The sequence below is a fragment of the Salvelinus namaycush genome, chromosome 35 (genome assembly GCF_016432855.1).
Source record: "Salvelinus namaycush isolate Seneca chromosome 35, SaNama_1.0, whole genome shotgun sequence".
Classification (NCBI taxonomy): Eukaryota; Metazoa; Chordata; class Actinopteri; order Salmoniformes; family Salmonidae; genus Salvelinus; species Salvelinus namaycush.
The window spans coordinates 32,030,075-32,095,767 of NC_052341.1; the positions used below are offsets into that span (position 1 = coordinate 32,030,075).

Sequence of the window (65,693 nt, forward strand, 5' to 3'; positions counted from 1 at the left end):
AACTTGACTGGCCTGCACAGAGCCCTGACCTCAACACTTTTGAATTGAAATGCCGAATGCGAGCCAGTGTATTTAATGAAATAAGTTTGGACATTCTTTTTTATTGTGTCTGCTTTGAGGCTAGCAAATACATAACCAAATGCATAACAAAAAGCAGGCCAGACTCTATCGATTAAAAACCCGGCAGTCAAATATTGATGGTTCAGCCAAGGCTGTCAGTTCTAAGTACTTGCAGGGAGTGAAGGTTGTGTGACGTGTGGACCTACGTCATCAGTGATTATCAGTGAGCATGAGGCCAAAGGCCAGGGCTCCATATAGGGTTGATGACCACTGGTTTGGCTCTGTTTATATGTACTGTACAAATAGTTTTATTTTATTTACAATGTGTACTTGTTTTGTAGACGCATGGCACTGATAGTGTGATGAATTTAGTTTTACCACTGCTGCAGTTTCAAAGTGTTGTGGACTTGCTGATAGTTTATCAGTAACGTGTAATTAATGATAGGAAACATTTAAACTGAATGTAGAATCATGTGTCTGAACCAATCCCTAAATATATATGCATAGTAGTGTTAGCACATAGTCAGTGATATATTTGAAAGATTTTTATTATAAATATCTGACAGAATTTCAAAAAATATATTAAACAGGAAAAATACAGTTACAAAACAAATATTAACAAAGTTATTCATGTATAACATATTCTTAGAACGCACTTTAAAGCAGGCCACTAAAGTCCCTGAGAGAGCTTTTGGGCTAATTTTCTCCTGGATTTGATTCGGCTTTATCTCGTTTCAAAACGGGAACATTAACTTGCTGGACTCCTGAGTTCGCACTGAACTACTTATAAATTATCCGTTTTGATTCAATCACACCACTGTGTCTAAAGTGCCACTGAGTAATTCACTGGATAATCCTTTCATTTTAGTGTTCACACTGTGTGTAGATAAGAATATAAGACCTTTACAGTGAGTGACTGGATAAAAGTAGGGTAGACAAAGACCCCAATGGCTTGTTGATCGCTTGGGCAGTTTGGGAAGAAAGTCAATGCATAGAATGATTAAGGATTACAGCACGGTTCAATTCTGGAGTCATATCTGAATACACAAGTCTATGTGCATGCCGGCCGCCGCCGACCTCACAAATGCTTCTTGCTCTGTACGCCGCTCAGAGCTCCAGACACGCAGTAGGGGATGATGCTGACGGTGGCCAGGGGGACAGTGGCGCTTTTACAGAAAGACAGCAGGTAGAAGATGGCGGCAGTGTGCGTGGGGGGCTTGAACGAGTCAAAGAGGTGCAGCAGGAGCAGCGAGGTGACGATACATCCTGTCCTAAAGAGGGTGGAGCTGCTGCTGTTCTTGCTCTCGGTGTAGAGGGGCGAGTGTAGGCCCAGGCCTAGGCCAAACAGGGTGCCCATGTTACGCAGGAGGCTGGCGAAGGGAGTGGAGTCCATGTGGACCCACTCGGCTCTCACACACCACTTCTGGGCTTTCTCCAGGGTCCACAGCAGGTCCACGCCTAGAGCCTTCAGCAGCACGTAGAAGCCCACAGCGAAGGAGAGCAGAAAGAGGGTGGTGTAGAAGTACTTCTTCAGACTGGCTCCGTAGATCCACTGGGTTCTGTTGAAGGCCTCGGCCACAACCATACCTGGAAATCAAATAGAAAACGTAATATTAGCATCAGGTAGTTGAACAATCTGCACATTTTTGTGCCATATTTGTGAGGGTTGTTATAAGGGCTGGTATAAGGGCTTCAAACTGACCTGTGATTACTCCACAGATGACTTGATGGGGGAAGTGGGCAGCAATGAAGACTCTGGAGAGACAGACACAGACCTGGACCGCCCAGAAGAACGCCCACAGAGTGCCCCGTAGATACCTACGGGCAGCCAGACAAGGGGAGAGGGAGAGGAACCATCAGCAAATGCATCTTTAGGCGTTTTGAAATCTGTCTGGCTGCTAAGAGACTATAAGAAACCTTGAATACCAGTAAATGTGCAAATAAATGATATACACAGCAGGGGAATTTGTTTTTCCTGTGTCACTACAGGTGAATAGGCTTCTACTGATACATGTAATCATTTTAATCGACTGTCGCTTCCTTTGATTTTACAACAAAACCACTCGAACGGAATCTTTTGCACATCCCCTTCCCTTCGACTAACTGAAGTTAGTTTTCGGGGTAAATCATCAACAACAGTGCTGCACAGACAAGTAGGATAAAACTGACAAGCACTGAACGAAAAATGGCAAACAAGAACAAGATCATTGAGGACAAGAGGAGGGGTCGAATGTTCTGGAACTTACAGGCCCTTAGAGGAAGATCTCGTCTTATTCTTGGTCAGCGTGATGGCTAGAATGGAGGTGACCAGTGTGTAGTAGACGCCTGCAGCTCCCATAGCGTGGCCAGAGGGACTGCCTACCAGGCAAGCAGACAGAAAGGCATACTTCAGTCAATGGCCATAGCACTTAATTCAAGTAAAATGAAAATCTAACACAATACTGTACAATATCGTAAACCATGAATATTATCAACATCCTTACTTATAAAACGTTGGCTATTTTCACTGAATCATAGCATATCACTCCCATAAACATTTATTTCGACAGTGAAGCGAAAACTTTTAATTTGGCTCTATACTCCAGCATTTTGGGTGTTAGATCAAATGCTTTGAGGCAAATGTTGCCTCTTATGAGCAATACATTATTTACCATTCATTTCTACTGGGCACAACATAATCTAAAACACAACCAAAAACTGCAAATGCATCCAAAGAAATTGCAGTCACAAGCTTGATGTAGTCATGGTGAGCTAGAAATACGGAACCAAATACAAAACCTTTGATTACATACTTGTTGGATGCATTTGCAGTTTGTTTTGGTTGCGTTTCGGATTGTGTTGTGCCCAGTAGAAATGAATGGTAAGTAATGTATTGTGTCATTTTGCATGACATTTTTTGTGAAGTGTTTTCAGTAAAGTGGTTTCATTTCTAAATGCTAAAACAGCTATGTATGAAAACAGTCTCACAGTGAATTTGTCCAAATACTTTTTCAAATGGGGGGGGGGGGACTAGATACATAAAGTGCTTTCATTTCTAAATGGTAAAACAGATATGTATGAAAATACCCTCAAATAAAAGGTGACATTCTGTACTGTGTACTGTCACCTCATATGAAAAATCTGATCTCAAATCCAAAATGCTGGAGTATAAAGCCAAATTAAAAGTTTTAGCTTCACTTTCCAAGTAAATACGTAGGGGAGTGTACATTTCATGTCATAAGGCACTACGGTAAAAGTATATGGAAGTAAAGTGATGCTTCTTACCTGGGCCAGTTTCACAGGTCATGGGGTACTGTTCAATGTGAGGTGCAGTGGTATTGCTGTAGTAAGGTGTTTCATGGACCCACCAATACGGCCTCTCGCCAAACAGAATCCTTAGTTTGGAAAGCACAAGCCACTTAGAATTAAGATGAATGTGGGGAATTTCAGTCTCAGTTGCATTTTATTTGAATTCAATTGACAGGGACTGTGCACATTTATCGACATGTCAATGTGCCAGATGTAGCCGAAGGGACACATTTGATCAAGTTCTGAATTGGTATCCCAGTAACCGTTTATTTGAAGGGTACCTATATAATGACTTCATAACACATGCATAAACCACACATGACACATTCATAAGCAGTACGACTCACCACTTGAAGACCAGGTTGAGCCAGTCTCCGATCACTGCCACCCAAATGAGCTTGATGCCCACTGACTCCCGCAGGTGGAACCAGAGAGGGAAGAAGATGAAGAAGGTGTTCCGGAGGTCAGCAGCCCAGGACACCCACAGGAACAAACCCTGGGCGTCCTTATAGTTGGTCTGAAGGTAATTAGTGGTGCTCACCCCATAGCCCTGCATGGCATCCATGACTGCCTCCATTTTCAAACTGTCCCTAGTGAATTGTCAGTCTAGGAAGCCAATGTGAGATGTGATGGGGTATGAGAGCACTGTATGCATGAGTCTGCCCGGTTGTTTTTATACCAGAGGGACCCACCACCCAAAGGCATGTACAGCCTGATCTTTGGACCTTGCACGTGTAATAAAACACAGCGGGGCAGGGGTGTTTGGGAGGGTTGTACTAAGGATAGAGACCATTCAAATAAGTACAAAGGACAGGTAAAAACAATAGTCAATCAGTGTCTCTGTGTCTCTCACCCTGAAATGGAGCCAAAAATACTTCATTTATGATTGACCGGTGGAATTCAAATTAAAACCCAACAAATAGCCTACACAATACAATTTGTGGCAAAACAAGCCAAGCAAGGGGATGCGTGGACAACGGCATTGCATTCGCTTTTCTCTATTGAAATGAAAACCCAATGTTTTACTACACTACAGTCTGCTTTATCTGTAATACAGTAAGATGTCCTTGTAAGACCATGAAATGGATAAGATAGGGACTAAAAGAGTCACACAAATGCACAGACTTCACTAAGCCCCCTTTTTGGCCAGTTTTAAACAACACATTTAAAAAAAATAAGAAATAAAAAACATTTGAATTATAAAAAGCCAAATATATATATATATTGACAATAAATACGCCCATCCTTCGACAACTTGCAGACCATAATCTGTCAGTTATATAATACATTTCTGACGACTTTGTGAAAATTGAGTCTGGACAGAGTCCTGCAGCTAGCCCACCTGGTCGGTTACATAAAGGAATCAATCATTCAATGGTTTTGGACTCACTCAGGAGATGCTGAGAAGATAACTTACCAATAACACTAGGTCCTAGATATGGTACTCACTGTACTGTAAATAAGTCTGATAAGGCAACCCCCAAGCCAGGGTTTTATCTCGGAAGGAAATAACCAATGAACTGTTATCATTATAGCAGGTCACAAAGTCAATAGTGAATTTTCAATGGATTTAGTTCCATTCGTTTCACATGTCAATGATGGATGTGGTTGAAGTAGTAAGACATAAATAGGTCAATCAATTTTCATTGGACTGCCTGAAGTGTCCTTGCTACAATCCTCACCAAGAGACGTATAGTCATGAAGTGGAAAAACGTTCACTCACCATTGCACAGTCATCCTGTTTCAGGGGCTAGCGTATCACTCCAGAGCTCCAGAGTTTACCGCTTTTGGGAGCAGGAGCTCCATGGAGGGGTGTAGGCTCAGTGGCGGACTTACCATTAGGCAACAATATATAGTATGAACATGGCATAAGTCAAGGCAAAATGTGTAGAATTTCCGGAAATAAGCTTTAAAACTGCAACATTTTCTCTACTCATAGCAAAATGTGTAGAATTGCTGCAAATGTACTTTAAAATTATATATATATATTTTATCTCCACCGCCATTCAAATGTTTTGCCCACAAGGTGGGGTGGGGTTAACCAAATATCACTTAGGCCGGGGGCCACAGACTGGCCTCCAAATCACCAAGTCTGCCCATGTGTAGGCTAAAGGTCAGGCAGTGTGTCTGCAACATCCTCCTGGAAGCAAACAAATGCCCTAACCTTGAATAAAGTCCAGTGGGAACAACAGACTGCATGACAGTCCTGGAGCTCAAGAGCTCCTGACCATTCTCCAATCCTCGCCCAGCTTTGGTGTACCTTCCCTGGGGACTGATCTGGATCCACACCACAGTCATGGATCTTTTCCACAGCTGGGGGGTGGAGGTGGCCGTCCATCTGCAGACCCAGTATGGGCATTATGAGGGCTGGTTTAGTCTAGCCTCTACAGTGGCTGACCTGCATACCACCTTCTTTTGTTTCTTCCCAGTCTGGTTCTATCTGCGCAGGGACGTGGGTGTAAAGCTCATCTGGGTGGCTGTCATCGGGGACTGGCTCAACCTGGTCATGAAGTGGTAAGGAACGGATTAAATTGGTTTTCTGACATTTGTTTTTCATTGATTTTGGTACACATTGCGATTTAGTACACATAAACAAAAACCTACGCTGACTTGAACATAATTTAAAACTGAAATTGTCAATTGTCAGGACTTTCAAAGAGTTGAATGATGTTCCCTCTCCATGGCAGGGTTCTATTTGGAGAGAGACCCTATTGGTGGGTCCATGATACCCGCTTCTATGGGACAGATCCAGCCCCTGCCTTAAAACAATTCCCCATCACCTGTGAAACTGGACCAGGTAGGCAATGCCATAGATAGATGTGTGCCAGACTCTAGCATGATTATCACTCAATACACCTCAAAATATTGGCAGTCTTGGCAAGTGGAAGCATTATTCAAATCAAATGTTATTTGTAACATGCGCCAAATACAACAGGTATTCACCTTACCGTGAAATGCTTACTTACAAGCTCTTAACCAACAATGCGGGGGGGGGGGGGGGGGGGGGGGGGCGTACGCACTAGAGGTCGAACGATTATGATTTTTCAATACCGATACCAATTATTGGAGGACCAAAAAAGCCGATACCGATTAATCGGCCGATTTTTAATGACAATTACAACAATACTGAATGAACACTTATTTTAACTTAATATAATACAAAATTCAAAAGGCACTCGCACATCTGAGCAATCTTATTTGCAGGTACATGGCAACAATTGAACAAGATGAAGGAAAAAGAAAACCGCACACTGCTCTTGATAGTATCACCGATATTTAATAAGCTTAAGTATCGGCCTCACGGCCTTCGTCAGAGCTTTTAATATTCGTCAGAACTTAATATAATAAATCAATAAAATCAATTTAGCCTCAAATAAATAATGAAACATGTTCAATTTGGTTTAAATAATGCAAAAACAAAGTGTTGGAGAAGAAAGTAAAAGTGCAATATGTGCCATGTAAGAAAGCTAACGTTTAAATTCCTTGCTCAGAACATGAGAACATATGAAAGCTGGTGGTTCCTTTTAACATGAGTCTTCAATATTCCCAGGTAAGAAGTTTTAGGTTTTAGTCATTATAGGAATTATAGGACTATTTCTCTCTATACCATTTGTACTTCATTAACCTTTGACTATTGGATGTTCTTATAGGCACTTTAGTATTGCCAGTGTAACAGTATAGGTTCCGTCCCTCTCCTCGCTCCTACCTGGGCTCGAACCAGGAACACAACAACAACAGCCACCCTCGAAGCAGCGTTACGCATCGCTCCACAAAAGCCGCTGCCCTTGCAGAGCAAGTCTCAGAGCGAGTGACGTTTGAAACGCTATTAGCGCGCACCCCGCTAACTAGCTAGCCATTTCACATCAGTTACACCAGCCTAATCTCAGGAGTTGATAGGCTTGAAGTCATAAACAGCAGAGCTGCTGGCAAAACGCACGAAAGTGCTGTTTGAATGAATGCTTACGAGCCTGCTGGTGCCTACCATCAGACTGCTCTATCAAATCATAGACTTAATTATAACATAATAACACACAGAAATACGAGCCTTAGGTCATTAATATGGTTGAATCCGGAAACTATCATCTCGAAAACAAGACGTTTATTCTTTCAGTGAAATACGGAACCGTTCCGTATTTTATTTAACGGGTGGCATCCCTAAGTCTAAATATTCCTGTTACATTGCACAACCTTCAATGTTATGTCATAATTACGTAAAATTCTGGCAAATTAGGAGGCCCAAACTGTTGCATATACACTGACTCTGCGTGCAATGAACGCAAGAGAAGTGACACAATTTCACCTGGTTAATATTGCCTGCTAACCTGGATTTCTTTTAGCTAAATATGCAGGTTTAAAAATATATACTTCTGTGTATTGACATTAAGAAAGGCATTGATGTTTATGGTTAGGTACACATTGGAGCAACGATACGCACCGCATCGATTATATGCAACGCAGGACACGCTAGATAAACTAGTAATATCATCAACCATGTGTAGTTAACTAGTGATTATGATTGATTGATTGATTGTTTTTTATAAGATAAGTTTAATGCTAGCTAGCAACTTACCTTGGCTTACTGCATTCGCGTAACAGGCAGGCTCCTCGTGGAGTGTAATGTAATCAGGTGGTTAGAGCGTTGGACTAGTTAACTGTAAGGTTGCAAGATTGAATCCCCCGAGCTGACAAGGTAAAAATCTGTCGTTCTGCCCCTTAACGAGGCAGTTAACCCACCGTTCCTAGGCCGTCATTGAAAATAAGAATGTGTTCTTAACTGACTTGCCTAGTTAAATAAAGATGAAATAAAGGTGTGAAATAAATAAAAATAAATAAATCGGCCAAATCGGTGTCCAAAAATACCGATTTCCGATTGTTATGAAAACTTGAAATCGGCCCTAATTAATCGGCCATTCCGATTAATCGGTTGACCTCTAGTACGCACTACCCTTATATGGTCAGACGCCGAGCAGTTGCCATACCAGGCGGTGATGCAACCGGTCAGGAGGCTCTTGATGGTGCAGCTGTAGAACTTTTTGAGGATCTGGGGACCAATGTCGAATCTTTTCAGTCTCCTGAGGGGGAAAAGGTGTTTTCGTGCCCTCTTCACAACTGTCTTGGTGTGTTTGGACCATGATAGTTTGTTGATGATGTGGACACCAAGGAACTTGAAACTCTCGACCCGCTCCACTTCAGCCTCGTCGATGTTAATGAGGGCCTGTTCGGCCCTGCTTTTCCTATAGTCCACGATCAGCTCCTTTGTCTTTCTCACATTGAGGGTTGTTGTGGCACCACACTTACAGGTCTCTGACCTCCTCCCTATAGGCTGTCTCATCATTGTTGGTGATCAGGCCTAACACTGTTGTGTCGTCAGCAAACTTAAATCAAATCAGATCAAATTGTATTTGTCACATACACATGGTTAGCAGATGTTAATGCGAGTGTAGTGAAATGCTTGTGCTTCTAGTTCCGACAATGCAGTAATAACCAACGAGTAATCTAACCTAACAATTCCACAACTACTACCTTATACACACAAGTGTAAAGGGATAAATAATATGTACATAAAGATATATGAATGAGTGATGGTACAGAACGGCATAGGCAAGATGCAGTAGATGGTATCAAGTACAGTATATACATATAAGATGAGTAATGTAGGGTATGTAAACATAAAAGTGCATAGTTTAAAGTGGCTAGTGATACATGTATTACATAAAGATGGCAAGATGCAGTAGATGATATAGAGTACAGTATATACATATACATTATATTAAGTGGCATTGTTTAAAGTGGCTAGTGATACATTTTTGATCAATTTCCATCAATTTCCATTATTAAAGTGAGCTGGAGTTGAGTCAGTATGTTGGCAGCAGCCACTCGATGTTAGTGGTGGCTGTTTAACAGTCTGATGGCCTTGAGATAGAAGCTGTTTTTCAGTCTCTCGGTCCCTGCTTTGATGCACCTGTACTGACCTCGCCTTCTGGATGATAGCGGGGTGAACAGGCAGTGGCTCGGGTGGTTGTTGTCCTTGATGATCTTTATGGCCTTCCTGTGATATCGGGTGGTGTAGGTGTCCTGGAGGGCAGGTAGTTTGCCCCCAGTGATGCGTTGTGCAGACCTCACTACCCTCTGGAGAGCCTTACGGTTGTGGGCGGAGCAGTTGCCGTACCAGGCGGTGATACAGCCCGACAGGATGCTCTCGATTGTGCATCTGTAGAAGTTTGTGAGTGCTTTTGGTGACAAGCCGAATTTCTTCAGCCTCCTGAGGTTGAAGAGGCGCTGCTGCGCCTTCTTCACAACGCTGTCTGTGTGGGTGGACCAATTCAGTTTGTCCGTGATGTGTACGCCGAGGAACTTAAAACCTACTACCCTCTCCAATACTGTCCCGTCGATGTGAATAGGGGGGTGCTCCCTCTGCTGTTTCCTGAAGTCCACAGTCATCTCCTTTGTTTTGTTGACGTTGAGTGTGAGGTTATTTTCCTGACACCACACTCCGAGGGCCCTCACCTCCTCCCTGTAGGCCGTCTCGTCGTTGTTGGTAATCAAGCCTACCACTATAGTGTCGTCCGCAAACTTGATGATTGAGTTGGAGGCGTGCATGGCCACACAGTCGTGGGTGAACAGGGAGTACAGGAGAGGGCTCAGAACGCACCCTTGTGGGGCCCCAGTGTTGAGGATCAGCGGGGTGGAGATGTTGTTACCTACCCTCACCACCTGGGGCCGGCCCGTCAGGAAGTCCAGTACCCAGTTGCACAGGGCGGGGTCGAGACCCAGGGTCTCGAGCTTGATGACGAGTTTGGAGGGTATTATGGTGTTAAATGCTGAGCTGTAGTCGATGAACAGCATTCTCACATAGGTATTCCTCTTGTCCAGATGGGTTAGGGCAGTGTGCAGTGTGGTTGCGATTGCGTCGTCTGTGGACCTATTGGGGCGGTAAGCAAATTGGAGTGGGTCTAGTGTATCAGGTAGGGTGGAGGTGATATGGTTCTTGACTAGTCTCTCAAAGCACTTCATGATGACGGAAGTGAGTGCTACGGGGCGGTAGTCGTTAAGCTCAGTTACCTTAGCTTTCTTGGGAACAGGAACAATGGTGGCCCTCTTGAAGCATGTGGGAACAGCAGACTGGGATAAGGATTGATTGAATATGTCCGTAAACACACCAGCCAGCTGGTCTGCGCATGCTCTGAGGACACGGCTGGGGATGCCGTCTGGGCCTGCAGCCTTGCGAGGGCTAACACATTTAAATGTTTTACTCACGTCGGCTGCAGTGAAGGAGAGTCCGCAGGTTTTGGTAGCGGGCCGTGTCAGTGGCACTGTATTGTCCTCAAAGCGAGCAAAGAGGTTATTTAGTCTGTCTGGGAGCAAGACATCCTGGTCCGCGATGGGGCTGGTTTTCTTTTTGTAATCCGTTATTGACTGTAGACCCTGCCACATACCTCGTGTCTGAGCCGTTGAATTGCACTCTACTTTGTCTCTATACTGATGCTTAGCTTATTTGATTGCCTTGCGGAGGGAATAGCTACACTGGTTTTGGAGTCGTGTTTGGCCACGCAGTTGTGGGTGAACAGGGAATACAGGAGGGGACTAAGCACGCACCCCTGAGGGGCCCCAGTGTTGAGGATCAGCGTGGCAGATGAATTGTTGCCTACTCTTACCACCGGGGGGGGGGCCCGTCAGGAAGTCCAGGATCCAGTTGCAGATGGAGGTGTTTAGTCCCACGGTCCTTCACTTAGTGATGAGCTTCGTGGGCACTATGGTGTTGAACGCTGAGCTGCAGTCAATGAACAGCATTCTAACATAGGTGTTCCTTTTGTCCAGGTGGGAAAGGGCAGTGTGGAGTGCGATTGCGATAGCATCATTTGTGGATCTGTTGGGGTGGTATGCAAATTTGAGTGTGTCTAGGGTTTCCGGCATGATGGTGTTAATGTGAGCCACTCGGGGCTGGGTTTCCCTTTGTAGTCCGCAATATTTTTCAAGCCCTGTCACATCCGACGAACATCAGAGCCGGTGTAGTAGGATTCAATCTTAGTCCTGTATTGGAGCTTTGCCGGTTTGATGGTTCGTCTGAGGGCATAGCGGGATGTCTTATAAGCGTCCGGATTAGTGTCCCGCTCCTTGAAAGAGGCAGGTCTAGCCTTTAGCTCGGTGCGGATGTTGCCTGTAATCCTTCTACACCTGCATTGCTTGCTGTTTGGGGTTTTAGGCTGGGTTTCTGTACAGCACTATGAGATATCAGCTGATGTAAGAAGGGCTATATAAATAAATTTGATTTGATTTGATCCATGGCTTCTGGTTGGGATATGTACGTACGGTTACTGTGGGGACGACGTCATCGATGCACTTATTGATGAAGCCGGTGACTAAGGTGGTATTTTCCTCAATGCCATTGGATGAATCCCAGAACATATTCCAGTCTGTGCTAGCAAATCAGTCCTGTAGCGTAGCATCTGCGTCATCTGACCACTTCCGTATTGAGCGAGTCACTGGTACTTCCTGCTTTAGTTTTTGCTTGTAAGCAGGAATCAGAAGGATAGAATTATGGTCAGATTTGCCAAATGGAGGGCGAGGGCAAGCTTTGTATGGGTCTCTGTGTGTGGAGTAGAGGTGGTCTAGAGTTATTTATCCTCTGGTTGCATATGCTGGTAGATATTAGGTCAAACGGATTTAAGTTTGCCTGCATTAAAGTCCCCGGCCACTAGGAGCGCCGCTTCTGGATGAGCATTTTCTTGTTTGCTTATGGCCTTATACAGCTCGTTGAGTGCGGTCTTAGTGCCAGCATCGGTTTGTGGTGGTAAATAGACGGCTATGAATAATATAGATGAGATCTCTCTTGGTAGATAGTGTGGTCTACAGCTTATCGTGAGGTTTCTACCTCCGGCGATCAATACCTCGAGACTTCTTCAATATTAGACATCGCGCACCAGCAGTTATTGACAAATAGAGTCACACCCCTGCCCCTCGTCTTACCAGACGTAGCTGCTCTGTCCTGCCGATGCACAGAGAAGCCAGCCAGCTCTATATTACCCGTGTCGTCGTTCAGCCACGTCTTGGTGAAACATTAGATATTACAGTTTTTAATGTCCCGTTGGTAGGATGGTCTCAATCGTAGATCGTCCAGTTTGTTTATCAATGATTGCACGTTGGCCAATAATTCGGAGGGAAGTGGTGGTTTACCTACTCATATGCGAATTCTTACAAGGCATTATTTGCTTGGCCTGTATGTCATAAATGACTGATACCAGTACTATAGGGCCATAACACCTTTGCACTTATCGATTCCCATTCCACAGGGTAAATACATAGAGAATAATCTTATCTGGAAAGGAATTCAGTTGGTAGTGTAGTGTGTAATTTTTGTTTAGCTAATTGCATCTTCAGGGTGTGTGTCCACTGTCTAAATAAGACAACAAAACAGGGATGGGAAAGAGGTGTAATGTGATGATGGGAAAATAATGCAGACGATAGCTGCTGAACAAAGGGACTTTGCCCAGATATTCATCATATCCCCGGTAGCCAGATATGTGTGTGCTTTAGCCAACTCTTATAACCGAAATGGTTCATGAAGCCAAAGTGTGCTGTTTTTCATAGGAAGTCCTTCGGGTCATGCCATGGGCTCGTCTGCGGTGTGGTACGTGATGATAACAGCTGTCTTCTCAGTGGCGGCAGAAAGACGGTTCCCCCCTCTCCTGTACAGGTGGGTCAAAAGAGAAGTGGAGTCAATGGTGTTGTTACTGCTTATACCAAATTCAGTGCTTTCAGATCCACACAAAGTGCCTAGGGGTTAGGGCAGGGGTGGGAAAACTATGGCCTGCCAGCCGATGTTATGCGTCCAGCGAGGGAAATTAGTATTTTGGTTTAAAAAACCACTCAGGCTATTCTTGAACATCTGAAACTACTGTAGATAGAAAGTATGTAGAAATGTCTGACTTATATATTTTCAATTAACTGCCCTTTTTCTGGACCTCAAATAGATTTTTTGGAGGACAAATCTGTAAACAAAAACTTGGTTAGGGGTTAGGATCTATTGTTGTTTTGGAGCAAGGCCTTAGTGTCTTGTTCTTCCCCAGGTTCTTGCAGGTGGGGCTCTGGATGCTGCTGTGTACAGTAGAGCTGCTGGTGTGCATGTCCAGAGTCTACATGGCTGCCCACTTCCCGCACCAGGTCATCAGTGGGGTCATCACAGGTCAGAGAACCAGGGCTTGACCGAGATTTCAAGATGCAGCTTGTACCCCTAGCAGGTTGTGCTGACCTGAACCGTACTGTGCAGGTTTGGTTATTTTCCTTTCACGTTGTCGTCCTTTCCAGAAACTGTGGTGAATGCGCAACCAGGCCAACACAGTACACCTCGGATTGGCTCGGTTTGGATCAGCAAGTACACTGTAAAATAATCCTGTTGTTTTTACAGTAACTTACTGACAGAGAGTAAACTTTACAGTAATGTACTGTTAAACCCAAGTTTCTTTGGAAATTACAGAAATGTACTGTTAAACCCAAGTTTCTTTGGAATTTACAGTAACATACGGTACCTTTTACAGTAAATATTTTACAAAAACTTTACAGCAATGTGCTATTAAACCAAAGTTTCTTTCGAATTTATGGTAAAATACTAAAACTTGTATTTTACAGTAACTGGCTGCCAGTAAGTTACCGTAAAACAACTAGATTGTTTTTTACAGTGTAAGAGGGGTATCAGGTTTTGATTTTGTTCTAAAATGTTCTTGTCTATATCCATGGCAGGTATCATGGTGGCTGAGACCTTCTCCAGAGTGCAGTGGATCTATGGAGCCAGTCTGAAGAAGTACTTCTACACCACCCTCTTTCTGCTCTCCTTTGCTGTGGGCTTCTATGAGCTGCTGAAAGCTATAGGCGTGGACCTGCTGTGGTCCCTGGAGAAAGCCCAGAAGTGGTGTGTGAGAGCCGAGTGGGTCTACATGGACTCCACCCCCTTCGCCAGCCTCCTGCGCAATATGGGCACCCTGTTTGGCCTGGGCCTGGGCCTACACTCACCCCTCTACACCGAGAACAAGAACAGCAGCATCCCCTTCAGGGTGGGATGTATCACTGTCTCTTTATTGTTGCTACAGATTCTGGATGGCTTGACGTTCTCCTCCAGAGACCAGGCAATGTTCTATGTGTTGTCATTTAGTAAGAGTGCTGCTGCTCTCTTCATTCCCACAGCTCTGGTTCCCGGAGGACTCTCCTGGATCTTCCCAGGTAGTGGGGCGGCTAAGCTGAAATTTTCATAACACCCGTTCACTTTATGATAAAAGCCCCACATTTTGCAGAGGTAGATTTATGTACCCTGAAATTATTTACATATCAGGCCATGGCAGCCATCTTACAAAATGGCCACTGAAAGTAACACAACATTTTACAATTCAGAAGTAGTGTTTTGATATAACTGCACCAAATGTGTTACAGAGGTAGATGTATGTACCCTGAAAATATTTACAGTATATATGGAGTCCCCACAGATTTGGCCCCTGGGGCCACAGCAGACATTTTACAAAATGCCAACATATGCCAACACAGCACCAAATATGCTACATAGGAACATTGATGTACCCCGAAAGGATTAAGAAATGGAAACCCCACAGATTTGGCCCCTGGAGGCCTCTACGGGGCCATGTCAGTCATTTTACAAAATGGCAACATATTGTAAAATTGTTTTACAATGCAAAAGGACTGTTTTGAGATAACAGCACCACATTTAGTACAGAGGTAGATGTACAGTGCTTTCAGACAGTATTCATACACCTTGATTTTTTCCACATATTGTTGTGTTGAAGCCTAAATTGAAAATGGATTACATGTATTTATTTTTATCTCACACAATACCCCATAATGACAAAGTATATTTAGGCTTGCCATAACAAAGGGGTTGACTCAAGACCATGTGGTATTGTGTGTAGGCCGGTGACCAAAAATCTCAATTTAATCCATTTAAATTCAGTCTCTGACAAAATGTTTTGGGGAAAAAGTCAAAGGGTGTGAATACTTTCTGAAGGCACTGCATGTCAGGGATGTGCAACTTTGATGGTGGTCTGGAGTCATTATGAGGGGCTGCAGTGGCTCGTAGGTCTGCGTACCCACACATCCACACTGTGGCGGAGAGAAGATTTTACAGTTGTAGAGCGCATTTTAAGCAATTCTAAACATTTTGGCATAGGGTGGAGGCAAACGTTTGCAGTTGTAGAGCTCATTTCAAGCAATTTGAAACATTTTGCCATAGGGTGGAGGCAAATGTTTGCAGTTTTTAATATGACGACTTATGATCAATGGGCCTCACCCCGGTCGGTAATTGCTTACTACAAGTTCAGATAGCTAGACTAATTTACCAATGACATGAGCTAATGAAGAGACTGCTGATGCACAACTAAATTCCAAAATTGAACCTTGTATATTGTATTATTCTAACTCTTAGTTGAGACCCTGACTGAGCACCCCCCCCCCACCCTGATTTTAAATTGGTCCATGGGATGTATGCATCCCGCGGGCCACCAGTTGCCTATCCCTGTAGATGCTGCAGTGTAGCTTCTGATGGAATCCTATACATTCAAGACTTATAGATGGATATGGTTATGCACAGGTGGTGAATATCATCATGCATCTGAAAAGTTTGTAATATTGCAGGTAACCTGGTTGATTTGAAGAAGTTAAAGTGTTTGACAATTTTTGTGTTTGTATTCACTAGATATCGTGAACAAGTTTGCCGAGATGAACTAATGAGTGAAATCAGACAGAGGTTTTTATACTTTTGAGTTTGATTGTTCTTCCGAGAAAGATTCGGTCCAGCTTTTCTTCTCTGTGTCCTGTTTTCCCAAAATGCCAATGCTGATTAATTTTCACCAGAGCCAGGCATTAAACATTAACTACTAGGCCATCATTCCTCAGCTCAATACATAGCAACACTCGTTTTCTGTACCTCATGGCCACTGATGCAGTACTTTATGTGTGCACCACGTGTGTCTGTGCATTAGTGATACATACCCAGTATACTGTATCAAACAAACATACCAGCAAAAACCAATAAAGACTGGACTTTACTGTGCATTGTCACATGTCAACACTACCGTACAAAATCACCTTAACTTGACCCCAATATCAAGTCGGTGGCAATCCAGCCTATCAGTGACTAGTATTGTGACGGACATGTATATTTCCTATGGTGACATAATACTGTACATCCATCCATCCTAGGGTTGCAAAGCTACCAAAGTTACTGGAATATTCGGTAATTAATAGGTCATCTATGGTAACTGGTAATTTATACATTAATATATATATTTTTAAATTCATACCTACTCATTGTTTATATCTGTGTCCATAGTATCCATGAGTTATAGTGGATAGACCATATGGTTCAAGAGAAAATTGCCTAATTAACCCTTTAGAACCGAAAAGAATTCTAGAATGCTGCTGTAGATTAATGAGAATTTTAAAGCTCATTTTCTTACACATTTCAAACAGACAGATATAGCTCAAAAACAAAGAACAAATGACAAATACAAGTTAAGTTAGTTTTAACCTCTTCTTTAACATGACACCAATTTATGTCAATAGGAATAACACAAATGTTGTCTTCAATTGTGTAAAGACACTCACTTTCAAAAAACTATTAACACACAACACAAAACTCTAAAGTATTTAAATCAAATCGAACTTTATTTGCCACATGCGCCGAATACAACAAGTATAGACTTTACCGTGAAATGCTTACTTACAAGCCCTTAACCAACAGTGCAGTTCAAGAAGAAAATATTTACCAAGTAGGCTAAAATAAAAAGTAATAATTCAAAGTAATACAATAAGAATAACGAGGCTATATACAGGCTAGTTGAGGTAATCTATAAACGTAGGTGTGGGCGAAGTCACTATACATAGGTAACAAACAAACAGCGAGAAGCAGCAGTGTACAAAGGGGAGGGGGTCAATGTAAATTGTCTGGTGGCGATTTTTATGAATTGTTCAGCAGTCTAATGGCTTGGGGGTAGAAGCTGTTGAGGAGCCTTTTGGTCCTAGACTTCGCGCTCCGGTACCACTTGCCATGCGGTAGCAGAAAAACTGTCCATAACTTGGGTGACTGGAGTCTCTGACAATTTTATGGGCTTTCCTCTGACACCGCCTGCTATATAGGTCCTGTATGGCAGGAAGCTTGGCCCCGGTGATGTACTGGGCCGTTCGCACTACCCTCTGTAGCGCCTTACGGTCAGACGCCGAGCAGTTGCCATACCAGGTGGTGATGCAACCGGTCAAGATGCTCTCAATGGTGCAGCTGTAGAACCTTTTATCTTCTTATGGCTGGGGGCAGTATTAAGTGCACCTCTGGGCACCCAGAGGTGCCCAGAGTAAACGTCCTGCTACTCAGTCCCAGTTGCTAATATATGCATATTATTAGTATATTTGGATAGAAAACACTCGGAAGTTTATAAAACTGTTTGAATGATGTCTGTGAGTATAACAAAACTCACATGGCAGGCAAAAACATGAGAAAAAATCCAACCAGGAAGTGGGAAATCTGAGATTGGTCGTTTTTCAACTCATTCCCTATTGAAGATACAGTGGGATATTGGTCATGTTGCACTTCCTAAGGCTTCCACTAGATGTCAACAGTCTTTAGAAACTTGTTTGAGGCTTCTACTGTAAAGGAGGGGCTCATAAGGGCTCTTTGAGTCAGTGGTCTGGCAGAGTGCCACAGGCTCCTGACGCTCGTTCACGTGAGAGGTAGCTCGCGTTCCATTGCTTTTTCTACAGACAAAGGAATTCTCCGGTTGGAACATTATTGAAGATTTATGTTAAAAACATCCTAAAGATTGATTCTACACATCGTTTGACATGTTTCTACGGACTGTAACGGAACTTTTTGACATTTCGTCTGCTCCTAGTGAACGTGCTTCATGACTTTGGATTTGTTTACAAAACGCGCTAACAAAAGTAGCTATTTGGACATAAATGATGGACATTATCGAACAAAACAAACATTTATTGTGGAACTGGGATTCCTGGGAGTGCATTCTGATGAAGATCAAAGGTAAGTGAATATTTATCATGTTATTTCTGACTTCTGTTGACTGCACAATATGGCGGATATCTTTTTGGCTGGTTTGGGCTCTGGGCGCCGTACTCAGATTATTGCATGGTTTGCTTTTTCCGTAAAGCTTTTTTGAAATCTGACACAGCGGTTGCATTAAGGAGAAGTGGATCTAAAATTCCATGTATAACACTTGTATCTTTGATCAACGTTTATTATGAGTATTTCTGGAAATTGATGTGGCTCTCTGCAAAATCACCGGATGTTTTTGGAACTACTGAACATAACGCGCCAATGTATACTGAGATTTTTTTATATAAATATGAACTTTACCGAACAAAACATACATGTATTGTGTAACATGAAGTCCTATGAGTGTCATCTGATGAAGATCATCAAAGGTTAGTGATTAATTGTATCTCTATTTCTGCTTTTTGTGACTCCTGTCTTTGGCTGGAAAAATGGCTGTGTTTTTCTGTGATTTGGCGGTGACCTAACATAATCGTTTGTGGTGCTTTCGCTGTAAAGCCTTTTTGAAATCGGACACTGTGGTGGAATTAACAACAAGATTACCTTTAAAATGGTATAAGATACTTGTATGTTTGAGGAATTTAAATTATGAGATTTCGGTTGTTTGAATTTGGCGCCCTGCACTTTCACTGGCTGTTGTCATATCGATCCCGTTAGCGGGATCTCAGCCATGAACTGGGGACCAATGCCAAATCTTTTCAGTCTCCTGAGGGGGAAAAGGTTTTGTTGTGCTCTCTTCATGACTGTTTTGGTATGTTTGGACCATGATAGTTCGTTGGTGATGTGGACACCAAGGAACTTGAAACTCTCGACCCGCTCCACTACAGCCCCGTCGATGTTAATGGGGGCCTGTTCGGCCAGCCTTTTTCTGTAGTCCACGATCAGCTCCTTTGTCTTGCTCACATTTAAGGAGAGGTTGTTGTCTTGGCACCATGCTGCCAGTACTCTGACCTCCTCCCTATAAGCCATATCATCGTTGTCGGTGATCAGGCCTAACACTGTTGTGTCGTCAGCAAACTTAATGAGGTGTTGGAGTCGTGTTTGGCCACGCAGTCGTGGGTGAACAGGGAATACAGGAAGGGACTAAGTACACACCCCTGAGGGGCCCCAGTGTTAAGGATCAGCATGGCAGACGTGTTGTTGCCTACTCTTACCACCTGAGGGTGGCCCGTCAGGAAGTTTCTAGGATCCAGTTGCAGAGTGTGGTGTTTAGTCCCAGAGTCCTTAGCTTAGTGATGAGTTTCGTGGGCACTATGGTGTTTAACAGCATTCTCACACAGGTGTTGCTTTTGTCCAGGTAAGAAAGGGCAGTGTGGAGTGCGATTGAGATTGCGTCATCTGTGGATCTGTTGGTGTGGTATGCGAATTGGAGTGGGTCTTGTTGATGTGAGCCAAGACCAGCCTTTCAAAGCACTTCATGGCTACCGACGTGAGTGCCACGGGGCAGTAATCATTTAGGCAGGTTACCTTCGCTTCCTTGGGCACAGGGACTATGGTGGTCTGCTTGAAACATGTAGGTATTACAGACTCAGTCAGGGAGAGGTTGAAAATGTCAGTGAAGACACTTGACAGTTGGTCTGCGCATGCTTTGAGTACACGTCCTGGTAATCGGCTTTGTGAATGTTGACCTGTTTAAAGGTTTTATTCACATCAGCTACCGTGAGCGTTATCACACAGTCATCCAGAACAGCTGGTGCTCTCGTGCATGGTTCAGTGTTGCTTGCCTCGAAGCGAGCATAAAAGGCATTTAGCTCATCTGGTAGGCTCGCGTCACTGGGCAGCTCACGTCTGGGCTTCCCTTTGTAGTCCGTAATAGTTTTCAAGCCCTACCACATATGACGAGCATCAGAGCCGGTGTTGTAGGATTCAATCTAAATCCTGTATTGACGCTTTGGTTGTTTGATGATTTGTCTGAGGGCATAGCAGGATGTCTTATAAGCGTCCGGATTAGTCTCCCGCTCCTTGAAAGTGGCAGCTCTAGCCTTTAGCTTGATGCGGATGTTGCCTGTAATCCATGGCTTCTGGTTGGGATATGTATGTACAGTCACTGTGGGGACGATGTCATCAACGTGTATTTTTCAATGCCATTGGATGAATCACCGGAACATATTCCAGTCTTTGCTAGAAAAACAGTCTTGTAGTGTAGCATTCGCGTCATCTGACCACTTCCGTTTTGAGCAAGTCACTGGTACTTCCTGCTTTAGTTTTAGCTTGTAAGCAGGAATCAGGAGGATCTAATTATGGTCAGATTTGCCAAATGGAGGGCGGGGGAGAGCTTTGTATGCATCTCTCTGTGTGGAGTAAAGGTGCTCTATGATTTCCCCCCCCCCCCTGGTTGCACATGTGACATGCTGGTAAAAATTTGGTCATAAGCGGTCTTCGTGCCAGCTTCATTTTGTGGTGGTAAATAGACGGCTACGAATAATACAGATGAGAACTCTCTTGGTAGATAATGTGGTCTGTATCTTATCATAAGGTACTCTACCTCAGGCAAGCAATACCTCGAGACTTCTTTAATATTAGACATTTGCGCACCAGCTGTTATTGACAAAAAGACACACACCCCCACCCCTCGTCTTACCAGAGGTAGCGTCTGTTCTGCTGGTGCATGGAAAATCCCTGTAGCTCTATGTTGTCCGTATCTTCGTTCAGCCACGTCTCGGTGAGACATAAGATGTTACAGTTTTTAATGTACCCTTGGTAGGATAATCTTAATAGTAGGTCATCAACTTTATTTTCCATTGAGTACACGTTAGCAAGAAGAATGGAAGGCATTAGGAGTTTACTCGCTCGCCTCCGGATTCTCAGAAGGATCCCCGATCTGCGGCTCCTTTTCTGGCGTCTTTTCTTCACGCAAAAGGTGTGGATCTGGGCCTGTTCCAGTGAAAGTAGGATATCCTTCTCGTCGGACTCGTTAAAGGAAAAAGTTTCTTCCAGTCCACAGTGAGTAATCACTTTTCTGATGTCCAGAAGTTCTTTTGGGTCATAAGAGACGGTAGCAGCAACAATATGTACACAATAAGTTAAAAAATAAGTTACACAAAACGCCAAAAAAATAACAAAATTGCACAATTGGTTGGGAGAATGTAAAACGTGTTCTTCTTGTTCATCTTTTAATTTTAGTACATTTGAATAAATTACTTAAAATGTACCAAGTATAATATATTACACTTATAAATATTATTTACATATAAATATTTTTAAAAGGATCCAAAATGTGACCAGAGGACAATACCCTAACCACAAAGTAGGCTATTTGATTGACAATGATTATTGTAATCGTAACAAATAAAAAACAAATAAAAAATGCAAACAGCTATTCAGAGACTATTTCAAAATGTTGATAGCCTCCCTCAATAAGATTTATTACAGCCTAAGCCTGACACAAAATGTAGAAATAGCAGCCTACTTTGACAACAACTCAGTGAATTGGATGTGGTGGCAGACAGGTTTTTAAAAACAACTCCTAGCAACAAATTTTGCTACTTTAAAAAATGTATTTTGAACTTTTAGCAAGATGTATTTTGAACTTTTAGCAACTTTTGAAAAGTGGCTCAAATGCTAAAATGCACGCATTTTCCCTCTAAATGACACAAAAACGTTTTTCTCTGTCACACACTGTCACAACACACGTGCCTGGCTGCAAAAGTGCATTGTGAGTGACGTCAGCAGCAGGCGCTCAGCTCGTGCACAGGCAGCAGCAGGCCAGCAGCAATATGTTAGTATATTATGTATGTTTGTAATAGTGTGTTATATGTGAAAATGTGTTCGTATTATAAATTGTATTTGAATGTTTAAGGACTCTTGGAAGATTAGTCCAAATGGGGACTAAAAGAGATCCAAATAAAATAAAAATTGTTGGCAACACTGGTCGCTACAGGCCCATTAGTTTTCTTTGTAGCCTCGTTTGAATGTTGCGGTTGCGCATATTTGTACGGAATGGGGTGAGTTTACGTTACAGTGTGCCAATGTTAGCTAATTAGTCACGAAGCGGGGACAGTTTCCATCGGTAGAAACAGGACAAAACAAGCAGCTTGTAGCTGGCTATGTAAACAAATATCACTACACAATATCATATGAGCTCCACTGCGCAGGCATCTACCCTAACACTACAGCTAAACTGTCAAATAATAGAAAACAAAGCAATGTATAGCCTATGAATATCTTTCCCTAGCAAACATAACAAACTATGACCTAAACACAACAGATAATCTCCATTCCGGTGGCTAGTTTAGACTCAGAAAATCAGTTTGTGAAAGTGAAATTTGAGGTCGACGCTTCGCAAACGCAGCCCAAATATACCAACACACACTTTTTCTGTTTGGCAGAGCTAGCTAGCTAGCTATAGCAAGCAGCCATTACCATATGAATTACATAAGTAGAAACAAGACAAAATATCCAACTAGCTGACGATATACAGCTAAACACTGCAACTATTTCCAAGAGACAGAGAGCAATCCTGCTCCACTGCTGATGAGCTCGCCTGTAGGCAACCAAATGATCATGACAGGATTTTCTAATCTGGGAGCTATTCCCAGAACTTCACATCATCAAACTTCAACAACACTGTTTAAAAAGTGCAAGGAGGACGTGTCCGAATCCGTATCATAAACCAAAATACACTACATTACCAAAAGTAATGTAGTGTAAAATCATGGGCATTAATACAGAGTTGGTCCCCCCCTATAACAGCCTCCACTCTTCTGCGAAAGCTTTCAGCTAGATGTTGGAACATTGCTGCGGGAACTTGCTTCCATTCAGCCACAAAAGCAGTAGAACACTGATGTTGGGTGATTAGGCGTGGCTTATGGGTCAGCGTTCCAATTCATCCCAAAGGTATTCGATGGGGTTTAGGTCAGGGCTCTGTGCAGGCCAGACAAGTTCTTCTACACCGATCTCGACAAACCGTTTCTCACTTTGTGCAAGTGGCATTGGCATGCTGAAACAGGAAAGGGCCTTCCCCAAACTGTTGTCACATCATCTAGAATGTCATTGTATGCTGTAGCATTAATATTTCCCTTCACTGGAACTAAGGGGCCTAGCCCGAACCATGAAAAACAGCCCCAGACCATTATTCCTCCTCCACCAAACTTTACAGTTGGCACAATGCATTGGGCATCCGCCAAACTCAGACTCATCTGTCAGACATCCAGAAGGTGAAGTGTGATTCATCACTCCAGAGAACGTGTTTCTACTGCTCCAGTCCAATGGCTGTGAGCTTTACACCACTCCAGACGATTATAGGCATTGCGCATGGTGATCTTAGTCTTGCGTGCGGCTGCTCAGCCATGGAAACCCATTTTATGAAGCTTTCGACAAACAGTTCTTGTACGTTGCTTCCAAAGGCAGTTTGGACCTTGGTAGTAAGTGTTACAGATGATTTTTACTTGCTATGCTCTTCAGCACTCGGAGGTCCTGTTCTGGAAGCTTGTGTGGCCTACCACTTTGCGGCTAAGCCGTTGTTGCTCCTAGACGTTTCCACTTAACAATACCAGTACTTACAGTTGACCGGGGCAGCTGTAGCCGGGCAGAAATTTGATGAACTGACTTGTTGCAAAGGTGGCACGTTGAAAGTCACTGAGCTCTTCAGTAAGGCCATTCTACTGCAAATGTTTACCTATGTGTTCGATGTGTGCTCGATTTTGTGTGCTCAATTTTATACACCTGTCCCCAACGGGTGTGGCTTGAAATAGCCAAATCCACTAATTTGAAAAGTGTCCACATACTTTTGTGGAATTGTCCATAGGGCTCCGAGACAGGATTGTGTCTGTGGAAGGGTACCAAAATACTTCTGGAGCATTGAAGTTCCAAGAACACAGTGGCCTCCATCATTATTAAATGGAAGAAGTTTGGAACCACCAAGACTTTTCCTAGAGCTGGCCGCCAGGCCAAACTGAGAAATCGGGGGAGAAGGGCCTTGATCAGAGAGGTGACCAAGAACCCGATGGTCACTCTGACAGGGCTCCAGAGTTCCTCTGTGGAGATGGGAGAACCTTCCAGAAGGACAACTATCTCTGCAGCACTCCACCAATCAGGCCTTTATGGTAGTGGCTAGACGGAAGCCACTCCTTAGTAAAGGCACATGACAGCCCGTTTGGAGTTTGCAAAAAGGCACCTAAAGGACTCTCAGACCATGAGAAACAAGATTCTTTGGTCTGATGAAACCAAGATTGAACTCTTTGGCCTGAATGCCAAGAGTCACGTCTGGAGGAAACCTGGCACCATCCCTACGGTGAAGCGTGGTGGCAGCATCATGCTGTGGGGGTGTTTTTCAGCAGCAGGGACTGGGAGATTAGTCAGGGTGGAGGGAAAGATGAACGGAGCAAAGTACAGAGAGGTCTTTGATGAAAACCTGCTCCAGAGCGCTCAGGGCCTCAGACTGGGGCGAAGGTTCACCTTCCAACAGGACAACGACCCTAAGCACACAGTCAAGACAACGTAGGAGTGTCTTTGAGACAAGTCTCTGAATGTCCTTGAGTGGCCCAGCCAGAGCCCGGACTTGAACCCGATCTAACATCTCTTGAGAGACCTAAAAATAGCTGCGCAGCGACACTCCCCATCCAACCTGACAGAGCTTGAGAGGATCTGTAGAGAATGGGAGAAACTCCCCAAATGCAGGTGTGCCAAGCTTATACTGTCTTACCCAAGACTCGAGGCTGTAATCACTGCCAAAGGTGCTTCAGTAAAGGGTCTGAATACGTATAACATTTACATAGTTTATTTATTTTTATACATTTGCAAAAATGTCTAAAAACCTGTCTTTGCTTTGTCATTATGGGGTATTGTGTGTACATTGAATAGGAAAAAAACTATTTAATCCATTTTATCCAATTACTCTTTAGCCCCTAAAATTGGGGAGCTATGTATAAAAATGGTTGTAATTCCTATACGGTTCATACAATAATTTTCACAAAACCCTTAAATTAAAGATGAAAGTCTACAAGTAAAGCACATCTGGATTGTTTCCTATCAAATCCTTTGTGGTGGTGTACAGAGCCAAGATGATGCAAACTGTGTCCCTGTCCACATACTTATGGCTCTGACTAAGTGATTTTTTTACATTTTAAAAAGTAAAATGACATTATACCTTTCCGGTTTCTGGTTAATAACAGCCACGCGAATACGACAAGTTTGTTAGAAAGTACATTTTGCGACACAGATATTGTTAGAAAAACAAGGCCGTTCGCGGCCGCAATAGTAATTTTAAAAAAGTCCGTTGATGGTCGCTATGGGTTCCAAAGCGTTTTTAATTAAATAATTATATAAATCAACAGTGGCATTAACTTCAATTAACTTTGCAACACTTCCAACGATTGACTTTTTTCACAACTGCCACCAGTGTGGCGCAAAAACATTTACAACAAAGGCATTTTGACATGCAAAAATAAATAAAAAGCATGTAAAACATATACACTGAGTATACAAAACATTAAGGACACCTGATCATGTGACATTATCCTTGAAATACAAGCCAGGTGTGTGTGCGAATTTACAATGATGATGGCCTGAGGCTGAAACTTTTTTCAACTTCGATTTTTGCACTTTCTTGGGTTATTTTTTTGTGCACCACAGTTTTATTTTGTATTTAAGCTTCAGTTTTGAATGTATTCCTTTTTTCGACAGTGTGCAGTCTCAATCTTTTTCAGTAGTCTTATTTTGACTTCTATGCACCTGGAACAGACACTATTCAATAGTAAGGACCGTAAGAGCGCAGATGGCCTCATCATTAATATACATTGTTTGAAAGGTGGATATAATTTCCTCTGAATACCTGAACAAAACATCGTCTGTAAAACCCATGTATTGCATGTTTGTCATGTGAACTAATGCCAGGCACATTTGTTCTTTGATCTGATGTACACAAAAGGGACCTTTTCCAATCACATAATCAAAACATAAAGGTCCGCTACGTAAGTGATCAAGATGCAATTCGGTCGAATCAGATGTGTGTGATTATAAAGGTAAATCATGATTACTGACTTTTGCATTGCTGGGGATGTTCATTTAACACCAGCCTTACATGTACTGTTTAGCGTCATCTACTGGGTGACAAGTGCATTGCTAAAACGGGTTACGGTATGGTTATGTCAATGGTATATGTGAGCAGAAATGAGTGTAACGATGTCTAATACTGCATGATCCATTTCACCCCTGAAGAACATCAAGCATGATGAAACTATTCCAAATGCCTTCTTGCAAAATCACTCAATTCAGTAAAATGAGTTGAAGAAACACCTTTCTGGAGTTAACAGCATTCTTGTAGTTCATCTAACAAGGACCCTTTAAAATGTCTCTGACTTTTACTTAGGAACGGGTTTGTTTTTTCAATGGGATTTCCCTGTTTAAAGAGATACTTCTGTATACTTAACCAGTAGTTCTGAACGTAGCACTCATGAACCAAAATTGGTCCCAGAAAATTGCATTCCACATAACATATATCCACGTCATTGCTCTCACTTACTCTGCTGTGTTTGCGCCTCTTGCTAGCCGTCACTCAAATGGCGAGGAGCTGAAGCTCATTGGCTTGAACTCATATTGCTAGGTGGCTGGCCCATGTGGGGAAAATGGTGCAGCACAGCTTAGTAGTTGCCAAAGTTCCGGAGCATGTCTTTAAATACATTTTAAGAAATACAAAAATAAAACAATCAAAACAATCTTATATTCTGAAATAATTGTTCTGCTTTGAGTCCATAATATCCAGCATAAAGTCAGTCAGCCATTACCACCAGCGTAATTGAACACACAGCTGCTAAAAGCACTTCTTCAGTGACCTACATGGGACTTGTCTCCTATCGCAGCCATAGAACACATTCCATAAAACAGTAGACAGATAACAAAATGGTCAACGCTATCTTGGACAAATCTAAAACAGAGCTGGGTCTAAATAAGTTCAACAAAAGACAGTGAGAGATGCATGGACAAAATGTTTTTTAATTACATTTTTAAAAATACATAGCACTTCTTTTTCTAGACCTCTCTCTCTGTTCGTCGAGCAATCTCATAACGTATTCTGGAAAGGGTTTTAAAACAATGACGATATTTTACAAATCAAAAACGAAAATACGCGTGTGGTTGTCTCTACTGGGCCTATGGTTTCTGGATTGTACTGATCTGGATGTGATGGTCTAGCTCTAGTCTGTCAGACGACCCAAACCCAGGCTCGGGGGTACCGTAAAACTTGACAACATGGCAGGGGAAGGGTGGTTGGGTCAGTCTTAGTACAACGCCTCAGCATTACTGCTCCTAGGCTTCTTTATCTTGTCAATGTTCTTCAAGATCATGTCGTGTAACGTTACCTGTAGCAGAGCAGAGTTCAGGATTAGAACGCAACGTGTTAACTTGCGGGTAGAAATGGATGGCGAGGAAAACTATTCCTGTGTATAACAGGACATTGGACTCACGTATTGATTTCTCAGCTCTGAAACTATGATCTTGAGGCTGATGTATTCTTTCTCATCAATCTCCGTCACTGTGCGCCGGTAGTCCTCCTGTTTAGCGACAGAGTAACATAAGGTAAATAGTAATGTAGGTGCAGGTAAAATATGCATACTAGGGTTGGAAGGATATCCAAATATCCATACCATCGTTTTGCCCTCAGTAAATGCACACACGGTGTAGATAGGTTTCTGCCTGGAAGAAGCTTGTCAACCAGACCTGCAGTTTGCAAATCACACTTACCACATGTGGGTATTTTGCTATTTTGGACACCAGCTTTGCTCTTGTGATGTAGTATCTATGGGCAGATAGGAAATAAGATGATCACACAGTCTACTACAGTGAGAGTGCTCAGTGTAAACAAAGTAAAGACTGGGTTGAGGTTAGTACCTGGATATCTGGTCGAGGTAAGATGCTGCCTCTCCCTCCACTGTTCGGAGTTCAGCAACTGTCTCCTCCTGCAGAGGCCAAATCAGCAATTGAGTAATGGTTCAATGTAGCTATACACTTCAATGAGACCTTAGGTACAGACAGCAATAACCTTTGACCTTTTAATACATTTTAAAAAGTAAACACGGCACCTGAATTGAAACTCCAAAGTTGTTGCCATCTTCTATTCTCGGGATAAGCAACTGAACCCACATTTTGACCTGAAGAACAAGAAAGACTGAATATTCGATCATGGGCGACAAGCAATGAGTGACACGAGCACCCGCCCGAATAGATTAAGGAAGAAACGGTGTGGGATAAAGCTACGTACCGTGTTACATTTCTCTATCAGTGTCCTGATCTCTGGCTTGACCTTCTCGATCAGGTCCACCAGCTTGGCATTGCTCTTCATCATCCCGCCGGGCATGACAAAAACCTTGGTGCCAGCCACTGTAGAAGGGGAAGAGAAGATGAACAAGAGAGGTTTTACCACTGGACTTGACCATAGGAGCAAACGGAGCAGCTGCATCCCCACTTTACTAGAAAAATATCATACATTGGGCATAATAAAACAGATTGCATTTTGCACCCACCCCCCATCGCCTCAAGATTAATTGTTTTGACCACTCTAAAGTTTTGCTTCGCTCCCACGCACACTGTGTTGGTTCAGTGCAGTTAGAAAGCACTAGTTTGTACCACTGATGCTTAAAATGAAAAGGCACCTGCAATAATAATATTCTTTATCCATTTTGTTGTGCTCTTACATTTGTATCGTTGTTTCATATCCGACAGCGTTGGTCCAATTGTATTGTTACATATCATTTGAGCTGCATTCACCACAAGCAAATTGATTGTAGGGTTTCACTTTGCCTGTTAGAACCATGACGAGCACAGGCATGTCTGATTTCGCTGGAGCGCAGTAGGACTGAGTAGCCTTCCACCAGCCCACAAAAGGTTGCACCTTAGTAGAGAACTAAAGACAGGGTCAAGTTTACAGTTTAAGCTGCTTCACGCCCCACCACTGGAGTTCAGTTAGCTTCTTTGCTAGCTGTAAAAAGTCATTAGTGCTATTAGCTTATGTAGCTCTAACCAGCCACAGTGGATATCAGAAGTCAAACCACCGAGGCCGCCGGCAAACCCTGCAGAAGATGCTGCTGCCGAGCTTCGACTAGTTTCGGGTGAAGAGCCGACGCACCCTTCAACAACCGCCACCGGGATAATGGCTCCACAGCCCCTTCCACTTCTGACTGTTCCTGACAAATCTTGGAACAGAGGAGGCGGACCAGGTTAGAATCTTAACCTAGCCGCAGGTTTTCTGTTGAAAAACGTCCATTTAATAGCAACTGGTTCATAGGAACAGAGAGGAAGGAATACGGGGTTTCTGCAGATGTCATTTTGGTTCCCATGTCAAAAGTTCTGTATTGGGTCCAAGGCGGGTATTCTAACTGGAAGCATGCTATTGATGGAACCAAAGGATTCACTAGCCACGCATCAAACAGGGAGCATTTGAAATGCACTGCACTGTGGAAAGAAAAACTAGTTTGGCGTGCACTGGGAACTGAGGTGTCAACACTTGTTAAATGATAGGCAGCTGGCAACAACTTATTTTCCACTGACAAATGTGTTCAGTCAGCACAGAAGAAGCATGCTACATCCAACGAAAGCTCAACTAATCCAACTGGCATTTGAGGGGGATCTTACAAGACGATTTCGGGAAGAATGAAATGATCAATTACTCAGGAAGTTCAACAGAGCATCAAGACTGCAACTCTTCTGAAAAGGTAAGAAACAAACCTATGCTGAACTAAAATATAAAACGCAACATGTAAAGTGTTGGTCCCATGTTTCATTAGCTGAAGTTTTAAAAAATCCCTGAAATGTTTCAAACGCACAAAAAGCTTATTTCTCAAATGTTGTGCACAAATGTGTTTACATCCCTGTTGGTGAGCATTTCTCATTGTATCAAGAAGCTGATCAAACAGCATGATCATTACACAAGTGCATATTGTGCTGGGGACAATAAAATACCACTCTAAAATGTACCGTTTTGTCACAACACAATGCCACAGATGTCTCAAGTTGAGGGAGCATGCAGTTGGCATGCTGACTACAGGAATCTCCACCAGAGCTGTTGCCAGAGAAGTGAATGTTCATTTCTCTACCATAAGCCGCCTCATGTTGTTTTAGTCAGTACGTCCAACCGGCCTCACAATCGCAGACCCTGTGTAACTACACCAGCCCAGGACCTCCACATCCGGCTTCTTCCCCTGCGGGATTGTCAGACCAGCCACCCGGACAGCTGATGAAACTGAGGAGTATTTCTGTCTGTAATACAGCCCTTGTGGGGGGGGGGGGGGCTATGTCTCCCGAGGCCCAACCATGGTTGTGCCCCTGTCCAGTCATGTGAAATCCATATATTAGGGATTAATGAATTTACTTCAATTGACCCGATTTCCTTAAATGAACTGTAACTCAGTAAAATCATTGAAATTGTTGCATGATGCGTTTATGTTGTTCAGTTTAATTGGTTGGTTTTACATCAAAATCTTGGTAGTATAGCCAGTGGCTTCATTTTCAGCAAACACCTAGGCTATGCAAAGGCAAAATGACTTCTTTAGCTAGCCTATATTTTCATTGCCAAAACAGCCTTGCTTAGTGTGTAGCGCGCTGTCCAAGGTGCTGATAGAGCAAAACAGATTTCGCACCATCCTGCCACTTCTTGGTCAAAAGCACTCAATGGTCTCTGCATTTTAAGTTTTATGTTTTGTTGTGATATAAGCAGAAATCAATATCATTCCAATGCAAGAAACCAAATTACTCTCCTGGGTATAGCTACATATTGGTATGTTTCATCATAGAAATAGATAACCATAGCAATATAATGTAGGCTTTCATGGTTTTAAATGGATCTGCACGTATTGAAACTGTTTTTAATGTATGCCGGCATTGTGTTCGTTCATATTCGCAGTTGTGTCGGTAATCTAAGACAAACTGCTATTTAGTATCTTAGTTTGCATGAATAACTAGGGTACTACTTTTCAGCATTTAGTTCGCATTGTTTTGTTAAGACACCTGTGTGTATGACTGCATTCACATAGGCTGTTTGTAACTGAACAAAATGACTATCGCCCCATAGCACTCACTTCTGTCATTATAAAGTGCGTTGAGAGACTAGTCAAGGATCATATCACCTCTACCTTAGCTGACACCCTAGACCCACTTCAAATTTGCTTACTGCCCCAATAGATCCACAGACGATGCAGACGCCATCACACTGCCCTAATCCCACCTGGACAAGAGGAATACCTATGTAAGAACGCTGTTCATTGACTACAGCTCAGCGTTCAACCACATAGTACCCTCCATTCTCATCATTAAGTTTGGGACCCTGGGTCTGAACCCAGTCCTGGACTTCCTGACCGTCCGCCCCCAGATGGTGAAGGTAGGAAACACCTCCACTTCGCTGATCCTCAACACAGGGGCCCCACAATGGTGCGTGCTCAGCCACCTCCTGTTCCCACGACTGCGTGGCCACGCACGCCTCCAACTCAATCATCAAGTTTGCAGATTACACAACAGTATGCCTGATTACCAACAATGACGAGCCTACAGGGAGGAGGTGAAGGCCCTGGGAGTGTGGTGCCTGGAAAACAACCTCTCACTCAATGAAAACAAAACAAAGAAGCTGATCGTGGACGTCAGGAAACAGCAGGTGGAAAGCTTCAAGTTCCTCGGCGTACACATCACTGGCAAACTGAAATGGTCCACCCACAGACCAGACAGTGTGGTGAAGAAGGCGCAAAAGCGCCTTGGCACCTAAAACCTTCAAAACTTCTACAGATGCAATATTGAGAGCATCCTGTTGGGCTATACCACCGCCTGGTTCAGCAACTGCACAGCACACAACCGCAGGGATCTTCAGGGGGTGGTGCAGTCTAACCAACGCATCATCGGGGGCAAACTACCTGCCCTCCAGGACACCTACAGCACCCGATGTCACAGGAAGGCCAAAAAGATCATCAAGGACAACAACCAGCCGAGCCACTGCCTGTTCACCCCGCTATCATCCAGCAGGCGAGGTCAGTACAGGTGCATCAAAGCTGGGACAGAGAGACTGAAAAACAGCTTCTATCTCAAGGCCATCATACTGTTAAATAGCCATCTCTAGCACATTAGAGGCTGCTGCCCTATATATATAGACTTGAAATCACTGGCCACTTTAATAATGGAACACTAGTCATGTTAATAATGTTGACATAATTTGCATTACTCATATGTATACTGTATTCTATTCTACTGTATTTGTCTATGCCGCTCCAATATTGCGTGTCCAAATATTTATATATTCTTAATTCCATTCCTTTACTTTAGATGTGTGTGTATTGTTGTGAAATTGTTCGATACACCTTGTTAGATATTACTGCACTGTGGGAACTAGAAACACAAGCATTTTGCTAAACCCGCAATAACATCTGCTAAACATGTATGTGACCAATAAAATGTGAGGGCTACATATTTCCCACCAACCAAAAGCACTCAATAGTCTGAGTCTCTGCATTTGAACTTTATGTTTGTGGTATAGCGTGATATAAGCAGAATTCAATATAAATTCCAAGAACCCCCCAAAAATGTGCCCCCTCACCGATTTCAATTGCCCCCTTAGGCACTTTATCCTTGCGCAGGGTCTGTTTGCATTACTTTATATGTATTTTATTTAACCTTTATTTAACGAGACAAGTCAGTTGAGAACAAATTCTTATTTTAAAATGATGGCCTACCCCGGCCAAACACTCCCCTAACCCGGACAACGCTGGGCCAATTGTGCGCCGCCCTATAGGATCCCCCGATCACAGCCGGTTGGGATACAGCCCGGGATTGAACCAGGGTCTGTAGTGCCACCTCTAGCACTGAGATACAGTGTTTTAGACCGCTGGGCCACTCGGGAGCAGCCATTATACCAAAGCTTTCCCACCCCACTTTCAGACAAAGCCAGGCACCCATACACTAGGCTTGTGGTAAAAAAACTAAACACCAGAAAACTCACACGTGGTAAAAATGTGTGTGAATTACTCACCCTTGTCCTCCCCAGAGCCATCTTCCATCTTCCTCTTTTTGGCATTTTGCTTTGAAGAGGATATCAAGTTGTTTACAATGAACACATGCAATCACAGATGGCATTTGGTAATTACAGGGTGTTAAATTCCATTCCAAGTCTCACCGCTTCAAGTCCATCGTGGAGGTTCGAGAGTATAATGGGGTCTGGCACAGTCAAGTTGATTTCTGAGTGTATTTCCTTCAGTTCACAGATGTTTAAGCCAGGATCCTGCAAAAGATGACCAACAACACATACACACACTATAAAGGGAAGTCAGAGGACATTTGACTAATCATTTCATGTTGATGACATAAATAAGTTTACCTTGAGGAAATGGTCGAGTTCCAATAACTTATTTGGGAAAAAACGTGCAACTAACTCCTCCGCCTGTGAAACAAAAGAGTTGAGTTGGAAAATGACATTCAGATCTAGATACAGGTAGCTAGCTACAATATTGGCTTTTGTCCCTCAATGAATAAACCACTAAAAGGAAACTCACCTCCCCAGTAATTCGTTCTCTGAAAGCATCGACCTGAACAAATAACAACCAAACAACTGTCATATCACAGGCAAACAATAAAATAAAAAAAATCAACAAGTCTGTTTAAATACAACAAGTGAGTAGACTAGACTACTGTCTGCCATATGATACCAGTCATCAGTTCATCAACGTCATTTCAACATGCTTACTCTACTGACTAGGCCTAAATTGAGTTACCGGTATCTCGACACCGTTAGCTCGCACCGAAATATGCGGCACAGCAACCCTTTTGTTCAGGGAGGTGCACCATGTTGTTAGACAGTTTGCCTTGTCCGTTATGACGGGCGCCATAAGATAAAGCAAATTACCTTAAACAATTGGCCTCATTCTGATTCATATAATTGCAAGCTAGGTCACGTTAGCGTTACATTAGCTAGCTAGCAACTTTCCCCCATGATGTCTCGTGACATGTGGCGTTGATAAATCACGTTTTACCTTAGTTTTGAGTTCATTGTCCACCTTGAGGAGAGAATTCATCTTCTTTAACCACAAATGGGGGAAAAGTACGATTGTCCTCAATTCATTAAATTCGGGGCTAAACGTGTGGTTTTCCCACTCCCGTCAGCCACACTTGTGAGCTTAAAAATGACGTATTCAACATGCGACAACACTACAAAAGAATACGCGTGCGCATTAGGTATGCACTGAACGCGTCATCGTATTTTCCTGAACGCAGCTGAAGATGTAAACAAGAGGATTGGCGAGTGCGAAAGCTCGTTTTGTCCGCTATTACCTTCCATGATTGTCCATATTTAAAAAAGAAAAGCAGCAATGGGGCTCCCTGTTACTATTAAAGTGAATTTCAGGGGAAATGTAAAGAGATTTGTCGCTCCAGATTTGGACAAGTCGGAATGGGAGTCGGTGGAAGCCTGGGTAAGTAGCGCTGGCGCAGTTTAGCTAGCCTGGATTCTTCGAGGCCCCTTGTCTAGCAGGCCTAGCTAGCACAACATTACACCACACGAATTACATTTGACTGCAAATTATCTTTCTAACAACACAAATGATGATTATATGTGATGTTGTCTTGTTATGCTGATCCTCAATCATCATGCTTTTTAAAATTGAATCTGCAGATAAAAGCATCATTTGGAATAAGCCATTTTCAAGTGAAATATTTTGATGAGGACAACGAGGAGGTGAGTTCAAATGTATTTTGTGCTACTGTGTGTTATTTCAACGAATGCAGTGCCAACATTGCTGATGTACAACAACAGTAGTAATAATAACACACAAGAGATACATTAGCAGGGGAGGTGTTCTTATATTCATCCTCTTACACACAAGTGTAACTCCCCCAGAGAGTAGGATCACGACGAGGGTCGCCATGCGTTGTACATCGCCGATGGAGCAATTAGGGTTAAGAGCCTTGCACAAGTGCACAGCGAACGGATTTTTTTTCACCTTGTCAAATCAAATCGCATTTTATTAGTCACATGCGCCGAATACAACAGGTAGACCTTACAGTGAAATGCTTACTTACAGGCCCCTAACCAACAATGCAGTTAAAAAAAGAGAAAAGAATAAGAAATAAAAGTAACAAATAATTAAAGAGCAGCAGTAAGTTAACAGTAGTGAGCCTATATAAAGGGGGTACCGGTACAGAGTCAATGTCCTGGGGCACCGGTTAGTCGAGGTAATTGAGGTTTTGTCCGCTATTACCTCGGCGCCGGGATTCGAACCAGACTACCTGCCGCCCCAATATTAATAATTGTTTTTATTATTCAGTATACTGAATACAGTAAACTGAAGATATTGTGTAACACTATCTGTTTCTGTATCTCCTTTTTCTTTGATCCAGGTTTCCGTCAATAGCCAAGGTATTAAATAAAGTGTTAACTTAATAGGCTTTTTTTTATTGTGAATGTTATTAAAGCTTCACAGTTCATAATCTTCACCAACACAAATGTATTCTCTGATCTCTTTTGATTGTGTTTCAGAGGAATATAAGGAGGGTGTGAAGGTATTCAAACTTACATGTTCTTTCATGGGTTTCAATAGCAAAAAAATATTTATTTTAACTTTTTCTTCCAGTGTGTAGAATGCTGTACGTAATTACTGAACGTGGCATGTGGTGTAATGTATTTCCTCCAGAGTGCAGAGAAGCAGGGGAACCAGTTGCACATGAACGTTTACAAGGCGAAGCAGGGTCAGACTGGCACTGGGCCGGTCAAGACCCAAGAAGTGAAGGAGCTGAAGGGGGAACTCCGGCCAGCCCCGCCGTACCCCTCCAGGGTCAAGACTGTGGACAAAGGCACACAGGTCACTCCTGAGAGAGATGCTGTAAGAGCACCACTCGTGGCTTTCAATGTTGATGTAATGTTGTCTGAATGTAAGAAAAGCGTTGTCAGGATGGTTTATTTTTGCATGAGCGATATACTCGTTGTCTTCATGAAATGTGCCAATGTAATAATAGAACTAGAGCTAAGATTTGATGAACACACACTTTGGTTTCATAGTATGATTTTGACTAATCGTAATGAGTTTAATGTCGATCATTTGATTTCATAGGTGGATAAGCTTCCCCCAGCTTGGTTTAGATCTTACATGGAAAAAGTAAGTCCATATTGAAATTATATTCTTGACTATTTCAGAAATATAAAGGAATACGTCCCTAAAAATCTACTTTAAAAAAATTTAATGTAGGAAACTTTTTTAACGGGATCCCTCTCCTGTCAGTTCAAGGATGAGGTGGTGAAGGAGGTAGTGGAGAGGATGTGCAGCGACTTCTCTGGCCAGTGCTGCACCCACAAGGCCCCCAACCCTGGTGGGCCTCTCGAGGCCCTTGGAGCAGTGGGCGGAGTCAATATCAAAGGCCCAAGGGTGAACTCCTCCTCTACCGGCCCCCCCGCCTACTCCTCATTGGGCTACACTCCAGAATGCAGCAAATGCAAGAGACCAGCCACCGATGGAGCTTATCAGTGCAGGTAAACCGCATCACAACAATAACAGATCAGTGCTATTATGTTGTTAATGAGTAACTCAGAAGTTGAAATAGTATAAAATGTTTATTTTACTTATTCCTCATGAAATATGTCACTTTCAATTAGTAATATAAGTAACCTTGCCCGTGCATTCTTTTTGGTGTCCTGTTTTTCTACAGAGTGTGTCCGTCCTGTATCTTATGTGAGCTGTGTCGACACAGCCACGACCCCAGCCACAACCTGGTGAGAACCAAGACTCCCCTCTCCATCCCTGAGCATGGGATGTCAGGAGAATTAAGGTTAGTCCGCTGGATGTAGAAGCCTGCCTTTACTGTGATGTTGTCTATGCATTACTTTACCTATCTTACTTTCTTGTATTGTCAGGAGATGCTCAGCCTTCACACCTCTCTCTATATTTTGTTTGTGCCCAGGTTTCCAAGGCGAGGAGACTGGACCGTGCGCAAGGCTGAGCGTCAGCGCCTCAAAGCCGAGAGGAGGCAGCTCAAGGCCGAGGTGAAGGAGATTAAGAAGAAGCTGAGGCTGGAGAAGAGGGGCCTGCAATGGAGCGGCCCTGCTTCTGCCTCCGCCAGATCCAACGTGGCCGCCACCCAGGCCCCTGCTGCTACCCAGGCCCCAGCACCAGGCCCTGCCCCAGACCCCCAGGCATCCAGTCCAGAGTAAGCGCCACCCCGGGAGGGCGTCAGAGTGCTGGGTGTCTCTAGGCCCAGCATGGAGCAAAAATCAAATATTTTCCCAAGAAATAGGCCATCTTTGTAATAGTTGTAATAGAGTTTATCGCTGGTGGATGATGGAACTACCTCACGTGTGAATCTGCTGCTGCTGCTTCATATATTTCTAAACCAAAAAATTGCTTTGAGCTGCAAAAAAGGATCCTGCTTTTTTGATGATTCATAAAAAAACAGGGATGGGTCTGAAGCCGGGGCTGTTTTCAACAATGCTCTGTACACTTGAAATACTAGGGGTCCCGAGGTCTCCTACACCACCTTGGTGCCCACTATGGCTGCCTTGTTTCTGGATGAAAATCTGCCCGACGGGACCCGCCGAGAGCCCGGCACCAAGTTCATCAAGTATTGGAAGATGAAGAACTCAGGCATCATCAACTGGACCTCAGAGACCAAGGTACCACCCGAGAGGAACGATCTCAGTCCCTAACCTGCATACTAAAACGATCTCAATCCCTAACCCGAATACTAGAACTAACCCCACCTACTTGTAACTATTGATTACTTGTAATTAGTACTTACCCTGTCTGATTATTAACCTGACTAGTGCTACAGCCTTTTGTGGATTCAGTAAGTTCTCCATTTTAAGTGTTTGTGTCTGGTTCCTTGGGTTTGTGTAAATGTATGTGTCTTCTTTGCATGCCTGTGTCTTTGTGTGTGTCTTTAGCTGCAGTGCATGTGGGGCAACCTGGCACTGGCATTGGGGGAGAAGCGTGAGGTGGCCGTGCCCCTCCTGCAGCCGGGCCAGGTGGGCGTGGTCAGTGTGGCCTTCATCGCCCCGGTGATGGAGGGCACCTACACCTCCCACTGGCGCCTTGCACACTGCGGAGAGCAGTTTGGCCCTCGCGTGTGGTGCAGCATTGTGGTGGCCCCCAGCACCAGCCCACACACCAACTGTCCTCAGAACAAATGCCTGGCAAGTCAACCACCTCTGTGTCCCATTCACATTTCTTTACCCAGTACATACACTAGTGCAGGGATGGATTTACGAAGCAAATTTGATACCAGGTACAAAGCAATAATATTTACGTAGCTAATGCAGACACTTCTATAGGGCTGGACTTAGGCTGGATTTTGAGGTTTTATTACTGAACCTATTTCCACCACTATTAGTATCATTATATCATTCCAAGCCTTGCTCATGTTCGGACATTCTCCCACACTGTGCTTCAGGAGGTGGAGCCCAGGTCTGTGGTTGTGGAGAAGGTGGAGGGGATGTCGAGTAACAGCTCCAGGGACAGTGGTCTGGCCATGTCTGTAGACTACTGCCACAGAGACTACCACTTCCCCTCTGTAGACCTGCTCACTGCACAGGTGAGGAAAGGCTTAGGTCAAGGCAGAGTGCGTTGGCTTTGCCATAAAGGTAGACGTTATCATACACCACGGGGCAACTTCATGCATTATTCAATGACTCAACGATATTTGTGCTTTGTATTTGTAAATTGTTTTTTTAGGATCTGTTGTCCTTTGAATTGCTGGATATTAACATTGTGCAAGAGTTGGAGAAAGTTCCGAACAACACTCCAGTCGGTAAGAAATAATACGATGCCACCACAATTTTTTTGGTGGGGCATTTTTTTCCCCGATATTCAGAGTTTCAAGACCTAATGCTTGTCAGACTTGTGATGACCGAGATGAGTTTGTTTTTGTTCCAATGGTAGATCTGACCCCCTGTGTGTCCCCTCTGCCCCACAATGGCCCTCTACTGGAGCACCCAGGCACCGACCAGATCGAAATCAACACTGAGATGAACTGGGTCAACAACCTGCTAGGTAAGGCAGAGGTGAATGTCGTGGACTTTCACCATACTGAGTTGTACAGTAAATAAGTGAAGACAATATCAAATTGTGAGATGTTGTGTTGCTTATGAATGTAGGCTAGACTTGAGGCGTTATGTTAACTAGGGGGACGTGTCGGCTTGAGTAAAAGAAGTTGAGAGAAAAGAAGCTTTGGTCCCAGTGATGACCCTGAATCGGGCACGGCCCTAATCTTTGTATTGGGTGTTGTGGTCAGGAGTGAACGAGGAGAACTCTGACCCACCTGGCCACGAGGAGGAAGACATCAGCGGGACTCAGTTTGTGTGTGAGACGGTGATCCGCTCCCTCGCCCTCGAGGAGGCTCCCGACCACAAGCTCCCTCGCAGACATCAGCCCAGCTACTGCAAGCCCAAAGGTGAGGCGGCCATCTTGTTTGGTTGAATTTCCCAACAAAATGTGAAAACATGTAATCATCACTAAGTGAAAATGATATGAGACTCAGTTGAACGATAAAGTATGGTTGTTCTGTCCACTCACTATCTGTGGTATTTGTTATGACTGTCATGCAATACTCTGTATAGCCAGGGTTGTGGGTTCGATTCGCACGGTGGACCAGTATGAAAATGTATGCACTCACTACTGTAAGTCGCTCTGTATAAGCGCGTCTGCTAAATAACTAAATAGTCTAAATTGAAGTTTAAAACTAAAGTTGTTTTTGAAGCTGTAGCCTCGGGCCCTGTCTTTGGATACGGGAGGAAAGTATTTGACACAGCATTAAGAGTGACAGGACCAGATTTGCTGATGATGGGGGTTATGAGAGATCAAGGTTCACCTCCAGGCCTTCCCCAGATCACACTTTCAAAGGAGACTGTCACAGGTAAGGAACAGCTCTCACTGCAGCCTGTCTGCTTCTGTTTACAGACTCTAGTAACTCAAGTCAAAATGCACCAAGTAATGTTCTCACCTTTTACACATTGGCAATTGTAAATCAGCAGAAGACATGATTACGACACATAATCAGAAAAATGTTGGTTTGTTCTCAATGCTTTGTCCTCAGAGGTGCTTCTGGCCCCAGAGGTTGAACATGTGTACATGGAGCTGTATGCAATGAAGGAGGAGGACAAGGAAGACAACAAAGCCAGAAAGGATGTGAAGGACCAGAAAGCTGAGGATAAAGAAGATGAGGATGAGAACTACGTTGAGATTGAAGAGGAGAAAGAACATGAGGAAGAAGAAGAAGAGCGAGCAGACTGGGACGAGGTGAGCAGCCAAATCTCCACCTTGTCCTCCTCCTGCGAGGACTACGTCATCGTCCTGCCGGACTGCTTCGACACCAGTCGGCCGCTGGACGACTCCACGTACAGCTCCGCCCTGTTGGAGCCTGTCACTGCCGCAGCCGTGGAGCAGGAGGCGGCGCCAGACTCTGAGCCCGAGGAGCTGGACAGAGCCACCCCAGAGGGGGAGAGGCAAGAGAGGGGCGAGGCTGCAGCCACAGTCACGGAGACCGCCATCCACAGCAGTGTCAACCAGATGCTGTGTGCCTCCCAGACGCTGGATGCTGTCCCCCTTACCCCTGAGGTGGTGCCACCTCCGGTCTCTCTCCTGCCCCCACAGGCCCTGTACACACACAGGTGAGAGGGCTCTCTGAGGCAATAGTAGGCTATCAGCTTAGATATTACAGGGGACAATGATATCACGACCGATGATATGTTACTGTTCAATCACACATGTTTGCAGTGTGTTTTATTGAAGTGAAGTGCAAATTGTTCAGTATCTTCTGCAGGAGGACTATCAGACTCATACTATACTCTTGTCCCACTGTCCCTTCTCTCTCCGATCAGTATATCATTCTTTTCGGTGTGTTTTCCAGGTCTGAAGCATTCCACGTTGCAGAGCCAACAAGTCAACAAGCGTCTGGACCAGTAGAACCATGCCAACCAGCGGTCCATTTAAATGGTGGGTGTTAAGACAGACACACAGCCGGTCGGGAAAGGGTCTACAAAATACAGCCTTTTCACTGCATGAAGCGGACGCGACGTGTTTTTTGAAGCTCTGATCACACAGTCCAAAAATATGCAATTGAACTAATGTGACTAGCTAGTCTTGTGTTTGTTCAGTCGTGTTCTTTTGAGGATGTGTTCACTTCGCTGTCTGCGGCCACTGACCAGAAAGGAAACGTGTGTTTTGAAGACACGGGAACAGGAAAACGTCTCAACTGTTCTATAATAGCTCTCTCATCCAGTATGTCCCCCCCCCCATCTATATTTCAGTATCTAGTTCAACCAGACCATCGGGCTTAGCCAGTGCCTTGGAGACGTACAACTCCAGACCCTGCAGCTCCCTGCGCCCAAGGTGAAACACCTACACAATATTAAAAGACCCACTCCAGCCTCCCTATTACCTCATTTATCACCTGATTTACTTAACAAAAGTCACATCTCAATAGGTGGTCCGGGTCTCCTCATGATATGGCAGGTGGGCCTTTCTTCTTTGGTCCTCTATTGCTTCTCCATTGTTCCCGCAAGCAAGGGGGAGGCCGATGCCATGAGACTGCACCCATCAGACCAACTCCTTGAATTTAGCAGTTGTCATAAAAATAAAAAAAACGCTATTTTGCTTCAAACATTTGTGTTTGTACTTTACTGTATTTATACTTGTAATATCGCTTTTCAATGGTAAAAGTTTAAAAAAATAGCCTCGTTTAGTTGTAGAAATTATACACATCTATTTTCATAAAAAATGTTTGTCCTCATTTGTCTTAGTTGAAACACTTGGTTTCTGCCAACAAATGAATATGAAACGTTTCAATGCCTACTAATCATTCATTGTTAATAATAGGCACAGTATTTTTGACACATGACATTTTAGTCATTTAGCAGACGATCTCATCCAGATTAGGGTTAAGTGCCTCGCTCAAGGGCACGTCAACCCATTTCACCTCGGGATTCAAACCAGAAACCTTTCGGTTACTGGCCCAATGCCCTTAACCACTACGCTACCTGCCTACAGGTAGATGTCAGAAGATAAAACTGTAAATGATAAAACCGCAATAAAGAGAAGATATTTAAAGACCTTCGTGGCGTGATGTCATTGGTGATATAACAATGACACAACGTTTTGTTGACCCACACGCTTTGTGGCATTTTGGGTCTTGTGAAAGCATTGCTAGCTCCACACCACTGGCCCTGGAACAAATTGTTCCCCATAGTGCCTGACCACATCCTTCCTGTTCTAAAGGGGCCAAGGTGGTATCACGGAGGGACTAGTCAAGGGGGTTCTGTCAGTGGCAGCGTCCGCCTACAAGGCTCTCTTCACCGGACAGAGCTGCTCCACACAGGTAGGTCCCACATACTGCCCAATACGTCACCTCGTCACACACTGCCATGAGATAAAAACTTGACTTAACTTTTGAAATGCTCTATGATAAATGGTTATAACATCATAAAGATTAGTGATCATTTCATACAACTGTCATACAAGTTTATCTATTTTAAAGTGTTTTTGGCTCAAAAGACCAAGGTGATGCATGTCTTTTACAGTGTTGTATGTACAGTATTATTGTATGACCCCTGTGCACTTTAACATGACAAACCAGAACTAACCTTTTGACGTGGCTCTCCCACCCCCTTCACTGCAGCGTGGTGTGGACCCGGCCAGCCAGGACGCCTCCATGATGGCCGTGCTGCTGGAGATGGGCTTCAGGGACCAGCGGCTCAACCAATGGCTGCTGAGGAAGCACAAGCACAACCTGCTGCACACTGTCGACGAGCTGGTCGCCATGGCCGACAACACACTACTGACGGGCCGGTCGGCCAATCAGCCAGGCCACTACACGACCCCTGACACCCAATGAGAGAGAGGGGGGGGGGGTTCATTTTGGCACTGATGTCAGGTCATGGGCCTTACCTATTGACAGGGCCAGGGTAGGTTCTCTGTCCCAAAGAGAATGGAGGTTGTGGGTATTGAATGTAATCAGAATTCCAATCTTCTCCATTGTGTTGGGTATTGAGACTATTCTTGTTGTTTTGAGGGACTTACATGGTTGAGTCACAGTGGGATTCAATTACATAGGAATGCTGAAGAACTGAGATGTCAGAAGTCTTTTAGATATAGTAGTGAATTGGCCTAAACAATGCAATATTGTATGTATGTATCAAAAGTACTGTTATTTTAGATGTCTGGCTACAAGCAACATTTGATCTGTGGATTGTATAAGGAACAGACACTGCAGACTAAGGAAATAAGCTGTTTCTTTCTAGGAGACACCTGCATGTCAGTTTTAAGCATAGGAGTCATACTTGTGGTACTATAGGACTCGCATCTATAAATGTTGTCTCTGCATCACACTTGTACTCATTTTCCTCTTTCACCATTGTAAGAATCATCCCCTTTTCATATATTTCTATCATACAACACTACGTATATCCGACCATAACATTCCTAAGTTTGTTCATGGAACCAAGTTTCTCATAGGTTGTTTTTATGAATGGTAATCAGTGACCGAGTCATGGTGATTTGAGTGCATAGGTTTCAAACGTTGTAGGCCTATACTATGTTCGGCCTATCTGTGTGTACTTTTCCTTTCAGAAAAAAAGAGCTTTGTAACTGGACACATGTTTGTGGTTGTGATATGTTCAAATACGAACAGTTTCAAAATCAAATCAAATGTATTTATATAGCCCTTCTTACATCAGCTGATATCTCAAAGTGCTGTACAGAAACCCAGCCTAAAACCCCAAACAGCAAGCAATGCAGGTGTAGAAGCACGGTGGCTAGGAAAAACTCCCTAGAAAGGCCAAAACCTAGGAAGAAACCTAGAGAGGAACCAGGCTATGAGGGGTGGCCAGTCCTCTTCTGGCTGTGCCGGGTGGAGATTATAACAGAACATGGCCAAGATGTTCATAAATGACCAGCATGGTCAAATAATAATCACAGTAGTTGTCGAGGGTGCAACAAGTCAGCACCTCAGGAGTAAATGTCAGTTGGCTTTTAATAGCCGATCATTGAGAGTATCTCTACCGCTCCTGCTGTCTCTAGAGAGTTGAAAACAGCAGGTCTGGGACAGGTAGCACGTCCGGTGAACAGGTCAGAGTTCCATAGCCGCAGGCAGAACAGTTGAAACTGGAGCAGCAGCACGGCCAGGTGGACTGGGGACAGCAAGGAGTCATCATGCCAGGTAATCCTAAGGCATGGTCCTAGGGCTCAGGTCCTCCCGAGTTTAAAGATCATGCTTTTGAAAGAAATGCTGAAAATATTAACTGTGCTTGCTGAAGGGGTCTCATTTCAATCAGCACGTAAGTAAGTACACTGCAATTGTCAATCAGCCAATAAACAAATGGCACAATTCTATTTTAGTGGCTGAAATGTATTTTCAACATGGTTGTTTGAATGGCAGTGATGGAAAAAGTACCCAATTGTCATACTTGAGTAAAAGTTAAGATACCTTTAATAGAAAATGACTCAAGTGAAAGTCACCCAGTAAAATACTACTTGAGTAAAGTCTAAAAGTACTTGTTTTTAAATATACTTAAGTGCCAAAAGTAAATGTAATTGCTAAAATGTACTTAAGTATCAAAAGTAAAAGTATAAATCATTTAAAATTCCTTATATTAAGCAAACCAGCCAGCACTATTTTCTTGTTAAAAAAAATAAATAAGAATTACAGATAGCCAGGGGCACACTCCAACACTCAGACAATTTTCAAACAAAGCATTTGTGTTTAGTGAATCTGCCAGATTCACTAGGGATGTTCTCTTGATAAGTGTGTGAATTTGACCATTTTCCTGTCCTGCTAAGCATTCAAAATGTAATGAGTACTTTAGGGTGACAGGGAACCGTATGGAGTAAAAAGTACATTATTTTCTTTAGAAATGTAGTGAAGTAAAAGTTGTCAAAAATATAAATAGTAAAGTGCAGATACCAAAAAAAATACTTAAGTAGTACTTTAAAGTATTTTTACTTAAGAACTTTACACTACTGTTGAATGGCACTGCTTTTAATGGATTTATTGTATGGGTTTCTGTACATTTTGTGTCTGATGACTTGTTGAACTTATAGGTTAACTTTAAGTAATGTGCACGGCACAAAATAGTTGAAATGCAAAGAACAGAGGGTAATTGTCATGCTTGATGGTATTTTATTATGTAAGCACAATTTTTCAGCTAAACCATCAATATGCATTAAGCTTTCGGTGTTAACTTTTAGTTCTGCTTTCTCAAAGTCTTTCAAGACATGTTTGTCCTGTTCACTACAGGCTATTATATTTCTTATAAATTAAACCTACTCATTGAGAAGACTATGCAGAGATTGAAATATGACAATTCCCTACAACTGAAATAAAGTATTCCCTTGTTTACCACAGCAAATCTACTGTGGCAATTTACCCATGTTGATGTTGGCTACTTACAATTTTATGTAAACCATGAATAACTTGTCTACATGATTACAAACACTCCAATGGTACCTATATTAGCATTTGTGTGCTTCATGTCCGCATCATTCATATGACTTCATTGAGCTAAACAATACATTTTAGATACAAGAAGATTTGGCCATGAAGTATGAAAATGCTAATATTGGTACCATTGACTGCATTGGATTTCTGCCACAAATGCAAATAAAGTTAGCGTTTGAAAGTGGCCAGGTTAACAAAACCAAAGCATGGATTGCTGCCATACCATGTCCATAGACTGCTTGCATGGTAAGGAAAGCAATATGGCATTTTTTTTATGGGTTAACTATCCCTTGGTTGCAATTGACCAAGACTTTTCTTTTTAAGTTCCTTTCTATAGCCTTCTGTAGCTGTGGTTAGGGGAATACATAAAGATGATATTGAAATGGCTTTACAACATGTTCTACCTTCTAAAAACGGGATGTGCATCGAATTGCTGGGCATTACATTGCCATTAAGGTATTACAAACTTGTTTGCTACTTAAAATAAGTTATACTCAGTGTTTTTAGAAATTGGACATTGGCCTACCGACTTCCATACATTGCTTTCCATATATTGCTTCGGGCCAAGTCTTAATCAAATTGTAGGCGCATATGATAAACATTGTTGTGGTTAATGCTTGTAATTTACCACCAAGTGGCAGCATACAACATTCGGAAACGACATCCTCCTGCCAAATGCCTCAAGTAGGAAGTGATTACTTCACTTCGTAAGTTTATATAAGCGATGTAGGAGAAGTGTCCAACATTCGTTAATCCTTGACTGGTATAAAACATGATAGGCTGAGAGTATTTACCTAATCAACAATTAGCAGTACTGAAAACCTGCAGGACATAATTTTATAAGGTAAGTGCTAAGAGGCAAAAGCATATCAACTTTCTACACTGTCAGCTGAACTAATGCATTGTAATTTTCCGTAGATTCAAATTGAAAACTATAAAATCAATGTTTTTAAAGTATAAATAATGTATAGGGCAGACATACCACCAGCAATGCTGCGCAAACTCGAACGTTGTAAAAAAAATTCTGGTCAACTTCCAGCGCATTAAAAAATATATATATTTTATTAAACTAGGCAAGTCAGTTAAAAACCTGGATTCGAACCAGGGTCTCTTGCACTAAGATGCAGTGCCTTACACCTCTGCGCCACTCAGGAGCCCCGAATTTACTGTGAACACAGCAGCTATACCAGATTCAGGTTACAGTTTCTAGAGTGGTCAAGTAGTCTACTGTGGCTATTTCATCATAATTTAGGTCTACCAGAATTGGCTACCATAAAAAACTATGGCGAAAATGCATCCCATAACATTTTAACATGGCAATAGCTGTTCTATCATTCCACCTAAAGTAGAGGTGAGATCAGGTGGAACCATTCTAGCCAATGAGGGCAGGTACGCTTGTGAACAACATGCACAGCTCTAATATACAATCAGTTTTTATAACATTAATATGGTGACAATGATCTAGGTTGTGTGTAGCGGTTATGATATGAAGGTTTGGTTTGGAAATATATTTTTTGCCAGATCACAGACAGCTGATGTTTTGTGGACTGAAGTCCACAAGCAAAGGGAAAAGGTGAGAAGGAGAGCACGTAGATGCGAAAAGTAATTATACAACAATCAAAGTGATCATGCTGTTTGTTTGTGGCTGCCATGAAAGTGAACGTTTGAGTCTGATCAGGGGTGTATTAATTCTGCCGATTCTGTTGATTTTTTTTCTTCTTAAATGGAAGCAAACGGAACAGGGATAAACATTTAACTAGGCAAGTCCATTAAGAACAAATTCTTATTTACAATGACAGCCAACGCTGGGCCAAATGTGTGCCGCCTTATGGGACTCCTAATCACAGCTGGTTGTGATACAGTCTGGATTCGAACCAGGTTGTCTGTAGTGACGCCTCTTAGCACAGAGATGCAGTGTCTTAGAACACTGCACCACTTGAATTTGTTCAACTGAAAGTCTCGTTTGTAACTGTTGGACTAATAATTACACACTAGATCAGCTAGATGCAGGCAAGAGTATGCAAGGTGGTATTGAATATGTCAATGTCTGTCACCTTGATTACTCAAATGTCTCTCAACCTGTGCACCTATGTTGTAAACTTTCATACATAGGCTGGGTTGTAGCAACCTCATGCTGGGTAGAGAAACTTTAGAGTATCATGTAGTAGCCTAAACCTATCGATGTTACATTGAGCTGGGTGAATGGAATATGAATGACAGTCATCCAATATCCTGTAATAGAAATAAGGCCTTGGTCAAAAAATTAATTAAATAAACATTGTCCTCCCTCAATCATAAACGGCACCGACTGCCACTGTGTGAATGGCATGTCTCAGTTGACTAGCTTTCGCAGAGAAGTTTTTCTCTCCCCACATCAGTAGAGAACGGGTCTTTATAAACAAACTGTGCACCACCTCTGTGGGGACTACAGTGTCATTGCATTTTGGTACACCAGAATTACATACTGCGTTTGCCTTGCAGCATTGCATTGCAGAGGCAGTTGCAGTGCGTTCGGTGCATTTTGGTACTCCAGAATTACATTCTGCGTTTGCCTTGCAGCATTGCGTTGCAGAGGCAGTTGCAGTGCGTTCGGTGTGGTGCAGACCTAGATTTTATCGAACGTATGCGTCAACCTGTATGCTGTAGACAGCTTAACAGAAATGGTAGCAGAGGGTGAATGTTGAATTTTTGTTGCACACATATCCAGATGATCACGAATATTCACCTTTTGCTACCATTTCTGTCAAACCTCTGCACATACTGTTTGATGCATTTGTTCGATAAATCCAACACATGCACCACACAGAGCGAGACAAACAGTGTTTTATGCTTCGAACACACCGACAGTGTCATTGCACAAAATAGTACGCAGCATCATCTGGATGTTTGCAACAAAAGTTCAACATTCACCTTCTGCTACCATTTCTGTCAAGTTGTCTATGCATACAGGTTGACGCATACGTTCGATAAAACCTAGGTATGCACTGCAACTGCCTCTGCAACGCAATGCTGTAAGGCAAACGCAGCGTTTCATTGGAAATTAATGTAATTCTGGGGTACCAAAATGCAAAAGCCCTGTCGGTGTGATCCAGGCGCAAAACTCATCAAATCTCGTTGGGCAGTGTAGCGTTTTGTTTGGGCTCATATCAGAGGAGAAAAATAACACATTTTGAAAAGCAGTGTGTTTTTCAAATCATGTCAATAAAGTAAATTCAATTGATTGAAGATGTCACAAAAAAACAAACTGCATCTTAAACGAACTTCTCATCAAGCACTTTCGCTAGATATCTGTTGGCTTTCTTGAGAAAAGCAACTAAGCTCACATAGGTTGCTCTCTTGAGAGAATTATTATCCTTGCTTAGCAAATGAGCAACATTATATAAAAGTAGATGGTGATGCTCAGCAGACTACAAAACAAGCGATGTTGTAGGCTAGACGTTGACTGGATAAAGTTTATGATAGCCATAACTGAGTCCATGGAGTTTTTTTTTAACTCACTGCTGAGTCAAGCGCAAAACTCGATATGGTGTATCAGGCAGTGTAGTGATCTCATCTGTGGTGAAAGCGCTGATAGGCGGGCAGACAGACCCTGTACCCTGCTAGCAGCTCTGATTGCTGTGACTGGTATGTTTAGTGATCTTCAGTGACAGCAGCTAATGGGCGGGACTACAGGAAAACCGGTTCTCCCATTGGACAATTTTGAAGAGGGCACCTTTTTGCCTTAAAAAAAAGTTATTTTCAGAATTGATCAAAGGGCAGTAGTGGTGCATGGGTAAAATCCCCAGGGAAGGCAAGGATAGCAACCTCTATCCAGTGAAGTCCACAAAGCATATTCCATTTACAGTAACAGAAAGTTACATGACCGACAGCATGGTCAAGCAAGTTCCTGTTTCAGACATTCGGACCACTAAACAACTGTGGATTCAGAACCACAGAGGGTAACCGCAAGTCGCAAAGAAAACAGGAGCTGCCTCCACTACTCCAGCACCATTTCAACTTCAACATTTCAACGTCATCAAATCACCTCTGCTTAGTCTAATACAGTGACAACTAAAAGATACCAAAACAATTTAGTCCAATCAACGTAAGCTAAATATGATGGCTGTACAAGGTACTGATTTATGTGTGTGTGTTTGTGCAAGTAGAAAAACATGTTGACTCACTACTTGTAGAGAAGCGCCAATGCCATCCTCCTCTCTTTCACGCTGACGAAACAGTCTATCCCCCTGTCATACAGTAGTTTTTGTTGTCCAAGGCTACCTGGCTAAAATGCTTGCTCTCAAGCCTAACCCATTCACGGGTAACATTAGCTAGTTAACATTAGCCTTCTACATGTAGCTAGCTACATATTGAACTTCCATCCTCTCAGGCCAGGGGCACAACAATGTATGAATTAATGGTTGGATCAGAATCACCTTTATAATTATTGGCCAGTATGGAGAATTAAGTAAAACCACAAGTCCAAATTCCTATCTCCAACCATGGCTGATTTAGAAAAGGGACAATTTTAGATAGCTGGCTAGCTAGCCACCGGAGGGAAACAATGCCACGAGATGCAACAATTCAAGTTTTTCTGTCAATGACGTATGCTCTCAATGGGATTTGATAGGATTGATGCCAAATCCAAGCTGGCTTCCTTTGGCACTTTTTTTGTGTGCACCAGGACCATTCACAGCTCAAAGCTGGATGGCTAATTTTGTATACTTTTTTTGTCAAGGGAGGCCAGATGCTCACTGGCTTCCTTTGCATTCAATGCTACGGGCTGCAACAATGTCATACTTGTTTGGACCAGACAGCATCAGATAGATGGCCTACACGTAGAGAGACAGAGGGGCGCTGTTTTACTCGCTCAAATGCTTTCTCCTGTGAGATACATTCAGCCTCTTGCGGAATAAAGGAACATTATGAAACACCAAAAGACGAAAGATACATTTTTGGGGGGAGCCTGGCATCCCTTGGCATCCATGAATACACGCCACTATCAAAGGGCCATTCTAAATTCATAAACGGGTCAAATCTGACCCAAGGGCCGCCAGTTGAATAGCCGGGGCCTACATCGTAGCAATATTGTGGCCCCCAAAAACATATTCCTCTCAACATCTCACCTTGACAAAACTTCTCTAACCCAGTAGCAGTCGATCATAGGTCTGCAATCAGTCAGAGATAATATACAGTGATGCTAACCGTCTTGTCTTTACAGCAATGTTGAGGACTTGGGCCTCCTATGTCTTTGTCTCCGCCTATGTCTCTAGATTTAATTCAGGACAATTATTTTATAGAGGCAGGTTGAAGGTTTATGGTGCACTTTACGGTGTGAGGGCAACTCAACATTATTTCAGGTTTCACAAAGAGCACCAACGGAGTCACCAAGGTGCTTATAGATGGAGTTATACCGAACTAGACAATATCAAGCATACTTGTTCGTGTGAGAAAAGTGAGGGAATGCATGGCTGATCTTCAAGAGGGAAATTCCACCTTGTAAGAGCAGAGTGGGGTGGGGGTTGTGTTTGCATTTCTCCCAGCAGATCGGATGGTGTTTCGACTATGGTCCCTTTAGAACACTCCAGTGGCTCCAATGATGATACAGAGGCCATCATGCCTCAGGAACAAGAACCGGAGAAGAGAAGACTTCAGTCCCACCCCCAAATATATGGAGCCATCACCGGAGACAGTACAGGCAGCCTAGGAGATACCTGCCCGACTTGTTGGGGAGTAGGGCGTATTCCAAGAGGTAGGTGGTCCACTTCAGCCAGACTAACTACTTAGTTGTGCCTGGGATTTACTTACATGTTGATGTTGGGATTATTTTCATGTTGTTATTCAAGATTTGTATTTAATAACCTACATTTGTTTTAAGAGAAGTGAGAGTCACTTTCAGTTCTCAAATTGCTGTTGTGTCCTGTGTAGCAAGGCTGACATGCCACTCCCAACTACTGCTGTAAACACATTTTCTATTCACATACTGTACATCTGTCTTTACACTTAATTCACATATATATATACTATATATTTATATTGCGGACTGGTCTGTAAGCTAATTTGCTGCAGTTCTTTCAATTTTGCCATGGGGTTTTGTACTGTGTATTTAAATACTGTATTTTCGACATACAGTAGCTCATTCTAATATTTCTACTACTGCACATTGCATTTTAGTTACACTGTTTATACACACCACATATTTATTTATATACTGTATTTTTGACATAGCTCACTATACTATACAGTATCTACTGCTGTACATCTAATTCTTAGTATATCTTGTGTCAATTAATCTGGTGTACTGTATATACGTATAGATTGCATTTGGATTACTGTTACAGTGCTATTTGGGATGTTGTTTGGTTCTGACATTTCTTTATTTATATTTTGTGTTATTTGTGTACTTCTTTGATATTTTACTGCATTGTTAGGAGCTAGTAACTTAAGCATTTCGCTGCACCCGCTATAACATCTGCAAAGCTGTGTACGCGACCAATAAACTTGGATTGGATTTGAATACAGCAGTATGTCTAACTGTGAATTCATAACTCACCTTCCTGTTCTCTGTATAGGACGTGATCAGCGTGTGGCAGTCATAACCCACATTTGTTTCAAAAGAAGGGAGAGTCACTTTCATTTCTCTGTGAAATGAAATCAAAATGCTGTTCTGTTCTGTGCAGCAAGGCTGACATGCCAATACAGCAGTATCTCTAACTGTGAAATAATAACTTGTTCTTCTCTGTATAGGACATGATCAGCTAGTGGCAGTCATCCCATGTTCAGACATAAGACTGAGGCCCAGCCGGACGTAAGTGTGTGTGTCTGTTTTTGAGTGTCTAATTGTGTGCGTGTTTGTGTGCGCGTGCATAACTGTGTGTTGAACACCTCCCTCTGCAACTGGATCCTGGAGTTCCTGACGGGCCTCCCCTAGGTGGTGAGGGTAGGCAACAGCACCTCCACCACCACGCTGACCCTCAACACGGGGGCCCCTCATGGGTGTGCGCTTAGTCCCCTCCTGTACTCCCTGTTAAACCACGACTGCGTGGCCATGCACGACACCAACACCATCATCAAGTTTGCTGAAGACGCAACGTTGGTAGGCCTGATCACCGACGGCGATGAAAAAGCCTACAGGGAGAAGGTCAGAGAGGACAACAACTTCTCCCTCAATGTCAGTAAGACCAAAGAGCTGATCGTGGACTACAGTAAACAGGGGGGTGAGCACTCCCACATCCACAATGACAGACCTGTAGTGGAGCGGGTCGAGAGCTTCAAGTTCCTCGGTGTCCACATGATTAAGGACTTAACATTGTCCACACACACAGTCGTGAAGAATGCATGACGGGCCTTCCTCTGACACTGCCTGATATAGATTTTTCGGGCCTTCCTCTGACACTGCCTGACGTATAGGTCCTGGATGGCAGGGAGCTCGGCCCCAGTGATGTAGCGTCCGGCAAATGGTACTGGAGCACCAGGCTCCGAGACAGCTTCTATCCCCAAGCCATAAGACTGCTAAATAGTTAATCAAATGGTTACCCAGACTATCTGTATTGAGTTTGACCTTATTTTCCACTGACCCTATGCACACTCACAAGACTCTACCCTCACACTACACTGACACTCTCACAAAAAAAAAAAAAAACACACACACATACAGACACACACCTAACGCGTACTGACGCCACACACACATACACACCAGTGGAACAGAGTCAAACATGTTGTTTCCATATGTTTGATACCATTCCATTTATTCCCTTCCAGCCATTACAATGAGCCCGACCATCTGTAGCTCTTCCCACCAGCCTCCTCTGAGACACACAGACTTTCACAATCATCATACGTCGCTGCTACTCTGTTCCTTTTTTAATCTTATTATTAGATTTTCTGCTTTTACGTACATATCTATCTCAATTATCTCGCACCCCTGCAAATTGATATGGTAGTGTTACTCCCTGTATATAAACCATTTTTCCTCGTGTTATTCTTTTTATCATCTTTTAACTCGGCATTGTTACTAACGGGCTCGTAAGTAAGCATTTTATTCGGCTCATGTGACGAATAAAATTAGATTTGATTCGATTTTTGAGCTTTACCCATACGAAACAGTGTACAGCAAGATTCTTGGTGTGTTTAATCAGCATATTGTGTTACGCTTCATGGTTATTAAAGGTCACAAATAGGGTTGCAAAGGGTCGGAAACTTTCCGGAAAAGACACCTTATCGATAGCAATGGCTCATGGTCCTCCTGGAACCAGAAGTTCTTTTGACTCAATGGAGGAACATTGTCAGAGAAATGCTGATGAATGTTTTGCTCGAGCTGTGTATGCAACTGGTTCACCTCTGATGCTCACAGGAAATGTGTATTGGAAGAGATTTCAATAGCCCAGCATACACCCCTCCACCAGACATGCTTTATCTACTCATTTGCTGGATGCAGAGTTCAACAGAATTCAAGTGAAGGTCAAGCAAATCATAGAGAAAGCAGACTGTATTGCTATCATCTCTGATGGGTGTTTGAATGTTTGTGGGCAAGGAATAATTAACTACATCATCTCCACCCCTCAACCAGTATTCTACAAGAGCACAGACACAAGGGACAATGGACACACCAGTCTCTACATTGCAGATGAGCTGAAGGCAGTCATCAATGACCTTGGACCACAGAAGGTATTTGCACTGGTGACAGACAATGCTGCGAACATAAAGGCTGCTTGGTCAAAAGTGGAGGAGTCCTACCCTCACATCACACCCATTGACTGTGCTGCTCATGCATTTAATCTGCTCCTTGAGGACATCATGGCACTGAAAACAATGGATACACTCTACAAGAGAGCCAAGGAAATGGTTAGGTATGTGAAGGGTCATCAAGTTATAGCAGCAATCTACCTCACCAAGCAAAATGAGAAGAATAAGAGCACCACATTGAAGCTGCCCAGCAACACCCGTTGGGGTGGTGTTGTCATCATGTTTGACAGTCTCCTGGAGGGGAAGGAGTCTCTCCAAGAAATGGCCATATCACAGTCTTACGATATGGACAGCCCCATCAAGAGGATCCTCATGTTTGACGTATTTTGGGAGAGAGTGGTAAGCTTCCTGAAACTCCTGATACATAGCAGTAGCCATTGCACGGATTGAGGGAGACAATGCCATCCTGTCTGATGTTCAGACTGCTTGCTGATCTAAGAGAAGAAATCCGTACTACCCTGCCCACTTCACTGTTGCTTCAAGCAGAGGAAACTGCAGTTCTGAAACACATCAAGCCCATACACGCCGCAGCGTACATGTTGGACCCCAAGTATGCTGGCAAGAGCATCCTGTCTGGTGCAGAGATCAAATCTAATTTTATTTGTCACATACACATGGTTAGCAGATGTTAATGCGAGTGTAGCGAAATGCTTGTGCTTCTAGTTCTGACAATGCAGTAATAACCAACGAGTAATCTAACCTAACAATTTCACAACAACTACCTTATACACACAAGTGTAAAGGGATGAAGAATATGTACATAAAAAGTTATGAATGAGTGATGGTACAGAACGGCATAGGCAAGGCCTATGGTGTCATCACTACCGTGTCTCGCCACCTTGGCCTGGATGAGGGCAAGATTCTGGGCAGTCTGGCGAAGTACACTTCAAAGCAAGGGCTTTGGGATGGAGATGCAATATGGCAGTTGTGCCAACATATCTCATCAACCACCTGGTGGAAGGGACTTTGTGGGTTTGAGGCTCTTTCCCTTGTTGCCTCCATCATCCTCCAAATCCCACCAACATCAGCCGCCTCAGAGTGCAACTGGTCCTTGTTTGGGAACACACACACCAAAGCACGCAACAGGCTGACCAATACAAGGGTTGAAAAATTGGTGGCCATCCAGGCAAATTTGAGGCTTTTTGAGTCTGACAAAGAGCTATCCTCAACAAGGTTGGAAAGTGACAGTGAAGGATGAGGCCTCAGAGTCTGATGTTCAAGAGGTGGAGAAGACATGGAAGCCTGAGAGGAAGACAACCAAAGCTTTAGTTTCTAGACTATCACTTTACAGATGTATGTTGAAAACATTTTTGGGAGATGCGATGGATCATTGGGGATCATTCAATATTCCCTTTCTTTTGTTGTTCAGTGAAATCCTCCCATGTGAAGAGCCAATTCATTTAATTAAAGTTCAATTCGTAACTAAATAGTTTTTTTTTTCTATTGGAAGGATTTAATCATTTGCAATTATGTCTACTTATGATAAGGTAAAAGGTTTATGTTTCTGTCTCCATATGATATGGTAGATATATCCAATGCAAAAAAACATCTATATTTAAATGGTATTAATATTAATTTGCATATATTTTCGTTAATTCTCATATATTCCCGTTAATTCACATGGAAAGTTTCCACTTTTGAATATTCCCCAAAATGTGCAAACCTAGTCACGAACAGTCAAAATCACGTTTTTTCATGAAATTGGATGATATTTGGATGAAACCAGCTCAAAGTACAGCATGATGACAAAAGTATGAAAAATGACTGTTGCTTTACATTGATAAAGTTTGATAATAAAGTTACTGGTCCTCTCCCCCTGTGTCAAACACTTGGATTCAGGAGGCATCATAAGAGACACGCCAAACGGGAGATGTATCAACAACAAAAAATGACATCATTCATGCACTTTCAATGTTGCTCGAGTTGCTTTATGTATCACCATATTTGCTTGAGATGATTTGACTGCAACACTGCTCACTGCATCCAAGTTGCTCAACATAGGTGTTTCAAAGGGCTGTCAGTCAAGGCAAGCTCATGAATATAAGCTTCCCGCCCACTCACCCTACCTTTTCAAACTTCCTGGTAGTTAACCATTACTTTTTGTAAAATATTTAGCATTTCTATCCAAAAACAAATATTAACGTTATATTTTAGTCATTCAAAAGGCTATTTTACATGGGAATCATGAAGTTTGTTCGGGACCTTTAACTGCATTCTTCTTTTCCAAGGAAACTCTATGTGTGTATATCGGTGGTGGTGTGTCTCCTGATCTGCTGTCTGATCCTCTTCTTCCTCTTCCCACGGAGTATCTCACTGTCCCTTGTCACCGTCAAATCAGTGATGGTCTTCTTCACCCCGCATACAGTTGAAATGCAAATCGCGGTAAATACGAGATATATGCGTGCCGAACTCCCATATACAGTTGAAGTCGGAAGTTTACATACACCTTAGCCAAATACATTTAAACTCCGTTTTTCCACAATTCCTGACATTTAATCCTAGTAAAAATCTGTTAGGGTCACCACTTTATTTTAAGAATGTGAAATGTCAGAATAATAGTAGAGAGAATGATTTATTTCAGCTTTTATTTCTTTCATCACATTCCCAGTGGGTCAGAAGTTTACATACACTCAATTAGTATTTGGGAGCATTGCCTTTAAATTGTTTAACTTGGGTCAAATGTTTCAGGTAGCCTTCCACAAGCTTCCCACAATAACTTGGGTGAATTTTGGCCCATTTCTCTTGACAGAGCTGTCAGGTTTGTAGGCCTCCTTGCTAGCACACGCTTTTTCAGTTCTGCCCCCCAAAAATCTATAGGTTTGAGGTCAGGGCTTTGTGATGGCCACTCCAATACCTTGACTTTGTTGTCCATAAGCCATTTTGCCACAACTTTGGAAGTATGCTTGGGGTCATTGTCCATTTGGAAGACCCATTTGTGACCAAGCTTTAACTTCCTGACTGATGTCTTGAGATGTTGCTTCAATATATCCACATAATTTTCCTTCCTCATGATGCCAGAAATCAGCCAAGACCTCAGAAAACAAATTGTAGACCACCACACATCTGGTTCAGCCTTGGAAGCAATTTCCAAACGCCTGAAGGTACCATGTTCATCTGTACAAACAAAAGTACGCAAGTATAAACACCATGGGACCATGCAGCCGTCTTACCGCTCAGGAAGGAGACACGTTCTGTCTCCTCGAGATGAACGTACTTTGGTGCGAAAAGTGCAAATCAATCCCAGAACAACAGCAAAGGACCTTGTGAAGATGCTGGAGGAAACAGGTACAAAAGTATCTATATCCACAGTGAAACGAGTCCTATATTGACATAACCTGAAAGGCCGCTTAGCAAGGAAGAAGCCACTGCTCCAAAACCGCCATAAAAAAGCCAGACTACGGTTTGCAACTGCACATGGGGACAAAGTTCGTACTTTTTGGAGAAATGTCCTCTGGTCTGATGAAACAAAAACAGAACTGTTTGGCCATAACGACCATTGTTATGTTTGGAGGAAAAAGGGGAATGCTTGCAAGCCGAAGAACAGCATCCCAACCGTGAAGCACGGGGGTGGCAGCATCATGTTGTGGGAGTGCTTTGCTGCAGGAGGGACTGGTGCACTTCACAAAATAGATGTCTTTAATGTAGGAAAATGATGTGGATATATTGAAGCAACATCTCAAGACATCAGTCAGGAAGTTAAAGCTTGGTCGCAAATGCGGCTTCCAAATGGACAATGACCCCAAGCATACTTCCAAAGTTGTGGCAAAATGGCTTATGAACAACAAACTCAAGGTATTGGAGTGGCCATCACAAAGCCTTGACCTCAATTCTATAGAAAATATGTTGGCAGAACTGAAAAAGCGTGTGCGAGCAAGGAGGCCTACAAACCTGACAGCTCTGTCAAGAGAAATGGGCCAAAATTCACCCAAGTTATTGTGGGAAGCTTGTGGAAGGCTACCTGAAACATTTGACCCAAGTTAAACATAAAGGCAATGCTCCCAAATACTAATTGAGTGTATGTAAACTTCTGACCCACTGGGAATGTGATGAAAGAAATAAAAGTTGAAATAAATCATTCTCTCTACTATTATTCTGACATTTCACATTCTTAAAATGAAGTGGGGATCCTAACTGACCTAAGACAGAGATTTTTTACTAGGATTAAATGTCAGGAATTGTGAAAAACTGAGTTTTTAAATGTATTTGGCTAAGGTGTATATAAACTTCCGACTTCAACTATATATATCATAGACAATAGGTGATCACTCATTGTTTGGTTTATTATGAGGACAGTGTGACCAAACTATGTTTTTCCTCCTCCAGAATGTCTTTAACGTCACCAATGAGAACTTTGCGGACATTCAATTCTTGGAATTTGATATACAAGTGCTGATTGCTGAAACAGTGGTGGGCAGGATCAAGATATCTAATATGACCGCGGTCAAATCACGTTCAGAGAAAGCGGTGAGTTTGATGTTGTTTCATATAAATCAATTACACAATTGTAATACTGTGTAATGCAAAGAGACTTTGTTTATGGTCCCGTATGAAACCGTTGGACCTTAATTCCCAGTCAAATTAAGTTTTCCGATCTCCTACAGTATACTGTTGTCATACCCATAACAATTGAGGACGCAGGCCTGAAGTAAGCATGACATTTATCATTTATATGTTCAATATCATTACCATCATCACTGCTTCTAAAATAGGAAGGAAATACAGTGTTATCTGCATATGTGTACATTACAGTATGAACTCTTGGATAGGACCTACAGTATGAATTAAAGTTACAGTACGCTCTTAGTTTTGCTTTCAAAATATATTATTTTCCTTATGTGATAAATGTGTCGGCTGATAAATGTCTTTATAACTCCTCTGTTTCAGTAATTACTGCAAGTCAAACACCATAAGGATTCACACCTTGTTCTTGCATTTGCAGTGAGTTTCACACTCTATTCTAAGATATGTTAAAGAGGCCAACCACAAACACATATGTCACACCACAAACACTTCAAGGCACTTAAGCCTCTCTGACCTCCAGGCTGTAGTATGTCAATTGACTTCCCATTGTAACATATCTTGTTTGGAACCACTCAAACACACAGATCTTATGCTTCTAAGAATGGTGTACATGGTAGTTTTGCTGACGATTCTTGTTGTCAGTGATCTTGAAGACCTTTGGCCAAGACAAAATCTAGACCAAAACAGAATTTTGCTTTTCAAGACCAAGCACTACTATTACTGGAGCCAAAATAGGAACGTTTTAGCTTTTTCAAAACGTGGATGAATTTCCCCTTTCAAGCCACGTTCAAAAATCTCACACATTTGTTTCATGTCCATTTGAGATGAATCAGGCCTTAAAACTAGTAACAGTGTAACTATAGTATTTGCTTTTAGGTCATAAACCAACCCAATTTAAAGTTGATGGCTTTTTTTATAATGGGAAAAAGGTAGTCAGGAACAACAGAAAAACAAACCTTTGAACTTGATCATTCTATAAAAGGGACATTTTGAAACACGAGAACTGTGCACTTCCGGAGGAAGATTTCAAAATGTCTGCCTTGATATCCCTTTTTTGTCTTCCACAGATTGACAATGAACATTTCCTACTTGGCTCACTCGGAGCAGCTGTCCGAAGACACCTTTGAGTACATTGACTGTGGAGCCAACACCACCATCCCCCACCCTATCAGGCAAATTCTTTTTGAAAGATGAAAGCCTGTCAATGAGGGATCCCCAAAGTGAAAATGTTTATTATAAACAAGATAGACTCAAGGGAATCTTCCATTCTATCTTATGTCCAGCGGTCATAAAAAGTATATTGATACGTTTTTCGTTGTCAAAGGGAAATATATACATATAGTAGACTTATAGTATTGTCCTATTCTTCTGAGGTAGTTTTTTGAACGATTTATGAACTGTGAAAGTACATGTTGTAGTGTTTTGTTGGTTGTTTTAACATACTTGTAGGGATTTAAAACATACACTGAGTGTACAAACCATTAGGAACACCTTCCTAATATTGACTTGCACCCCCCTTTTCCCTCAGAACAGCCTCAATTTGTCGGGGCATGGACTCTACAAGGTGTCGGCCCATGTTGACTCCAGTGCTTCCCACAGTTGTGTCAAGATGGCTGGTTGTCCTTTGTGTGGTGGACCATTCGTGATACACACGGGAAACTGTTGAGCGTGAAACCCAGAAGCGTTGCAGTTCTTGACACACTCAAACTGGTGCTCCTGGCCCCTAGTACCATACCCCGTTCAAAGGCACTTAAAATGTGTCTTTCCCATTCACGCTCTGAAAGGCACACATACTCAATCCATGTCTCAGTTGTCTCAAAGCTTAATAATCCTTATTTAACCTGTCTCCTCCCCTTCATCTACACTGATTGAAGTGGATTTAACAAGTGGCATCAATAAAGGATCAGAGCTTTCACCTGGATTCAGGTGAGGAAAGAGCAGGTGTTCCTAATGTTTTTTACACTGTGTACATTTCATCATTAAAAGTCAATCAGTGTACAGTATATGACAAAAGTGAGTACACCCCTCACATTTTTGTAAATATTTGAGTATATCTTTTCATGTGACAACACTGAAGAAATGACACTTTGCTACAATGTAAAGTAGTGAGTGTACAGCTTGTATAACAGTGTACATTTGCTGTCTCCTCAAAATAACTCAACACACAGCCATTAATGTCTAAACCGCTGGCAACAAAAGTGAGTACACTCCTAAGTGAAAATGTCCAAATTGGGCCCAAAGTGTCAATATTTTGTGTGGCCACCATTTTCCAGCACTGCCTTAACCCTCTTGGGCATGGAGTTCACCAGAGCTTCACAGGTTGCCACTGGAGTCCTCTTCCACTCCTCCATGACGACATCACGGAGCTGGTGGATGTTAGAGACCTTGCACTCCTCCACCTTCCTTTTGAGGATGCCCCACAGATGCTCAATAGGGTTTATGCCCCACAGATGCCACCTTTCCAACAAGTCAGTTTGTCAAATTTCTGCCCTGCTTGAGTTTCCCCGGTCAACTGTAAGTGCTGTTATTGTGAAGTGGAAATGTCTCCATGCAACAACGGCTCAGCTGCAAAGTGGTAGGCCGCACAAGCTCACAGAACGGGACCGGCAAGTGCTGAAGCGCGTAGTACGTAAGAATCGTCTGTCCTCAGTTGCAATACTCACTACCGAGTTCAAAACTGACTCTGGAAGCAACGTCAACAAAATAACTGTTTGTTGGGAACTTCATGAAATGGATTTCCATGGCTGAGTGTTACGGATACAGGTATCCTGTGTGTGTGTGTATTTCTTTTCTCTCCTTCTCCCCTCACAGGTGGCAATCATAATTCCCCAATCAGAAGACACCTGCTCCTTTTCTCTTACCCTATCACATTCCCTTGGTTTAAAAACCCCGTCAGTTGTTTTCTCTACAGCTTGATCTCTCTGTCACGCAATCTCTCTAGATCTCTTGTGTTTTGCAACTACATGTCACTTTGTTATGGTGTTTGACTGTTTGTTTGATGGTGGGAAAAGGTGGTACCAAGACAAGTAGCCCATGGGCATACACTACCCGTAGGAATACTTTGTCTAAGAACACTAGTTAGAACTGTGCGGACCACCCACTGTATTTTTGGTTAGTTAGCTAGCTGTTGTTGAAGCAGGTAGTCTAGCTTAGGGGTGTTTTTGGATATTTGTTTCTTTCCTTGGGTCCAGCTCAGCCCCTCTCCCCTCCATTACCGTGTGTAATAAATAAACCATGAGTGTTTGACGGTAATTTAGTTGTCTGTGGGTTATTCGTTCTCACTGTTCCTTTTTCTCTAGTATACTTTGCATGAGTTATGTTAAGGGTCTTGTTACCATCCCCCCTAGACTGCTGGGTCAAAGGGATTTGTAACACCAAGCATCCGAACACAAGCCTAAGATCACCATGCACAATGCCAAGCATTGGCTGGAGTGGTGTAAAGCTCGCCGCCATTGGACTCTAGAGCAGTGGAAATGTCTTCTCTGGAGTGATGAATCACACTTCACCGTCTGACAGACAAATCTGGGTTCGGTGGATTTCAGCAGACCGTTACCTGCCCGAATGCATAATGCCAACTAAAATTTGGTGGAGGAGGAATAATGGTCTGAGGCTGTTTTTCATGGTTCGGACTAGGCCCCTTAGTTCTAGTGAAGGGAAATCTTAACGCTACATCATACAATGACATTCTAGACGATTCTGTGCTTCCAACTTTGTGGCAACAGTTTGGGGAATGCCCTTTCCTGTTTCAGCATGACAATGCCCCAGTGCCCAAAGCGAGGTCCATACAGAAATGGTTTGTTGAGATCGGTGTGGAAGAACTTGACCGGCCTGCACAGAGCCCTGACCTCAACCACATCGAATACCTTTGGGATGAATTGGAATGCAGACTGCGAGCCAGGCCTAATCGCCCAACATCAGTGCCCGACCTCACCAAAGCTCTTGTGGCTGACTGGAAGTCCCTGCAGCAATGTTCCAACATCTAGTGGAAAGCCTTCCACTGGAGGCTGTTATATATATATATATATATATATAGCAGCAAAGGGGAGACCAACTCCATATTAATGTCCATGATTTGGAATGAGATGTTTGACGTGTCCACATACCTTTGGCCATGTACTGTATGTTATGTGTCTTTGAACGTTTCCTCCATTGATGTTCAATATGCAATTGCCTTGTAATTCCATTAACCTTATATAAGAGGGTAAATAACATTTCCTAAGGGTTGCCATGATTTGACTGTGAGGAATTTTGTGGTGAAGTGACAACTTTCCTGGACAGGGTGTGTGGACTGATGACTATTTGCACAATTAGAACTTTTGAGTTAAGAAAAACCTAGATCATTACCAGCTTTTTTAAAAGTCTCTTTGAAGACACTGACATGTGATGTTTGTTTTGTTTGGGGTTTATTGCCCTTGTTGCTGTAAATTGCGTTCCAATGTGAGGGCTGTTCTCTCTGCTCCAGTGGATGATGGTTACAGCTACCACTGCTGGGAGTACTGTATGGACTGAAACACATCAAACAGCCATCTTCATAAATCCAATGTCATTGACGTACGTTTTTGGCTTTGTCCTTTTAGAATAAATCAATTTTCACTGGAGGTTATATGATATTGTCCAATTTCACTGTCAGCCATCATAACATGATGAGTCAAATAAATAAGCTGTACTCTACTCTCAGTTTCTTAGATTGAAAGCTGAGGTCATGATAACTACAGGTCCTATAGCAGTACACTGGACATGTAAGGCTAAGGTTGTCCGCATAGCTCAACAGTCGCAAGAACTGAACTCACTGAGTATCTGTTGTCAATCTTGCCACTGTAGTTGTCTTCGTTTCTGCGCACACACTTGCAGTGCACACTTTTACCTGCTATGAAGATAACATAATAAAGAAGTTAGATTCAGTTAATTGCATGGACGTTCATAACCTCTACCAATGGATGAGATACCCTACCCAGTGGCACGTCCAGCACTTTGGGCTCAGGGGGAAGGACTGGCAAGGTTGGCGCCTCAGGTTGGCTCTCTACCGTAGGAGCTGGTCCCTTCACATTCTGTATGTCCAAGAGAGAAATGATCATCTCTTCATACGCATCGCTAGTCATGTTTAATTTGTTTGCTTGTTTGGCCAGAAATCCTCCCCACGTCAAGCAAGTCAGGGCTCTGTGGTTTAGTCTACCACTGCAGTAACATTGTGACCTTGACAGAAATAGCCACTGTATCAACATTAATGTCCTACTCTGCTGTCATAGATAATGATTAAAAGAACAATGGCCCTACCTTATGAGCGATAGTCGCGCGGTGATCAGCCACGTTCTGCCTGCGCCGCGCTTCCCAGTGCATAGCTGCCATGTTACAGTACACCACCCTGTGGGGAAGGAGTCGGTCTGATCTGGGTAGGATCATTACCCTGACCTACTGTATGAGTACTCAATACCCTATAATGCAATCCCTTGCAGAGGCAAAAAAACAACTACATCTCATCCCAAAATAATAACAAGTGTAATAGAATAACTGTTTGTGAAATAACACAGTCATCTGCATTGATGTTTGTAGTAAAAATGTTTTATCTCTGTTTCAAAACAGAGACAACTGTAATATTGACTTTCCTAAGTTAAAAAGAATGCACTTGCCAATGAGCTCCCCAGACAGCAACAGGACCGCAGCAACAGCCCTTACTGAATGCAGCTCTGACTGCAACCACAACCACATCTGGGTATATGTTGCTTGGCAACTTTGATTGTGACATATGATGACAATCCAAGATGAAACAAAACGATATTGTTCAAAGAATTCCATTGCATTATTGCAGCGTGTCGGTCGTGGTTGGTTTTGACACAGGGTGGCGCCAAAGTCTGTCCGTACACCGTGTATACCTAGAGGTTTCCTTTCACTGGCTGTCATGTTACTCTAGCACAAAAAGTGCGATTTATTTCATTGATATACGTGTATGTCTCGTAATTGACCGAGGTAAAGACAGATTCAGGTTGGATATTCGACGGATATTCGCCTGTAGTTTTCCTTACGTCCACCAACAGCAGTTAGGGACCGTCAACATAGTGACAAATTTAAAAAAAAATCGAATTTCAATAGCTCTTTAACCATTACTCCTAAAACGTTCAAAACTGGTTCTAGCTAAGCTGATTGCATAGACACATTGCGCACTTTTTGTCGATTTACATTTCACACTATTTTCAATTATTTATTTCAATGTTTCTAATTTCAATAGCTCCTTGGTCATGTGACCTACTGACCTCAAACAAGGTTCAGACTGTACTCAGTGGGCCTACACATTGTACACCCTTTAGTTTGTCCATTTTCATCTCACATGTATTTACATGAATTTCTCAAATTATAATTTCAATAGCTCCTTTGTCATGTGACCTACTGGACTCAAACAAGGTCCAGAATTTCCATTGACTACCCTTCTATATTGCACACCCTTTAGTTTGTCCATTTTCATCTCACATGATTTTACATTAACTTTTCAAACATTCTAATTTCAATAGCTCCTTGGTCATGTGACCTTCTCGCGGAACTCCCCAGCTACGGCAGTCGCTGGCCCCACACGTTGTAGGTGGGGAGGTCTCCTCTATGCTCGCTAGACTTGAGGCGGAGACTAAACCCATTGGCCCCACAGTGATAGGGCATTGCATGGATCTGGCTC

The 65,693-nt window shown here is 42.9% G+C and overlaps 5 protein-coding genes across 10 annotated transcripts; 3 read left to right on the forward strand and 2 right to left on the reverse strand.

Moving 5' to 3' along the window:
- Positions 1-590: 590 nt before the first annotated feature.
- LOC120029547 (glucose-6-phosphatase-like) lies at positions 591-4,012 on the reverse strand. The gene is made up of 5 exons (XM_038974815.1): positions 3,696-4,012; positions 3,325-3,434; positions 2,307-2,418; positions 1,763-1,878; positions 591-1,647 (listed from the first exon to the last, which is right to left on the reverse strand). Exons 1-5 carry the CDS (start codon positions 3,923-3,925, stop codon positions 1,139-1,141), a joined length of 1,077 nt encoding a protein of 358 aa, XP_038830743.1. The 5' UTR covers positions 3,926-4,012; the 3' UTR covers positions 591-1,138.
- Positions 4,013-5,512: 1,500 nt separating this feature from the next.
- LOC120029548 (glucose-6-phosphatase-like) lies at positions 5,513-15,255 on the forward strand. The gene is made up of 5 exons (XM_038974816.1): positions 5,513-5,862; positions 6,036-6,145; positions 12,937-13,042; positions 13,416-13,531; positions 14,086-15,255. The coding sequence occupies exons 1-5, from the start codon at positions 5,645-5,647 to the stop codon at positions 14,592-14,594; spliced, it is 1,059 nt and encodes a 352-aa protein (XP_038830744.1). The 5' UTR covers positions 5,513-5,644; the 3' UTR covers positions 14,595-15,255.
- A 12,065-nt stretch (positions 15,256-27,320) lies between these two features.
- Positions 27,321-34,492, reverse strand: LOC120029329 (proteasome activator complex subunit 3-like). The gene is made up of 11 exons (XM_038974562.1): positions 34,345-34,492; positions 33,868-33,900; positions 33,693-33,755; positions 33,492-33,596; positions 33,348-33,396; positions 28,605-28,723; positions 28,426-28,494; positions 28,235-28,302; positions 28,088-28,142; positions 27,811-27,897; positions 27,321-27,705 (listed from the first exon to the last, which is right to left on the reverse strand). Exons 1-11 carry the CDS (start codon positions 34,384-34,386, stop codon positions 27,625-27,627), a joined length of 771 nt encoding a protein of 256 aa, XP_038830490.1. The 5' UTR covers positions 34,387-34,492; the 3' UTR covers positions 27,321-27,624.
- Positions 34,493-34,556: 64 nt separating this feature from the next.
- Positions 34,557-43,940, forward strand: LOC120029328 (next to BRCA1 gene 1 protein-like). Of its 5 annotated transcripts, XM_038974558.1 has the most exons (21): positions 34,557-34,782; positions 34,983-35,045; positions 35,708-35,726; positions 35,847-35,869; positions 36,001-36,189; positions 36,418-36,462; positions 36,586-36,833; positions 37,010-37,129; positions 37,262-37,507; positions 37,811-37,970; positions 38,241-38,489; positions 38,747-38,887; positions 39,028-39,103; positions 39,235-39,345; positions 39,587-39,745; positions 40,052-40,207; positions 40,388-40,961; positions 41,201-41,286; positions 41,601-41,682; positions 42,568-42,667; positions 42,968-43,940. In XM_038974558.1, the coding sequence occupies exons 1-21, from the start codon at positions 34,681-34,683 to the stop codon at positions 43,181-43,183; spliced, it is 3,165 nt and encodes a 1,054-aa protein (XP_038830486.1). In that variant the 5' UTR covers positions 34,557-34,680; the 3' UTR covers positions 43,184-43,940. The 5 variants fall into 5 exon arrangements, 4 of the variants coding, with proteins under 4 accessions (XP_038830486.1, XP_038830488.1, XP_038830487.1 ...); XR_005473582.1 differs by lacking the exon at positions 41,601-41,682 and having other exon boundaries at positions 42,968-43,084; XM_038974560.1 differs by lacking the exons at positions 42,568-42,667; positions 42,968-43,940 and adding an exon at positions 41,777-42,561.
- A 2,561-nt stretch (positions 43,941-46,501) lies between these two features.
- On the forward strand, positions 46,502-60,378 carry LOC120029897 (transmembrane protein 106B-like). 2 transcript variants are annotated; one of them, XM_038975206.1, is made up of 8 exons: positions 46,502-46,628; positions 51,307-51,515; positions 52,511-52,571; positions 56,740-56,893; positions 58,835-58,975; positions 59,113-59,156; positions 59,396-59,449; positions 60,100-60,378. In XM_038975206.1, the coding sequence occupies exons 2-8, from the start codon at positions 51,329-51,331 to the stop codon at positions 60,224-60,226; spliced, it is 768 nt and encodes a 255-aa protein (XP_038831134.1). In that variant the 5' UTR covers positions 46,502-46,628; positions 51,307-51,328; the 3' UTR covers positions 60,227-60,378. The 2 variants fall into 2 exon arrangements, with proteins under 2 accessions (XP_038831134.1, XP_038831133.1); XM_038975205.1 differs by having other exon boundaries at positions 51,310-51,515.
- Positions 60,379-65,693: the final 5,315 nt, after the last annotated feature.

Bases quoted from the DNA above. Each gene is read 5' to 3' on its own strand.
- LOC120029329 (XM_038974562.1), bottom strand. From the start codon at position 34,386: ATGAATTCTCTCCTCAAGGTGGACAATGAACTCAAAACTAAG. The intron at 33,597-33,692 runs GTAAACTTATTT...CATCTTTTGCAG, and splicing joins AACTCGACCATTTCCTCAAG to GATCCTGGCTTAAACATCTG. The intron at 33,397-33,491 runs GTGAGACTTGGA...TCCTCTTCAAAG, and splicing joins TCCACGATGGACTTGAAGCG to CAAAATGCCAAAAAGAGGAA.
- LOC120029328 (XM_038974558.1), top strand. From the start codon at position 34,681: ATGGGGCTCCCTGTTACTATTAAAGTGAATTTCAGGGGAAATGTAAAG. The intron at 40,208-40,387 runs GTAAGGAACAGC...CTTTGTCCTCAG, and splicing joins TTCAAAGGAGACTGTCACAG to AGGTGCTTCTGGCCCCAGAG. The intron at 41,287-41,600 runs GTGGGTGTTAAG...TCTATATTTCAG, and splicing joins ACCAGCGGTCCATTTAAATG to TATCTAGTTCAACCAGACCA.
- LOC120029897 (XM_038975206.1), top strand. From the start codon at position 51,329: ATGGTCCCTTTAGAACACTCCAGTGGCTCCAATGATGATACAGAGGCC. The intron at 51,516-52,510 runs GTAGGTGGTCCA...TTCTCTGTATAG, and splicing joins AGTAGGGCGTATTCCAAGAG to GACATGATCAGCTAGTGGCA. The intron at 58,976-59,112 runs GTGAGTTTGATG...GATCTCCTACAG, and splicing joins AATCACGTTCAGAGAAAGCG to TATACTGTTGTCATACCCAT.
- LOC120029548 (XM_038974816.1), top strand. From the start codon at position 5,645: ATGGATCTTTTCCACAGCTGGGGGGTGGAGGTGGCCGTCCATCTGCAG. The intron at 13,043-13,415 runs GTGGGTCAAAAG...GTTCTTCCCCAG, and splicing joins TTCCCCCCTCTCCTGTACAG to GTTCTTGCAGGTGGGGCTCT. The intron at 13,532-14,085 runs GTCAGAGAACCA...TATCCATGGCAG, and splicing joins CATCAGTGGGGTCATCACAG to GTATCATGGTGGCTGAGACC.
- LOC120029547 (XM_038974815.1), bottom strand. From the start codon at position 3,925: ATGGAGGCAGTCATGGATGCCATGCAGGGCTATGGGGTGAGCACCACT. The intron at 3,435-3,695 runs GTGAGTCGTACT...TTCCAAACTAAG, and splicing joins CTCAACCTGGTCTTCAAGTG to GATTCTGTTTGGCGAGAGGC. The intron at 1,879-2,306 runs GTAAGTTCCAGA...GGCTGCCCGTAG, and splicing joins AGATCTTCCTCTAAGGGCCT to GTATCTACGGGGCACTCTGT.